Here is a 69,929-nt window from a genome sequence, read left to right as displayed (position 1 = left end):
TGTTGCATATGCATGTTTCAGTGACAAATGGCATGATGACATAGATGAAGCACATGTTTATGAAATGAAATGCAATTATGTGGAAGCCAAACACCTAGGGTGTTACACACAGGGTCCCTCGGGGACCGGCTTCCACGCCAGGGCTCGGCCCAGGAGAACGACCGATCAGCCCGAGAGTCTAAACTCAACAGACTAGAGCACTCACTTCAGGCCCTGGCCGCCTTCGGCCCATCTTTCTGACCGGAGCACTAGCTCAGGCTCAGGCCAACTCCGAACGGCCTCTTCGATCGGAGCGCTAGCGTCAGGCCCCGGCTGCCTTCGCATGGCCTCCACTCGGAAAGCCTGACCTGAGGACCACCTCCAACTCTGACCCCATGTCTCCGACCGAGGTTCATAGAAAAACCCTGCCGATCGCTATTCTCTGACTGGTACGCCAGAACCAACTGGGGCCATCCGACCGGGGACGCCCGCTCAGAAGGAACTAGAAGGCGTACGAAGGAAGGCAAGACAGGGCTCGCAAGTCAAACCATGGCACCAGGGACCATACCCTACGGAACAGTACTTTACAGCCGCCCTACCACAAATAGTATTGTAGGCGCCGGTCAAAACACCCATACGGTAAGACCCCCCATGTGCCTCTGGGCATCAACAGTATTATGGGCACCGGAATTCACCGTACCAGGTGAATGTGGTACAGCCACGCCTCCAGTCGGCAAGACAACATTTTTTGCAGGTACTGACGTCCTCCAGTCTTGAAGAAAGCAGCTCAACCTCCCACATGTACCTGACATTCCGCAGTGCCATCAACAGTGTTGTGGGCGCCCACCATTGTCCCATCCCCGTCGGCGTGGGCAACAAGGCTTAGAAACGTCCGTACTCTCCCTCTCACTTGTAAAGCCATCCCCTTCTCCTATAAAAGGGGATGTGCTCCCTCCAAACATAGACAGAGAACCCAAATCTGAACTTCACGAAGCTCAGACTCACTAGATCGACATCAACACCTTACAACCGTAGGACCACCAAGTTCCGACCACAACCCTTTCGGTCAGAGCCAACCGAACCTCTTGTGTACCCCCTCCTTTCTCCTTCTCGTTTGTAACCCCACTACAGACTTCGAGCACCTGGGCTCAAGAATAAAGTCACCGACCGACCCTGACTGGATGTAGGGCACATTGCCTGAACCAGTATAAATCATGTGTCATTGAGTGCTAGACCACCTTCGATCATAACGTACAATAAAACTACGAATATTTACTAGTTGGTCACTTTCTGCACCGACAGTTGGCGCCGTCCGTGGGGAAGACATTGTACGTTCAACACTTTTTTGGTAATTGGATGGTCTATTTCTCCGCCCCTGTCGGGTTCATAAACCCGGGTCCCTCGGGGACTGGCTTCCACGCTAGGGCTCGGCCTAGGAGAACGACCGATCGGCCTGAGAGTCTAAACTCAACAGACCGGAGCACTCGCTTCAGGCCCTGGCCGCCTTCGGCCCATCTTTCCGACTGGAGCACTAGCTCAGGCTCAGGCCAACTCCGAACGGCCTCTCCGATTAGAGCGCTAGCGTCAGGCCTTGGCTGCCTTCGCACGGCCTCCACTCGAAAAGCCTGACCCAAGGATCGCCTTTGACTCCGACCCTGTGTCTTTGACCAGGGTTCATAGAAAAACCCTGCCCATCGCTATTCTCTGACTGGCGCGCTAGAACCAACTAGGGCCATCCGACCAGGGATGCTCGCTCGAAAGGAACCAGAAGACGTACGAAGGAAGGCAAGATGGGGCTCGCAAGTCAAACGATGGCACCAGGGACCATACCCTGTGGAACAGTACTTTACAGCCGCCCTACCACAAACAGTATTGTAGGCGCCAGTCAAAACACCCGTACGGTAAGCCCCCCCATGTGCCTCTGGGCATCAACAGTATTATGGGCGCCGGAATTCACCGTACCAGGTGAATATGGTACAGCCATGCCTCCAGCCGGCAAGACAACATTTTTTGTAGGTACCGATGTCCTTCAGTCTTGAAGAAAGCAGCTCAACCTCCCACATGTACCTAACATTCCGCAGTGCCATCAACAGTGTTGCGGGCGCCCACCATTGTCCCATCCCCATTGGCGTGGGCAACAAGGCTTAGAAACGTCTGTACTCTCCCTCTCATTTGTAAAGCCATCCCCTTCTCCTATAAAAGGGGATGTGCTCCCTCCAAACACAGACAGAGAACCCAAATCTAAACTTCACGAAGCTCAGACTCACTAGATCGACATCAACACCTTACAACCGTAGGACCACCAAGTTCTGACCGCAACCCTTTCGGTCGGAGCCAACCGAACCTCTTGTGTACACCCTCCTTTCTCCTTCTCATTTGTAACCCCACTACAGACTTCAAGCACCTGGGCTCAGGAATAAAGTCACCAACCGACCCTGACTGGACGTAGGGCACATTGTCTGAACTAGTATAAATCATGTGTCATTGAGTGCTAGGCCACCTCTGATCACAATGTACAACAAAACTACACATATTTACTAGTTGGTCACTTTCTGCACTGTCGACGAAATATGGTCGGCAGTCTACCTAGAGGTATGCCCAAGGTAGTAGATTGTTAGCAGATAGATGCGCAAGCCACAAACAAGACGGTGACGCAAGACAGACACGAGGTTTTATCCAGGTTCGGCCGCCAAGAAGGCGTAATACCTACGTCCTACATCTGATTATATTGTTGTATGTCAATGAGAGATGTTTTTTAGAGGGGTCCCCTGCCCGCCTTATATAGTCCGGGGGGTAGGGTTATAGATCTGAAAACTAATCCTAGTCAGTTACAATAGCCATAGATGGCTGGATAAGGATTCCTATTCTAACCGACCAGGGTCTTGCTTGATCGCCAAATCTGCCTTGACTCCTTGCGTGGGACTCCAAATAGGTTGGCCGAGCCACGCGTCGTCTTTTGATGGATCGGACCCTCTGATCTGGGTCGGCCCAAGCCTAGCCGTAAGGGTATAGGGGTTAATACCCCCACAGCTAGTCCCCGAGCACCATGTATTATGCTGCGACATGCCATTTTAACCTTCTCCGACAAGTAAGGCTTGAATCCTTGACATCTCTGACCACCGTTATTGTCGGAGAAGTAGGTTGTCCGAAGAATGTATGGTGCTCTTAAGAAAAAAGAAAAAGATTTCCATCCTGTGAAGTGTGCCCACTTGTATTTCTAAAAAGAAATATAAGTGAATCTTGAAGCGTAGCATCCTTGATCATGAGAGGCGTAGGAGTTAAAAAACAAACACATTCACCGCAAGGTGAAGTGTGCCTACTTAGTCCCCGAGCCTAGTAGTAGGCGACGTAGGCACATGGTGCCAGGTCTAAAAAGAATTCCCAGTTAAATTGAGAAACCAATCATCGTACAGGCGATACAAGATGCACCGGCAGGTGCATCGTACCGATGTAGTCCCCGAGCTTGCTAGAATGCAAAGTATGAGCCTTGTAGCAAGGTCTAAATAAATGTCTCTCAACTGTATGTGAGTACAAATCACATGTAGCCGAGGAGAACGATCTCCGAGTAGTGGTCGGGACAGTGCCCGAGCATGATAGTAATCCTTATAATCAGTCAAAGCATAGGGGTCGATTAAATAAACACATTCGCCGCAAGATGAAGTGTGCTCACTTAGTCCCCAAGCCTGGTAGTAGGTAATGCAGGCACGTGGTGCCAGGGTCTAAAAAAGAATTTCCACTGAAGTTAAGAATCCAATCGTTGTACAGGCGATACGAGATGCACCGGCAGGTGCATCGTATCGATGTAGTCCCCGGACTTGCTAGAAGGCAAAGTATGAGCCTTGTAGCAAGGTCTAAATAAATGTCTCTCAACTGTATGTGAGTACAAATCACATGTAGCCGAGGAGAGCGGTCTTCGAGTAGTGGTCGGGGCAGTCCCCGAGCACAGTAGTGGTCGGAGCAGTCCCTAAGCACGGCAGTGGTCTGGGCAGTCCCCGAGCACGGCAGTGGTCTGGGCAGTCCCCGAGCATTGTAGTGGTCGGAGCAGTCCCCGAGCACGGCAGTGGTCTGGGTAGTCCCTGAGCACGGTAGTGGTCGGAGCAGTCCCCGGGCACGGCAGTGGTCTAGACCATCCTTGAGCACAAGACATGCATCAAAAAAATGAACGCCGCTTATCCTATTATTTGGTGTATTTATTTATCTTCATATTCTGTCAAGTCCAATCGTACATGTCTGGTCAAAAAAGCAGACAGGTATAGCATGTCATACTGTCTTCTTGCCCTTTGTAGCAAACAGTCGCTTGGAACCTATAAAGAGGTGCGTCAGTGTGGGCCCTCTCACACTAGCAACGAAGAGGCGTGTACATTGGTAACAAAGGAGCACATTTATTGGCATAGATCTCGAGGTTGTGAAAACAACCGTCTGCGACGTGTGCGCACGTCTCCCAAGAATCTCGGGCGGACGAAACGACGGAGCTCTTGGTTATTTATAATATACAATTGGTAAGTTACTTTTTACCGATCCCCATTATCATTCGCCACCACAGCCTTCTTCTTCCTCTTGCCAAACCCTATACCTCCGAAATCATCACCAATCCCCCCTCCACCGCATCCACCCCTTTAGCAAGGACGGATTAATGGCAAAGAGAGACGCCTAGAAGAAAGCCAGAGTCATGGCGAAGGAGTGGTGGAAGTCAAGGAGCAACGAGTAGACCATCGAAAACCTCATCACCATGGGAGTGCTCCACAACAAGGCACTCACGGGATGGCACGCGTCAGAAGGAGAAAGCTTTCCCGATCCATAACCAGGTGAGATTGTGGTTTTTGAGGATTTCTTCAAGCGAGGTTTTGGGATTCTAGTGCACCCGTTCCTTCAGGGGCTCTGTTTGTATTATGAGATTAGGATTTGCAATCTGCATCCCAACTCGATTCTTCTTGTCTCCACCTTCATCCATCTTTGTGAAGCATATGGTGGCTTCCAGCCCCATTTCGACATCTTTCGCCATTTGTTCTGTCTGCGAAAGAAAGGAAGTGGCGGCTCGAAGATAGCCGGAGGTGTATACCTCAACCTGTATGACGGGATGAAGGCCCAGTACTTGCACTGCCCTTGGAATACATCGCTGGATGAATGGTACAAGAAGTGGTTCTACATCCGTGAAGAGCCGAACACGATCACCCTGTGCGACGTGGGGTTGATTCTGGAGAAGAAGAACAGCTGGTCGGAGAAGCCCGAGCACTTGGAACAGATCATTGAACTGCTCGGGATGATCTTGTGGGGGAAGCTAGATGGTCCAAGCATGGTCAGGAACTTCATTAGCCAAAGGATCCAGCCCTGCCAAAGGAGGGTACATCCTGACTACGAATACCAGGGGAGCGCAGATCCAACGAGGACCAGAAGAGAGGCACTTGACAAGATCGAAGTCAAGGCCAGGATTGGGGAGCTATTCAACCTAGCCGATCCCAATTATGTCAGGTTAAGCGACATCGAGCATGCCTTCAAGCTGGCCCGGCCTCCCCCAAAGGTAAATTATGCTTCCTTGTACCTGTAGAGTTATGTTGTAACAAAAATTGACTGTGTTGTCGCCTTTATATTTCCCAGAGTAATGGTCGTGACAGGGCAGCAGTGTTCGTGTCTCCACCCCCTGGTGTGGATTGGCCGCAAGTTGCCGGCCCAACCACCCAGACCAGTGCTAGGGCCAAAGACATCGACTGGGAGGTACTCAGGGTTGGGGAGGAGGCAATGACCAGGGCTGCCGGCAAGCGGTCGGTGGCCAACAAACGTCATCAGGCCATCTTCCCACTGTCAGATGATGAAACAGAGGATGCAGACATCTTTCGACTCGTCCCTCGAAAGAGGAGGAGACAACTGGAGTCGACGGAGCAGGGTGGCTCCTCTGTGCCAGCAAGGATCGCATCACCGACCACTACAACACAGAGGACATGGAAGAACCAGTGCTAGGAAGTGGCAACTAGCATTTTGCCCATCCTCGACCTTATCGACCCGGTGCTCACAGAGGAAGTGCCAAGGACGCCACAGCTCGGACTGGTCGAGAGATGCCGAAAGGCATGGGGATGGTTCCAAGAGTTCGTGAAGGAGGCGGGTGAGTACATGGGTGCACATGTGCTAAGCATGGTGTGTGCCCACTACCCCCTGATCGATCTCAAGCGCCTGGAGGCTGGGTACCCGAAGGAGGTAGACCCAGACAAGGCTAAGGAGCTTTGGATGGCCCAGCTGGACCTGTCATCAAAGATAATTGGTGACATTAACCTATGTGGAGGTGGGACAGCACCTGTACAGGGTACGCCATCAACAAGTCAGCTGGAAATGCCATCAGTTGCAAGCCAACCGACGAAGCCTGCGGTCTTGACCAGCCAGGCATCGGCGGGGCCATCCTCTTCTGCTCGACCAGCACAAGAGTCCCCTAGACTTGAGTAGGATATCAGAAGCAGCGAGCAGTAGGTGCCGCGTGCCCCGACCAGCCAATGGAATAGGCTTAGAGCTGTAGAAGAAGGACATAGTTGTGTTATTGTAAACTTGGGCCTCTTCAGGCAAGCTTGTAATAACGTAACTGTATATCAGTATAAGCTTATTTGCTTTGTATAAAACGTATTTAAGCTTGAAACTCATGTTGGTGTAACTAAGTGAGAACATGTTAACGTTCTGTTTAGTTGTACCATTTTGCTTGACACGTCATCCCGAAAAGTTTGTGCGGCCCTAGTTTGCCATGTGGTCGGAGTGTGAGGTGCGTGACCTGTGCACACGTAGACGCGGATAAGTCAAACCAGGGGGGACCTACCGATCACGCATAACGTAGAGAGCAGATCCCATGCACGCGTTGGGAGGAATCGGAGACAGGGCTTGCTCTGAAAACCGTAGAAGGAATGGTGGTCGGCTTTTACTGGCTAAGTTAGAATAACCATAAAATTCGAAGTGACACATTAGAGTGGTCGGAGAAATCATAATAGCTTCATTGAAGTAAATCAAAAGTACAAAAGGACTACATATCTCAGTGGTTAAGCATAGAAATGTCTAAGCTTATCGATGTGCCATGAGTTTGGTATGTCCATACCGCCCAGGTGAGCTAACCTATAAGACGTTGGTCGTGTGACTTCCTTGATCATGAAGGGCCCTTCCCATGGGGTTGCAAGTTTATGGACACCAGCCTGGTTCGTCTTCCACTTTAGGACTAGGTCCCCGACCACGAAGAACCGCTCTTTAACGTTCTTGTTGTAGTACCTGCGCAAAACAGCAAGGTATTTGGCCATACGTACACAGGAATCGAGCCGCTTCTCTTCTGCGCTATTCACTTCTAGCTCCCGTACTTCATTAACCTTGCCTTCATCGAAGTTCTCTACCCATGTTGATCTGAAAGCTATATCTGCTGGGAGGACTGCCTCAGCGTCGTAAACCATAAAGTACGGTGAGATGCCGGTGTTACGATTGGGCTGAGTTCTGAGGCCCCAGGCCACGGCTGGTAACTCATTGAGCCATCTTCCAGGAGCTTTGTCATTTTCCCTATACATCCTCTTCTTCAATGCGTCCAAGATCATGCCATTGGTCCGCTCGACTTGTCCATTAGCTCTAGGGTGCGCCACCGAGACGTATTTTACTACTATGCTCCTTTCATCGCAGAAGTCCCAAAAAGCGTTCCCGGTGAACTGAGTACCCAGATTAGTGATGATGCTATTGGGTATGACAAAACGGTGGATGACCTGGTTGAGGAACATGACAGCCTTTTCTGAGGATGCCTGTACCAGAGGCATGTATTCTATCCACTTAGAAAATTTGTTGATCAGCACAAAAACGCATGTAAATTTCCTAGGAGCCGGTTTGAAGGGCCTGATCATATCCAGTCCCCAGCATGCGAAGGGCCAGGAGGCTGGTAATGTCTGGATCTCATGTGCTAGTACATGGATTCTCTTGGCGAAGAACTAACAACCCTCACAGTGGTGGACTAGCTTATCTGCGTCGGCTACTGCTGACGGCCAATAGAACCCTGCTCGGAAAGCCTTACCGACCAATGTTCTTGAGGCCATATGGTTGCCGCAGGAGCCAGAGTGGATTTGGTCCAGGAGATGTTCGCCATCCTCCTGGGTTATACACTTCATCAAGATTTTCTCCTTTGCGTTCTTGCGCCATAACTTGCCATCGACGAGTAGGTACTGCTTACTGTGACGCATTAGGCGCTCGTTTTCTGTCCGATCAGTGTAACCGCTATCATCTGTTAGGTACTTGATGAAAGGTATTCTCTAGTCAGGCTCATGAGTGGTCGGAGGCGGCTCGGTGGTGCTCGATGCCAGAACCATAGCCACCAATTACTGGTCTAGAGGCTTGTCTGCCGTGGAGTCTTCCTCTTTGATGGAAGGCGTGAGCAGGTCTTGGACAAATACGCCATGTGGGATTTTGGCTCGTGATGATCCTAACTTTGACAACGCATCCGCTGCTTGATTCTTGTCCCGGACCACGTGTATGTACTCGATGCCATAGAACCTGCCTTCCAGCTTTCTGATCGATTTGCAGTATGCATCTATCTTTTCGCTGGTCGTGTCCCAGTCCTTGTTGAGTTGGTTGATGACTAGAGCCGAGTCTCCGTAGACATAGAGACGTTTAATGCCAAGCTCAACCGCAATGCGCAAACCATGTAGGCATGTTTCGTACTCGACAGTGTTATTAGATGCTGGGAAATAAATCCTAAGAATGTACCAGAGCTGCTCCTTGGATGGTGACACGAAAAGGACTCCTGCTCCCGCACCGTCAATGTTGAGAGAGCCGTCAAAGTACATAGTCCAATACTCGTCGGATCCCGGAGAGGCAGGCGTGCTTAAGTCTGTCCACTCGATGATGAAATCGACGAGTGCCTGAGACTTGATTGTAGTACGGCTTGCAAATTCCAAGGAGAAGGGGCATAGCTCCATTGCCCATTTGATGATGCGCCCATTCACATCCTTGTTGCTAATGATGTCCCACAGAGGGTACTCAGTCATGACCACCACATGATATCCATCGAAGTAGTGTTTCAACTTTCGGGATGTTATTAGTATGGCGTAGATCAACTTCTGAATCTATGGGTACCTGGTCTTAGATTCATTGAGTACCTCACTGATGAAATAGATTGGTCGCTGTACCTTATAGACATGGCCGAGCTCGTCGCGCTCGACCACCATGGCCGTAGAGACCACTCGGTTAGTAGCCGCAATGTAAAGCAGGAGTGTTTCATCTTCTCTGGGAGCAGTGAGGACCGGAGGTGATGTAAGGTATTGTTTCAGCTGTGTGAAGGCAGCGTCTGCTTCCTCCGACCACTCAAACTTTTTGGATGCTTTGAGCAGTTTAAAGAACGGTAATCCTTTTTCGCCTAATCTTGATATGAAACGGCTGAGGGCAGCTATGCATCCGGTAAGCTTCTGAACATCCTTCACCTTTTTGGGCGGATTCATATCCAAGACAGCTTTGACTTTCTCCAGGTTAGGGCGTATGCCGTCGTGACTAACGACGTTGCCAAGTAGTATGCCAGAAGGAACACCAAAGATGCACTTTTTTGGGTTTAATTTCCACTGGAATGTGTTAAGGGCTACAAAGGTGCGTTCTAGGTTATCAACAAGGGTATGTGCTTCCTTGGTTTTGACAACTATATCATCAACATAAGCCTCGACGAGGCCATCTTTTATCTCGTCGTTGAGGTAGGCCTGTATAGCACGTTGGTAGGTAGCCCCGGCGTTCTTGAGCCTGAACGACATGGTCATGTAGCAGTAGGCGCCAAAGGGCGTGATAAAAGATGTCTTGATCTGGTCATCCTTTTTGAGAGCGATCTGGTGATAACCAGAGTAGCAATCGAGAAAGGAAAGGAGCTTGCAACTAGCGGTTGAATCTACGACCTCGTCTATGCGAGGTAAGCCAAAGGGGTCCTTAGGGCAGTGTTTGTTGAGATCAGTGTAATCAACGCACATTCTCCATTCATTATTCTTTTTGCATACAAGAACCAGGTTGGCTAACCACTCCGGATGATACACTTCTTTGATAAATCTGGCTACCAAAAGCCATGTAACTTCTACCCTAACCGCCTCCTTTTTGTCGTGAGCAAACCGTCGTAGCTTCTGCTTGATAGGTTTGGCCTTGTCGTTGACATTCAAGGAGTGCTCGATCAAGTTCTGAGGTACACCGGGCATGTTAGCAGGTTTCCATGCGAACACATCCATATTGCTCCTCAAGAACCTGACGAGCGTGTCTTCCTATTTGGGATCCAGGTTGGCCCCAATAAGGGCCGTTTTGCTAGGATCACCATCGACCAGCTGGATCACCTTGTGCTCCTTGGACTTGATGTTCTTGCATGGAGCCTCGAGCTCTGGGATCTCCAGGTGGTTGGCTGAGGTCTTCTTAGCGTCGAGCATGGTCTCGGCCATGCGAATAGAGAGGTCATGGGCCTCTGCTATTTTGAAACTATCGTCCTCGTAGGTATAAGTTGCGTACACGTTGCCTCGGAGGGTTAGAACTCCTTTCTCGGTGGGCATCTTGAGCACCAGATACCTATAATGAGGTATGGCCATGAACTTAGTGAGCGATGGTCGACCAAGAATAGCATGGTAGGTGTCGTCGAAGTCAGCGACCACGAAGTTGACGTAGTCGGTGCGGAAGTGGTTCGGGGTCCCAAATTGCACAGGTAGCGTGATCTGCCCGAGAGGTGTAGAGCTCTGTCCGGGGAGAACACCCCAGAACTGTGCCTCGTACGGCTTGAGGTCCGCCTGGGCTATCTTCAAGGTGGGCAGACTGTTCTTGAATAGTATATCGATGGAGCTGCCGCCGTCGATCAGTACTCTGTCGAACTGAACCTTGTTGATACAAGGATCGAGGACCAGGGGAAAATGTCCTAGCTCAGGTATTGCAGCCCATTGGTCCTTTCTGCTAAAGGAGATTTCGCAGTGAGACCACGGAGGGAGCCGCAGATCGGTGAGGAGGTTGTCGGAGTTGGCCACATTCAAGCAAGCGCAGGCGAGCAGCTTGCGTTCTCGCTTGGTCTCGATGGACACTTTGCCTCCGATGATGGTGTGCACGCGATCGGTTGGCTTGACATACTTGTGATGAGGATCTGTGTCTTCGTCGTCGTTGCCCTCGTTGCGCTGTTCCCTTGTGTCGTTAGGCTTGTCGGACGTATCCGGAGCCTATTGATGCGTGTAGATAGACTTGAGGACGTGGCAATTCTCCATGGTATGGTTTGACTTAGGATGGAGCTGGCAAGGCCCTTTCAATGCTTTGGCGTAGTCGTCTTCGTAGTTACGGTGTCCGGCACCTTTTTTAACGGTGGACCTCGCCGTCGTCTTCCCGAGCACGCTTGCCCCTGTAATCGTCGTGGTGGTTATGCCGCTGATTACGTTGGTCGCGGTGGTCGCGGGAGTCATTGCGCTGGTTGTGGCAGTCAAAATTGTCATTCTAACCACGGTTGTCGCGGTAGTCGTCGTGGTGTGGGGGGTGGTCGGAGCGTGGAACCCTTGTTGCTTCTTCGATAATTATCTTTTTAGCGTTGTCAGCGTCCGCATATTTCTTAGCGGTGGCCAGGAGCGCTGTGACCGATTCAGGTCTCTTACGGAGGAGCTTGTCCCTCAGGGCATCGTGGAAGCGAAGGCCAGTGATGAAAGCCTCGATTGCCTCGTTGTCGAAGATTGATGGGACCTTGATGCGCATCTCCGAGAAACATCAGACGTACTCACGTAGTGGCTCATCTTTTTTATCTCGAATCCATTGCAGATCATACTTGTTGCCGGGTTGTTTGCAAGTAGCAATGAAGTTGTCGATGAAGGCTTGCTTGAGCTCTTGCCAAGAATCAAAGTAGTTCACCGGCAAACTGACCAGCCATTGGTGACCTGCATGGCCAACAGCGACTGGGAAGTAGTTAGACATGACATGCTCGTCAGCCATGGCTGATCTGCACGTGGTTTCGTAGAGCATGACCCATAATTTAGGGTTTTCCTTGCTGTTGTACTTCTAAAGTTTCTCGAGCTTGAAGTTCTTGGGCTATATGACTTGGCGAAGGTGCGGAGTGAACTGCTTCAAACCCGGCGGACCATGGGTAGTGTCATATTCCATACGGCGATAACTTTCGTGGGATGCTCGGTCGTTGGCTCTCTGGTTGATGCGGTCACACAGATCGTGTTCCCCAAGGTAGCGGTGAAGATCGTTATTGCCATCATGGCGATCCCAGTTGCCATCTTGATTAACCCTACAACCGTGGTGACCGCGGCGATTATCACGGTTATCACGGCGGTTGTCATCCCGAACATCACGGCGGTTGTCCTCCCGACGGCGGTTGTCGTCCCAACCACCATCATGACCACCGTTTCTGCCTTAACGGTTGTCTGATGGGTCGTTGTTACGCGAGCCACGTTGGTTGAGTGGCTGTGAGCGACTTGAGTATTGGCGGCTGTGGCTTGATTCAACTGAAATGGATGGAGCCCGGGCTTGATTCACCATCACAGCCGTCAGATAAGCTTGTATATCATCACGAACTGCCTAGGTTTCCGGGGTGTTGGGTAGCCGTTGCATTGTCGCCATGGCGACGACTACATTGATGCTTGGAGTCCTGAAGACCTGTTTGTCCCCCACCCTGTCGAAAGCATTGTTGAGGTCGCGTGGCTAGACCCTTATGCGTCGTGCCTCCTCTTCTGCTTCAGCTTCAATTTGTCGGTGATTAAACCGGTCAATATTGCATGCCTCGCGTGTAATCCTTTCTTGTTCTGTTTCACCAACTACTAGCGGTTCATCATTGCTGACAACATTGATCAAACCCCCTCGCCTTGGCGGGAAAGACGGGAATTGCGGGAACCCCGGGGCATGGTTTGGGATATCCAGATCATATTCGATGCCTTCATCATCGTGATGCTGGAGCTCGGTATGGACGGAGGCGTTAGATGCGATGCCAGGCGAGGAGCTGGAGTCACCCTCTTGGACCGTGTGGACGGATCCTTCTTGATAATCCTTAGTCCGGATCATGTTGACGAAGTTGCTTGGCCTCGGTCGAGGCTGATGTACAAAACACAGATCCGAGCAGCGTTGTATGTTATACGCGTAGTTGGAGGCAGCATTTCGCAGGCCGTAGGGTCTCCATCGAGGCTTCGTACTCGGAGAGCCAGAGACCTGTCGTGGAGGCTGGCCGGCGATGAGCGGAGCGTCCTTCAGGAGTAGATATGACCACGAGATCTGTACCAAGTCGTGCAGGACGACTCGCCTGAGCTGGTCGGGTAGATCTGTTGTGGAGAGCGGTTACCTACTTATTAGGTTGACTTTGAATTATACTTACCAGAGCTAGGGTTTCAGCGAGTTTGGTGCCGACCTGATCGATGGAGTCGAGCAGGTCGGTGTTGTCGATCTACTTCCCTTTGTAGCGGGGAAGCAGACGACGGGTTGTCGGCGTGGCCGAAGATGATGCAGGCATGGTTGGAGCCAGATGTACCGTGGTCAGAGTCAGATCCATTGTGGTCAGAACTGTATCCACCATGGTCGGAGCCATGTCCACCGTGGTCGGAGCCGTAGCCGATGCAGGTGAAGTAGTGGTCGACTCAGATTGAATCTACGCTTCCTCCATGGTCATGGCGATGAAGTCGTTGGAGCCGATGGTCCAGGTGATCTGGCCGACGGTAAACGTGAGGCCGTTCGATGTAGCCATGGAGCCGGAAATGATGACCATCTTGTTTGCTTGGAGAGCAATATGCATACCCCCTACCTGGCGTGTCACTATCGATGAAATATGGTCAGCAATCTACCTAGGGGTATGCCCAAGGTAGTAGATTGTCGGTAGACAGATGCGCAAGCCACAAACAAGACGGTGACGCAAGACAGACACGAGGTTTTATCCAGATTCGGCCGCCAAGAAGGCGTAATACCTATGTCCTACGTCTGATTGTATTGCTGTATATCAATGAGAGATGTTTTTTAGAGGGGTCCCCTGTCCGCCTTATATAGTCCGAGGGGCAAGGTTACAGATCTGAAAACTAATCCTAACTAGTTATAATTGCCATAGATGGTCGGATAAGGATTCCTATTCTAACCGACCAGGGTCTTGCTTGATCGCCAAATCTGCCTTGACTCCTTGCGCGGGACTCCAAATAGGTTGGCCGAGCCACGCGTCATCTTTTGATGGACCGGACCCTCTGATCTAGGCCGGCCCAAGCCTAGCCATAAGGGTATAGGGGTTAATACCCCCACATGCACCGACAGGCGTCCTCCCCCACCACGACTGTTCCTTCCCCTACACCGACGTCTTCTTTCCTGACCTCGACGTCCTCCTCCCCCACCTCGGATCCCTCCTTCCCACCCCGGCAGTGCCCCTCCCTAACACCAGCGTCCTCCCCCATAGGGAGCTCCTGGCGCCCTCAGATCTGGCGGCCATGGCATTCCCCTTGCAGGCCCTCTCACCCCTATATGTTGCAATTGTATCTTTCAATTATTTCAGACGCTTCAGAGGTTGTTGCAGTTGAATCATAAGGATGTTGCACAAGTAGATCTGGGGATGTTTTGCCCATGTTGCATTTGTTTTAAAGGTTTGTTGAAAGCACTGTTTCAAAATGTTTCACTTGTTTCTAGACGATGTTGCAATCATTCTGATTTGGATGTTTTCATATGCTTCGTACAAATGTTGTAATAATACTTTCAAAATGTTTCAGTTGCTTCAATCTCATGTTGCAGTAGTTGTTCTATGTTGTTGCAAGTGTTTTTTTATTCGAGCGTTATTTCATATGCTTGACATCAGTGTTGCAATAATATGTTCCAAATGTTTCAGCTCCTTTAACCTATTGTTGCGGCAGTTTGTTCCGTGTTGTTGCAATAATATGTTCATGGCGTTTCAGTTGCTTTCAGCATAATGTTGCAGCAGTTGTTCCGTGTTGTTGCAATAATATGTTCATAGTGTTTCAGCTGCTTCAACCTAATGTTGCAGTAGTTGTTTTGCGTGTTGTTACAATAATATGTTCATGGTGTTTCAGCTGCTTCAGACTAATGTTGCAGTAGTTGTTTCATGTTGTTGTGCGTGTTCTATTCTAGCTTTCTATGTTGTTCGGCCGGGGAGGGGCGAGCCGGGGCGGGCGGGGGCGCATGGTTCGCCGGGGGCCTAGCGGGTGGAGGTGTTGGGGTCGGCGGACGCGGGGTGCTGTGGCCATGGGGCGCGCTGGGCATGCAACATGTTCGTCGCGGGCGTGGGGCAGACGCGACGGACTACGGGGTGATCTAGGGGCGTGCGGATAGGGGTCGGGGGCATGCTGAAAACGTGTGGGCTGGGAAGGAGAGCGTGCTTGGGGAGTGCGTCAATAGAGAAAATTGGAAATTTGCCCTCATGCCAGGTGGGCTTCGTCTAAATGCCATCAAGTTTGTGGGCTTCGCTGAAATGCACTTATGAAATGAGTACAATACGTTATAGTGCCATTTTAAGATTTAAATCCACTTTTAATATTTTACCCAAAATTTTAACCTGATCTAACCATTTTGCCCCTGAGCTCATTGACCCCTGCCCCCCTCTCGGTCACACAGTCATGGCAAAGAACGGTCCCCTTGGAAACCTGACCGACGCTATGAACAGAAAGGAGAAGGGAGCTCGAACGCAAGAACAGGAAACCGGCGGCCACAAAATCGACGAAAAACTGAACCAAATCAAAACAAATCGCGACCAAACTTTTCACAGGCCATCACAAGGGAGTTGGTGAGCATACTCTAAGAGATCATCGCCCAATTTCAACCCAAACTCTAGAAAAATTAGATCACGATCAAGAACACGAAAACTCCCCAAAAACGAAATTTGTTCAATTTCTTCACTCGATTCCATCAAATTCACTTAAGGGGCAGCATCAACTCATGTCATAGCACGAATCAGAGGTGTTAATTTGATCTCATCAATGGAGAATTTTTCATCTTTGAGATAAGTAGTGTCATTGCCAATTGGTGTCGTCCTACACAGAGAAGGCAAACATTGGAACAACAGGCATTCTAGGCCAAACCCTAGAACATGAATCGAAGTCATCGAAGGGACGAATCAGAGAGGCAAAAGCAAAATCTCAAAATACAAGAGGAAACAGGAGCACCTGAGACTGCTCTATGCCAACAACGGCACCGCCGAGACCCATCGGCACCGGGCAGAGCACCATGAGCGGCCACAGTAGGAGAGAGGGAGAGGGGGAAAGATGAGGACGACTGGCCTGCAAGGCCATGCCTCTGCCATGCCCTGCGCCGGCCGCGCGCACGGCCCAGTGGTAGATCGAGACGGAGGGAGAGGGAGAGGGGGGGGGGGGGGGCGCCCGCGTTGCGCCACCGCCGCCGCGGCGCACCACCTCGCCGGAGGACGGCTAGCGCTGCGGGCCCGTATGGTGCGCCTGCACACCGGGAGAGGGGGAAGAGAGAGAGAGGCGGCGCGACAGCGGCGCGCCACGCCGAGCCGGGCTCACCCGCCGCCGGGGCCCACGGCCACGCGCAGCGCAGGGAGGCCGCCGCGTTCGGGGCCCGCCGCCACCTCGGGAGAGAGAGGGAGAGGGAGAGGGAGAGAGGAAGGGGAGGCGACAGGAGCGAGAGAACGAGGGGGGGAGAGATGAGAGGGCAGGGGTCAATGAGCTTAGGGACAAAATGGTCCATTCAGACTAAAATTTTAGATGAAAAATATTAAAAGTAGACTTAAATCTTAAAACGACATTACAAGGAGGAGCATTTCAGCCAAGCTATCGGACCGTCGGACGTCCGGGCGCCGGCGCTCCCCGTGGGAGATTGCCTTGAGGTCACGTGAGACGAGAGGGCAACTTGGTTTCGGCGGTCGCCCTCGCCCCGAACACAGAAGAAGGTCTACTCTCCACCGGATGGCCGCCCACGGCAAGCCCAAGCCCGCCGGACCGCCCCAGCCCCCGCCCCCACCTCCGCCGCCGCCCGAGGCGAGGAAGGGCTTCATGCGCCGCATGCTCCCTTTCCTCCTAGCCGCCAACCTCTTTGTCGGAGGTCAGCTTGCCTCCACTCCCCCTCCCCCTCCCTCCCTCGCTCATCAGTTCGCTTCGCTTTGGGGTCACTAGATTTGGGCTGCATCCCGCGATTTCTCGCTGTTTGGTACCCATAAGATGCCGTGTTAGGAGCAATCCCACCCGTTTGGTGTTTGCCCGTGCCAGTCTGACTAGGTTTGAGTGCCGCTGCGTAATTGTCCTCGGAGTCTGCTCTATCTAAGATCCGCTTGTGAGATCTTATTTTGGATCCAATTCTAGTGAGAAAAGCAGCAACGTGCTTAGGCGTTATGGATTACGAGCTGCTCTCCTGGTTTTTTTTTTATTGACTGGTGCTCTACTTGCTGGCTGTAGTGGCTGATTCTACATTTTGAGTTTTGACCCAGCAAGTTCCTGCTAGCGACTTCGATTTTCGCATGTGGTTGCTACTCCACCCACTTAATTATGTACCAGAATCACTTTTCTAGTTACTTGGCTTCATAATCAATCAGCAGTTAGCGTTGGTTACCCCCTACAGTGTAGGCTGAGCTTTCTTTCTGCTTAGAATATGGTACTGTAGAAAGCAATGAAGAACCTGTAAAAATGAGATGCAACCATAATTGAAGGTGATGTGTTTAGTATAGCAACGTATATAGTGGGCCGATCATACTCCATTTTTTTCCACAAACAGAAACCTGATCATAGTGGTGTTATCTGGTGTTCCAAATGTGGCTCAAATGCTTTCAATTGATCTGACAAAAGCATGACTCAGGTCTTGGGTTACACTCGCCAATTATGAACGCGCAGATGTTTTGTTCATGATTACGCTAGCATGTTTCTTTCATCAAAGAGATAAATATGCACTAGACTTAAGTGCTGGGATGCTGTTGTTTCCAGTTCTGAAGGTTGTGCTTGGCTGCTTGCTCAAATCAAATCTTTAGATGGGTTGGTTTACTGAATTCTTTCTATAACATGTAGCTTATGTACTCGTGCGGAGCTACAAAAAGGACTCAGGAAAGGACTCAACCACTGATCCTGCTACTGCATCTGCTGCAACTTCTGGGAAGCCTGCCGAACCAGTCTCTGTGCCCAGAAAGGAGCTCCCACCAATCCCTGAAGATGACCAGCGCAAGCTCTACAAATGGATGCTGGAAGAGAAGCGGAAGATCAAGCCACACAATGCTGCCGAGAAGAAGAAACTTGATGAGGAGAAGGCCCTTCTCAAGGAGTTCATCCGAGCAGGATCCCTCCCGAGCTTATGAGCTCACCAGTTGTCTTTTGGATCTTTTGTGTCTAGTGTTCCACCAGGAAGGTGGTTGGGCCTGATTGGATTGTGTACAAGCACAGTACTGTGCTATCTTGTAAACTGATGTCTCCATGATTTAGCCTCCTCGATCCAAAGGTTGTGTGGATGCAAACTAGTATTGTGTGCATTAGCTCTAGAGATTCTTCAAGACTTAAAAAGAAAAAAAAAACTTCTGTGTGAAATTATTTTGTTCCATCCGCGATTTGTTCTGTTGACATTTATGTTCTGTGGTTCTCAGGTGATGAGTAAGCCCATCGAATGCCATGTAACATATTGCTGAGACTGCAACTGGGCCCCAATCCTATTCAGAATATTCTTAACCACTTAATGCAAACCATGTGGTGTTCTCTTCACAATTTGTGGGTGTATGTCTTTTGATAGCAACAGAAGGAGCCAAACTTTAACTCTTCCTGTGGTCCCAAGAGACCCAGTGGCTATGGATAGCCAGCCACAAGTCCAGCTTGCCCAAACAACATCCACTAGCTGGTGTATCTTCTTCTCTATGCTCTAGAAGATTAGCATTGTAGGGCTTCTGTGCAGCACCAAGCAGGAATTCAGAAAAGAATGCCTGGAAGCATCCACATATCAGGCAATTTCTTGTCCTATCATTCATAACTATGTTTTACTTGAAAATCTAAAAAAAATTCTCGTATTGTTCTGTTGGAAGCAAGAACTGATTGTGCTCCTTTTCTTTTTTCATTTTCCTTTTTACTATGCAGCCACTCAACCACCAGTCATCACCCCTCTGTTCTTGCAAGGTTTGAATCTCCGAATTCTACTTTCTTTCCTCGTTTTGCTTTCCATTTGCTAATTTTCTGTATTATATGTAAATTACATTTTCGATGCAGTCGCTGTGGGCAAAAGAGAATACAGTGGGAACATAGAACAAGATGATTTATCTTTGTAAGCTCATTTTCATATATTCCATTAATTGATATTTGACTAGTGCATCATTCATTTATTTTCATCACAACCAAATATATGTGTGGTGTGCAGCCCTGTTACATCACTTCGGGAGAGTATGGTAATAATGCTGTACAATGCAGACAAGGAATTGATATCGAAATCAGGTTTTTTTAGCTGGTTATATACCGTTCTTTTTGTACTTACCAACATCTATTAATTTATATGTTTTCAAAATCACCACAGAGCTGAAGACAAAAGCAATTGTGGAGTCAGGAACTATGGATGCAGTATTTACTCTTGATAGTGGAGGGAAAATAATTCTTCAGGTTCAGTTCTTACTCAATGATGATGACCGCAAGCGAATCCAAGAAATGGTAAGATGGCTCCTTCTGGGATGCCTTGTTAAAACTCCAGGGGCAAATTTCTTGATAATTTCAATAATATAAAGTAATGTATATAACTTGTCTTGTACTATTTATTTAGAGAAATTCTGCAATGAAAAGGAAACAACAAGAGCTGCTTGGGGATGGCAATGAACTCAATTTTCCAGGTAAACTAGTAATCACAACCAAAATGGTGGACTTCTCCTAGTGTTTTTAAGTAGTAATAAAACACTACCACTACTCATAGCACATGAGAATCTCACTAGGAGGCATTTAGTAGGGAAAATTTATACTAAATTTTGAATGCTAAAACACTAGGAGAAGCCTACCTCACTAGGAGAAGTCTAAAATTGTGGTTGTGAATGTTTGCTTATTCAATTGTGTCTTATGTTAGACGCAAGCAACAGAAAGTGAACCTAGCTCAACTGGTTGGGTGCAGGTTCAAGTCCTCTTCTACTCGAACTTGGGTATCTTATTTCTTTGTTAATAATGAAAAATCGCCTAGTTCCTCCTAGGTTGGTCACATTTTCATTTTTGTTAGTTGCAAGCAACCAGTTGGAGATCTGTTGCACAAACGATATGCTTTCATGTTATAGACTAATCAGACTAGATGTGGTGTCATGGTGTTCATTTGTCTCCAAATAGGCTAATAACATAAGGTCCATCTGTTAGTATTTCTTTTAATTCCCTTGATGTTGTACACAGGCTTCAAGTAGAACAGTGGCCCACACATGTGGTGTCAGTGTGGATTTCATTAGAAACTTAGTGGTTTAGCCATTTAACTGTTTGCATATGATCCATCAATATGTCAGTGCATGCCTCACTCTTCAAATAAATGGAATGTAAAATGTAGTAACTAATCGAGTGCATAGTTGATATGGAGAATATTGGTAATTCTGTTTTCTAGTTCTTATCGACAACTTCCAAACTTGTTAGACAGCCCATTGTCTAAACGGCTCATAGAGAAGATTTCCAACATTCAAAGCAAAGGAGCTGAACGATCTAAGCTTCGGAAGAGTTTGTCACTGGATGATTTGCAAGAGAGGGCTGTGTTATCTGGAATAAATGTGGATCCACGGTTTAAGAAGGCCTCAGGAGACTCGTTGCTGCAAAGGGGTGTTAGAGACACCTTAAGCTTGGAAGATCCCAGTGGCTCCAAGAAAGGGAACACTATACCAGAGAGCAAATCAAGTAGTTCGGTGAGGAAGATGATAAGTACCTTTGGAGGCACCACCCCACAGGTTTGTTTTTCATCCAAACATTTTAAAACAAATCACCTTCATTTATCAGGAACATGCCATCTGTTGTCTCTAGTAGTGTTAGCCAAATATGATTGGTTGATGTGAAATACGTATATGGTAACTCTGTCCTCCCTGGACCTGCAGGGTATCATTTCAGAAACTGATGTATCACCCACAACCACCGACTCAGGCAGCACACAGGCAGGCAAAACAGTAATCCCTTTTGATGATCATAAAGCTTCAAATTACAGGTCAGGGAAAACCGTTTCGTCTCAGCATATAAAAACGAGTGAACCTGTACAAACTGGGATGCCAAAAACAACTGAAAGCAGCAGAAGCCGTAGTTCTGAAACTGGTGTATCACCCACACCCACCGACTCAGGCAGCACACCGGCAGACAAAACAGTCATCCCTTTTGATGATCATAAAGCTTCAAATTACAGGTCAGGAAAAACCGTTTCGTCTCAGCATATAAAAACGAGTGAACCTGTACAAACTGGGATGCCGAAAACAACTGAAAGCAGAAGAAGCCGTAGTTCTGAAACTGGTGTATCACCCACACCCACCGACTCAGGCAGCACGCAGGCAGGCAAAACAGTCACCCCTTTTGATGATCATAAAGCTTCAAATTACAGGTCAGGGAAAACCGTTTCGTCTCAGCATATAAAAACGAGTGCACCTGTACAAACTGGGATGCCAAAAACTACCGAAAGCAAAAGAAGCCATAGTTCTGAAACTGGTGTATCACCCACACCCACCGACTCAGGCAGCGCGCAGGCAGGCAAAACAGTCATCCCTTTTGATGATGATCATAAAGCTTCAAATTACAGGTCAGGAAAAACCGTTTCGTCTCAGCATATAAAAACGAGGGCACCTGTACAGACTGGGATGCCAAAAACAACTGAAAGCAGAACAGGCCGTAGATCTGGTAGTCGAGACGGAGCAAGCAAGCAAAATCTGAGAGAAAACGAGCTGATCAGAACTAAGAGGAGACCCCAAGCAAAGCATCAGCGCTCCATTGGTCCCTCCTATTCGGCGGAGCAGATGCACTCAAGAGACTACGTTGAGCGTCCCTTGAACTATCTGGTTGCAACATCAAGCACCTGGATACACCCACACATTTGTGTCACAAGCGCGAGCAAACAACTAAAAGACCTCCTTGAACTTGAGCTTCTGAACTCGCTTGCTCATATCCAACACACTGGCAAAAGCCAGCATGTACAGGAAGATATCCAAGAGGTATGGAAGCAACTGTCATGTTAGTGTTATTACTGAGAAGTTTGCTCCTAACTTTTGTGACCTGGTGTCTAATTTGTGAAGCAGAACAAAAGCGACGAATCCATTGCCGCTGCTCAAACTCGAAGCGGTGGTTTCCCGATGATAAACGGGTGGCTGATAAATCAGGCGAGTCATGGGAAGTTTGTTTCTGATAGAGTTTGCTGTTAGTTTTAGCCAGGAAAAGATGATGAACTTGTACTCATTATGAATGTTATCTGATGTGCGCAGGGAGTACGTGCTGCAATTGTGGTGATAGCTTGCGGGGCTATGTTCTTCAACAACAGATGAAAATCTTTGTGTCAAGCAGTGCCGCTGCCATTAATTTATCTTTTTTTTACTGCAAATTTCTATACCTATAGGAGGACGATGGCCAGATTTTGCATACAGAGCTCACATTAGTACATTAGCTATATAATTGCAAAGTTTTGAGTGCAACACTTGATTCAAATTTTGGAAATGGTACCGCTAATTTGGTAAAAAAAAACATACTTATGTGTGGCGATTTTTAAAATGTCAAATTATGTTTGTCATGACTTTTGAGTTAGGCTGCACAAAGCGTTGAGGTCTTTAGTTATTCAACGTGCACGAAGTTAAGAGAAAATCGTCCTGTTTGTTTGGGCTTGTTTGGTTTATAAGCCGTACTTTTTCAGCCAACGAACGGTATACCAAATCAGCCAACAGTACTTTCAACCATGGCTTATCAGCCAAATAAGCCCAAACGAACAGGGCGAATGATTTATGGTTTTCACCTAAACGCTAACTCCTATTATTATTCTCGGTTTATTAACAATGAATTTCCAGTTCATTAACGAAAACTATATTATTGGACGCATGCTTGGCTAAACATTGGCCAAGAAATGAAGCACCACTGATTTACTGCTTTGGTCTAAATTTTGACGATCTAGGCATTGACAAGTGTGGCTTGATGGGCTGATGGCAGAGATGTTGACGCTGGCGTTGCATATGTAATGTAAAATGTTTTTTACCAGATGACGTGAATTTAAGACGGGTGACCTAGAAAGTGCGCTAATTAAGAATTTTGAGAACATGCCGGGATTCGTCACCTTTCTTGACGCTATGATCGGTATTTCTTGTTAAGGGCTCGTTGGTTTCCTCCGTAACGATCGCTAGGAAGAATTACGGCTGGCTGTGTTCAGTTGGAAAAGAAGTCGACTTGTTTGATTTATTTTTTTAGTTGGAGCAGTGTTTTTTTTTCATAATATTCCAGCATGAACAGTATTTTTCTAGCATGAACAATCAATTTACATAGGCTTTTATTGACCGGAACAATTCCTGTGTCAAATTGCCTCAAACGAACGAGCCCTGACGATGAAATATTTCGGGAGAGATTTTCTCACGGATTTTTTTAACGATCTTGGCTAGCAGTACTTACTACTGTAGCACTACTCGCAAAAGAAATAAAAAAACTTACTTCAGCGACCGACATATGGGCCCCACATGACAGAAGCCGACCTGTCCTGCTCCTCTGAATCCTGATCCGTGCGGGTGCAGCAGAGCCATCTCCATCGCGAAGCCGCGGCTCGGAACCGAGCTCCTGCGTCAACCAGATCACACGAACCAAACCACCGCCTCCTCCCCCGATCCTCCGGCGCCCATGGCGACACGCTACTGGATCGTGTCGCTGCCCGTGCAGTCGCCCGGCGCCACCGCCAGCTCCCTGTGGTCGCGCCTCCAGGACTCCATCTCCCGCCACTCCTTCGACACTCCGCTCTACCGCGTAAGCGATCCTCTCCGACCCCTCCCCCCTCTTCGCGCCGGAATTTAATCTTGCGTCGCCTCACCGTCTCCGCTGTCCGCGCAGTTCAACGTCCCGGATCTCCGCGTTGGCACCTTCGACTCGCTCCTCGCCCTCAGCGACGACCTCGTCAAGGTTCCCCGCCTTCGCTTCCCGCACGATCTCGATCTCCTTTCTTTTTCCCTCTCCCTTATGCTGCCCCGAGCACTAGCCTCTGATTCAATGCCATCTATACCCTGCCTGCAGTCCAATGTCTTCGTGGAGGGCGTGTCGCACAAGATCCGGAGGCAGATCGAGGACCTCGAGCGCGCCGGAGGGGTCGAGAGTGGGACCCTCACCGTCGATGGCGTCCCCGTCGACACCTACCTCACTAGGTCTGCTGCAAACTAATATACTGCCCAGCCGATCGGATGAATGTTCTGTTTAGCTTAAAAGCTTCTGTGTTGGCTGCGCGTGCAGGTTCGTGTGGGATGAGGGCAAGTACCCCACAATGTCTCCGCTCAAGGAGATTGTTGGCAGCATTCAGTCACAGGTTGCCAAGATTGAGGATGATATGAAGGTCGGTTTGCACGTCTTAGTCTCCTCTTTGATTATCCTTTTTTGTGTCCTGTCCTGGCCTACCCCAATTTGTCGCTGGTATAGCAACATCAATTCATTAGCTAGACTCGCGGATAGTTTATTTACTACTGTTGGTTGGGATTTAGGAGCTAAGGTTGCTCTTCAGACTTCATCACAGCTGAAATATATACAACCATACTCATATATGTGTAATAAGATGTCATGTTTATACTTGTTTCCCAAACGTGTAAATTTCAAAGGAGCTCAGTACAGTTGACAGTGCATTCTAGGGGATTTTGCTTGCTTTCATGTCAATTTACCGTTATCACTACATTGTTCTAACCACTGTTTGTTTTACTATTAGATCTACTGCCACTTGTCCTAGCATAGAGTTGTCACATGCTTCTGATACAGAATTACGGAACCACTAGGATGCAAAGTGACGAGAAACCATTGATCCCAGATTTTGTCAGGACTCAGGACAAAGAAAAATCGTGTTTCTCAGCTAAAATACCATTTGGTTCTCTGGCTGTGGTTTTATCTTTGCCCTCAATTCTATGACTCTCGTTTTTATTGTACTGATACATCTCGTCAATAACTTATATGCTTTATTTTTAATTCACAACTTCTAAAAAAATACTCTCTTCCCCAGGTTCGAGCAGCGGAATATAATAATGTAAGGAGCCAGCTTAGTGCAATCAACAGAAAGCAAAGTGGGAGGTAAATTGCATTGTCATACTTGTGTGTGCGGACCCTAGAGGAAGTGCTTGATGCCAAGACCCTTACGCATTTTCTTTCTTGTTTATTGTAAAAGGAACAGGAGAGCGGAACTGAATGATATATTCATTTCATCTGTTGCTTTTCCTATACTAATTAGTTTGTCTTTTTATCGTGTGAAAGCTTAGCGGTTCGTGATCTTTCCAATCTGGTAAAACCGGAGGATATGATCACCTCGGAACATCTTGTGACCCTTCTTGCGATTGTTCCCAAGTACTCCCAAAAAGACTGGTTGTCAAGCTATGAGACACTTGACACATTTGTGGTAAGGTTAAATTTTTATTGTGCTCTTCATTTATCATGCTTTCTGCTTGTTAGAACCTCCCAAATTGACATATTTTTCTTGTAACTTTCCTTTTGAAGAGAATTGAATAATGTTTTTAACTATCCTTAGGAGAATTTTACTTTAATTAAAATCTGTCAAGGTTGTCTAAATTATGTCCTTGATTTCCTTATATGGTTATATTCATACTTGATTTGACTGCCCCATTCATATGAGCTAACTGATAATTTTATAGGTACCTAGGTCATCTAAAAAGCTCTATGAAGATAACGAATATGCTCTCTACACTGTGACACTATTTGCTAAGGTTGTTGACAACTTTAAGGTCCGTGCCCGCGAGAAGGGTTTTCAGGTAAGGTTTCCTTGAGAGTCTTTTGTTTACACTTTACATTAAATCTGGTTATCCTGCTGTGACAGAACCGCCCAATTTATACAAGATCAAGTACGGTTGTCCCCGCTAACACGTTGACACACCCATACTTTCACTCATATAAACCCGGTAGTCCGCCGAGTGTCCCGAAAGACCTCGGTAAATCAACATCACAACCAAGATCGCGTGATTAAGCAAATACACATCACATACATCGAGTTGCAGCGGAAATAATATTACAAAGGGGTTAACAAATAATAGTACAAGTTTGGGTTTCAAAACCGCTTAGTGAAAACAACATAGCTTTCAATGATTACATTAATATAAGTTCCAAATATAGTGCTAGCATAAGTGACATCATCCGACAAAAGCATATAGATGAGAAGTAAGTATAGAATCACCGAGCCCACCGGTGGTTAGCCACCATCATCAACAGGTCGAGAACATCACCTGCAACAAGGTGGGATAAACCCTGAGTACTTGAATGTACTCAGCCAGACTTACCCGTCGAAAACCAAAACAAATGACACCAAGGATCATGCAAGGCTTTCTTTAGTGGGCTAGCTGACTTATTTGCGAAAAGCATAAGCTATCATGAAGAAACCAATTTAAGTACTTTGCATCATCTTTATTATGACCTATCCATCTAGGTAAGCACCTGTACTATAGCAATCACTTGATTAACCAATAGCATCCAGTTACCAATTTAAATTTAGCATATCCCATACCATCCAGATAACCATCATTGTTCCATAATAATTACTACGATGAAGTAACTCGAGTCAAGTGCTCACTATCCAGGAGCGATGGCGATTCGAATCGATTCCTAACCAGCTGGTGATTTATTCCTTACACAAACCTCACTCACCCGCTAAAGTGAGATATTGATCACCGAGTCAACTTTCCAGGAATCTCGAGTTTGCCAGGAACCACATGTACCCGGGGGCCGACCGACTGCACTTTGGTCTTATCATCTCGCCCCCGTGTCCTACCACACCTGCTCCGGCACAGTGCGTTGCGGGCAATCTACTTGGCCCGAAAAATCTCCCAGCTTCGCGGTCGGAAGGTACTTTATCCGGCCAGCTAAATGTAAGGCATGCGTTCAACATGACTCGAGGCCCAACAACGGTCGGTCCTTAATCGACACAGACGGGGATAGATCCACACCCAAGACCTCCATGTCTTGTTGCTTCGCTATCGACATCCCGTCCGGTCTCCATTTACATTACCCCATGGTTACTTCCAGGATATCATTCTTTCCATAGCTAAATTCTTCCAGTAACCACCTATAATGTAGGTGACCGGATATCACCGATTGCTACCGGTCTAAGCAAGGCTAAGCAGTTATTCGATCCTGACCTAACAGGGTAAAAAGGTAATAAGGTAGGCAAGGATAGTAATAAATGCATCAACGGTTTCAACCAACTCCTACAACTTAATGCAACAATATATAACTCATATATAGAAAGAATTGCTTTTATAAATTAGGAGGCTTATAATGCTCCGGGGCTTGCCTGGGATCCGACACAAGTCAGTTCAGTTAGCTTGCACCATCCTGGTGACATCTCAGATCCTAGCACTCGCTTAGTCCTTCCATCTTCGGGACAGATACTCCATACATCGTCTTCGGATTTGGCTCCAACATCACGTCCTTCACGTGGTTCATCTAGCGTACCTAGATGAGATGCAAGAAGCAAGTGCATGAATATGAAGAATAGTACCATGAGACGCATCACAAATAGCAAGCAAGACAAGCATCGTTTACACTAAACACACTTAAGTACTTTGCGATGCTTAACTTAACATCACACAATCTATCATGCTAAGATAACAAAGAATATTATACATGGCACATAAGTCTCACAAGATCTCAGGTGTATTTAACTTAATTATCAAGGACGTGAACCACACTTAGCAACATGCAAAGCAAGTCAAGGTGAAGCAACAACTATAACCGGAATATGCCAATTTCTGGACTTGCAAACAGCAGCTTCATAAATCAATCATATCTGGAGTTTTATAAATCCAAATGATATGAAACAAGACATTCTGGAAAGCTTAGGAAATTATCTACATTTCATCTTTAATCATCTCAGCATGATTCTCAAGTTAACTAAGTCAAATATATTCATTTACAGAAACTGGTCTACAATTGACAGAAAACAGCCATTTCTGAAACCCAACTTTAAACAGCTATAACTCTTAAACTACTTGGCCAAATGACACCAATTTTTAATAGAAGCTAGATACATGAATTATCTACAACTTTTGTATAAACAAGTTTCACAACAAAGCACATTATCATGAAGAACTTTGCTAAGTTCCCAGATCTATCCATAAACCACATCGGCAAGAAAATAATTATTAACTTATGTTGCCAATACATAATTAGGCAAAACCAACTTTACCAACATGTCACACATGACTAAAGAACACCAGAAAACCTAGTGTCCATGACCAAATAAATTCTTTTAATGCATTTCTTAATTTATTTTAGATAATAAGGTGACTTAATGAACATATACCAAAAGTGCACAATAACTTCTACAAAAATTACAGTGGCTCACATATCCTCTTAATAGTCTACTGTATAAATTTCACTCCATTTGGATATGTATAGCAACCTCTACGAAAAAGACAAGTTGCTAAAGCAAGAATTCATGTGAGAGCAAGATAAACCAATAACTCACTCATACTTCATCCAATACTCATGAAATTTTTATCACACATCAACTATCATATGAGTAGCATGCCACAAAAATTTCACTCCATTTGGAGCCCTAGATCTACAGTTATGAAAAAGACAAATACCACTAGTATTACAAACCTAGCTGCATAAATATATTTTTACAGCTAAAACTTTAAAGTAAAACATGTAATATTATAGATCTAGTGCATAGAGAATTTCACAAGGATTCCAAAAAGTCCTCATTTACTATTTTACGAATTTTCTATGATTTACTATGAATTTCCAAAGTTCCTGCAAAATAATTACAAACCAGTCCTACGGCACTATTCACATGAGTCAATGACAATGCAGTTAGGCCCCTTCACTTTGTCGAATTGTCGCGCGAAGTCCCTGACGCGAATTTTGAACAGAGAGGTCGTCGGAGCTCGCGGAATCCGGCCGGAGAAGGCACGTCGTCGGCGGCTGAGGGGCGGGGGAGCACTAGGGGGCCCTTACGCACACGCTAGGCTGCTCAGCTTGGCCCGACGCGGCCTGTGGTGGCGCGGCCACAGTAGCCGCGGCGGCGACGGCAGCTGCTCCGACGGCGGGGAGCATCAGCGGCCAAAGGCGTCGGTAAAGGAGGTCCAGAGGTGCGGCGTGGTGAGAGGAAGGTGATGGAACTGACGGCTTGGAAAGAGGAAGGGCTGAGCAGCGGGGACGCGACGAGGCCGAGCTCGGCCATGGCGGCCATGGCTGCCCGCGTTCGCGAGCAACAGCGAGGCGAGGGTGCAAGGGAGAGAGTGAGCCCGGTCGTCCATAACGGCCTGGCGCGCGCGGAGAAGCAGCGAAGCGACCGCAGGGAGGCGAGGGCACGCGGCAAGGGAGAGGGCGCGCGGCGTCCATGCAAGAAGACCACGCGGCATATCGTCGAACACGTGGTGCGCGTAGAAGTGGGCAGAGCGGGCGTCAGTTCTGGCTAGCTACAGGCCGAATTAGTTACTGGGCCTAAAACAAAGTTTGAAGCCCGCGAGCTGCTCTACATTTTTCATTTAGAGACCAAGGTCATTAGAGTTCTTTAACAGCGGGTAATTAGGCCACAAACTGTCAGTGTCAGCGCCTTGATAACGGTCACGAAAATTCACTTTCGGAAGTCAAAACTCGGTCAAACTCAGTGCAACTTTTTGCATGCTCTTCTCCATAGTATAACCTTCAACTTCTCTTTTTGGACCAACTCAAGTTGTTTAATGAATTTCGGAGAACGCGGAATGCCAACAGTGATGACAATGGATTCCAGACTTAGAAATTTTTCTAAGTGCTGAAATCAGCAGCAAATTTGATCTTGTGACCTTGATTTGACTTACTTCCAAGCTGATCTAGCTCTTAGTCCAAAAACAAAGTTTGTTCTACTCTACCCAATCTTTATCTTTTATTTAAGGTGCAACTCCATACAAGCACTGTAAGTGGTTGGTCAACATAGGTCAAAGTATCGTCACTATAAAGCTTAAATTAGAGTTATTGACCGATTGAGGCATTTTCTTGACTTCTCCTCAACATGAACCTTTCATGACTTTTGTTGTAGAGTTCATCTAGAGTCATTTGGGCAAGGTTGCAAGATTTGGTTGACGATCAAGAATTCCATTCACTTTATAGTGCAATTCAGGCACTTAGTAAAATCATTCCAATAAGGATATAACTTATCATTTCATGTGACTTTTTGATTCCAAACTTCATGAAACTTTTCCAATGATCCATATAGATGGGTATTGATGTGAGACACATGAAGATATTCCAATAACACCACCCAAGCATATATCTTGAAAAGGGGTCTATAGGCGAGCAAAGGTGCAATATCCAAGTTTAGGTTGGGGCTCGTTTCTATAGGTTTGACCTTGACATCTTCATCATCACTTAATATTCCATGTTTTAGCTCAAACCCATTGCTTAACTGGTGGCAAACACCTGGGGTGTTACAGCCCTCCCCCCTTAAAGGAATCGCGTCCCGAGATTCGATGCGAAAGACTTTTAAGGGAAGAGAAACATGTCATCCAGCTTCCAACATCAGTGATAGCATTAGGCTACTTAACTTTGGAGTATCAGAGAGACTAATTTGGTCATGATACTTTCTGATACTTGCTCTTTGTCGTAAGATGTTGTCTACAGAATTTCCTTCTTCGGCCTTCATGAAATATTGTTACTTTGGGAGGAATCCAAGATAGCAATGTCCTACGTACTTCGTCCTTGATGTACGAAGAGCGATACAAGCGTAGATTAAATACTTGTAACATCTACTTCCCTAGTGGATACAGCACATACCATATGGACTTTGCACTAGATGATAATCTTCTAAAGGATACTCGTTGCAATGGTTCTATGTGTGTAGTTCTCTTTCTTTGATAACAATATTGTATGGTCTGAGTCTGCCGAGTGAGTGGTAAACATAGTAGTTGACTCTATTGGCTCAACGTTGTCGATGATCATTCCTTAGGAAGCCTTCGTATCCAAGTTGCAACAGTGATCTAGGTTGGATCTGATGCAACCTCTTGGGTAAAAACACATATAAGGTACCAAAGGCATGTCAGCATTGGAGAACCATTGACGTAGAAGGATGTTAGTGAGGCTTGGAGGACAACATAAGTTGCAAGTAATCACAAAACTAGGGACTAGTTCACTACCAAGCAGGTTGAGCACAATTTGCCTTCGTGGTGCAGTTGCACAGCAAGTTAGGTTGACTTGCATCGTAGCAAAACCAGCTTTCTTACTACATTTGTCGTCGAAGCTTCCATTCTAAGACCAATCAATATCTCAAAAACCATAATCTGAAAATCTGCGGTCTGACACCTTTCCAATTGCTTTCGAATTGCAAGGGCACAATTTTGACTTCTAGAACACTTTGACTGTTCACGCATTGCTGATCTAAGAGGGCAAAGGCAAGGCACATAGGGGTGCAATTAGTCTTCTCAAGGGTATGGAGGGTTGTCTAATCAGCAATACACCTACAAGTTGTAATTTCTTGGCATGAATTACAAACACAACCGTTTAATGCAAATGATGATCGCAGTCACAGCGAAATTGCAGATTCTGCACCCTTTTGTTTTCTATTCATATCTCACAAACTACTGCTCCAATATGCACAAATTTTTGTGGACATGTAGATCCATGGGTCTTCTAACTACTCACCAAAATTCAACTCAAATGGGCACCGTTTGACCATCCAAACAATTCATCTACCAAAACTGCTGTGTTTGAAAATGGCAGCAAACCAAGCCGACAAGATATCTCTCTAATCCGATGTTTTACTCAACCAATACTCAAACTAACTTAAGACATTGAAGGGTCCTAAGCAATGAATGAGATCACCAAGTTTGGGGTCAATCCAACTTCGTTTGAGTCACTAATTGTTGGCTTGAAGATGTTCGGTTCTGTACCTTAAAATGTAGACAGATTTCTCGTTCTTCTCTTTCTTTGCTTCATACGTTGTGGTGTGTGTTCTATACTCTCGATCCCTTTGGATAGCAGCAACAGCCTTTCCCTAGCTGAGGATGGAGGCTAGAGTTTTCCCCACATGCTTTTCTGGTAACACTTCAACCATCGTTCTAGACACCAACTTGACTATGCGCAAGCATTTAACTGGTGGGATGTTTTCGCAGGGCACAAAACATTATTCCACATGTAGGGCATTTCTATATTGACAAGAAACCATTCCTATATATCCTTCGGCACTTCATCCAATAGAGTCCGGACACATGTGTTAGTGGCACCTTGGGGCACAAAGATGCTGACTAAAAACTAGGGACGTGCTTTTGCTAGCTCCTACCTAGCCGATACAACGTCTTGTACTATATACATGATTGTCCAAGATGGAATTGACTTGATAGCACATTTGGAGAAGAAGTAGCACTTGCATTGCGGGGCCAGGTTTGCTGTTTCCTTGATCAATATTGTTCTGTGAGATCTGGCCTTCATAGTTACCAAATAGTCGTTACCTAACTAAAGACTAACTTTCCTACTGGTAACAAATCAGTTGTCCCTTAACACTTAAAAAGGTTCCAAATCTTCACTCTTGATAATAAAATTTTTAGTCGAAGCCTACAGATGGTCGCCATTGAAGTCAGCAGAAAAGGGGTCACACCAAAGGAGGTCGGTTCGTCTACGTCATCCTTATGCACCTAAAGATTGAGAACTTGGACATGAATCTCATATATACCAGGTGACCTATTACAGCACATAATCTCCTGGTCCATTTATCATCTGACTGATAACTTGTTCAACCTTAAGTGTGGTGCACCTTTCTGATCCAATGAAAATGACATAAGTTGCTCACTAGATGACCGACGTCATTATAGGGATCGTCAAGTAGAGTCACTTGTCTACCACCTCTTGTAGTCTGTTTATGTTCCTGTTAGTGACCTGTTCTTCAAAGGTTAACCATTGGACGACTTCACAAGGGAGTCCTATTGCATCTAGTTCGACATATAGATCTCTTGACATGATAAGGAGAGATAACCAAGGAAGAGCTCAAGTGAGAATAACATATCGGTGCAGTTCTGTAATGGATCATGACTAGAAACCTCGATACCAGCGCGTGCCAAGCAGCACAGCCTTGTGTGTGCACCCACAGGAGGCTCTCGGTTTCGTCGCGGCACCATAGATCGCTAATCGTGGCACCATTACTGAACATATAACCTACAAGAAATCTCACATGGCACAAATTGGGTTGCATAGGAGCAAGCACTATGCGAAGGAGGGATAGCAAACAAAGGTAGTCACAAGGTTAGGAGTCAACAAGCAGGGGATCCAAAAATCAAAACACAACGCAAGAGAGCATAGCTTAATTGCCAAAGACAACTGAGCAGGGGACTTCTTGCCAAATTTCCATATACGTCTTGTGTCCACCAAGTGATTACCAAAACTTGGACGTGGTTCTAGGATAGCGCTCTTCAACACTCGTACGCTTACCGAGGACAAAAGGGTGACAACTACGGCACTACCTAAATAACAAGCATACATACCCACCACTTGGCTAAACTAGAGGACATTATAGGTTTAAGCATGTAACCACAATTATTTCTAGCAAGGCTAAACACACACTTTTCTCAAGCACTTCCTATTCAAACAACATGGAACAAGTCATTCTTGTTTAACTCCACACAAGGAAGATAGTGCAATACATCAACCACAAGTTACTTAGTACTTAGAATAAAGGAAGGGAAGCATATTGATGCACAAGCACAATCATGATGCATGCTCGTCCTATTCGTCCTCACGAAATTGCCAGCCTAAGGTGGCAATCATGTTCTATGTCGGTGGCATAACACGTACTCTCTCGATATATAGCTAGTCGTCAGCTACATTCAATCTACGCATTCGTGGTTAGCGTACCTGCAGGCAAATTCATTGCAGCCCATCCCCACAAAAAGATAAATAAGCACACAATGAAAGTAGTAAACTAAGATACTCTCCATATATACATCCCCAGATGTATATACTTCGATATCCATAGCTACCCGACAGATATACCCACAATTAAGTACCTTCATATATACATGTGTGTAACATGTAAATATTCCAGTATCCACAGCTAACTCTCCCCTAGACCGATAGTTGGACGGTCATGCTCTCACAACTCACACTTACCTGGACGTAGAGGCAATTGATCCATACATTACCATTCAAGTGAATGACATCCATACAATAGCACGCCGTATGGACGACGAAAGTAAAAATTTCAAGAAGTGAACTCCCCATGTTAGTACTTAGATAGCCACCTAATAGTCCTCAATTGGGCATAAAGGAGGATGTCGCTAGCATAGTTTTGCAAATAAGTTTTGACAAATTTGCTTGTAGCAAAAGTTTTAGTCAAAATAGGAGTTTTAAAACCAAAACTTTGTTTTTAAAACTATGTACATGATAGTATTATGCTTAATCTCGCTCTGATACCAGCTGTGACAGAACCGCCCAATTTATACAAGATCAAGTACGGTTGTCCCCGCTAACACGTTGACACACCCATACTTTCACTCATATAAACCCGGTAGTCCGCCGAGTGTCCCGAAAGACCTCGGTAAATCAACATCACAACCAAGATCGTGTGATTAAGCAAATACACATCACATACATCGAGTTGCAGCGGAAATAATATTACAAAGGGGTTAACAAATAATAGTACAAGTTTGGGTTTCAAAACCGCTTAGTGAAAACAACATAGCTTTCAATGATTACATTAATATAAGTTCCAAATATAGTGCTAGCATAAGTGACATCATCCGACAAAAGCATATAGATGAGAAGTAAGTATAGAATCACCGAGCCCACCGGTGGTTAGCCACCATCATCAACAGGTCGAGAACATCACCTGCAACAAGGTGGGATAAACCCTGAGTACTTGAATGTACTCAGCCAGACTTACCCGTCGAAAACCAAAACAAATGACACCAAGGATCATGCAAGGCTTTCTTTAGTGGGCTAGCTGACTTATTTGCGAAAAGCATAAGCTATCATGAAGAAACCAATTTAAGTACTTTGCATCATCTTTATTATGACCTATCCATCTAGGTAAGCACCTGTACTATAGCAATCACTTGATTAACCAATAGCATCCAGTTACCAATTTAAATTTAGCATATCCCATACCATCCAGATAACCATCATTGTTCCATAATAATTACTACGATGAAGTAACTCGAGTCAAGTGCTCACTATCCAGGAGCGATGGCGATTCGAATCGATTCCTAACCAGCTGGTGATTTATTCCTTACACAAACCTCACTCACCCGCTAAAGTGAGATATTGATCACCGAGTCAACTTTCCAGGAATCTCGAGTTTGCCAGGAACCACATGTACCCGGGGGCCGACCGACTGCACTTTGGTCTTATCATCTCGCCCCCGTGTCCTACCACACCTGCTCCGGCACAGTGCGTTGCGGGCAATCTACTCGGCCCGAAAAATCTCCCAGCTTCGCGGTCGGAAGGTACTTTATCCGGCCAGCTAAATGTAAGGCATGCGTTCAACATGACTCGAGGCCCAACAACGGTCGGTCCTTAATCGACACAGACGGGGATAGATCCACACCCAAGACCTCCATGTCTTGTTGCTTCTCTATCGACATCCCGTCCGGTCTCCATTTACATTACCCCATGGTTACTTTCAGGATATCATTCTTTCCATAGCTAAATTCTTCCAGTAACCACCTATAATGTAGGTGACCGGATATCACCGATCGCTACCGGTCTAAGCAAGGCTAAGCAGTTATTCGATCCTGACCTAACAGGGTAAAAAGGTAATAAGGTAGGCAAGGATAGTAATAAATGCATCAACGGTTTCAACCAACTCCTACAACTTAATGCAACAATATATAACTCATATATAGAAAGAATTGCTTTTATAAATTAGGAGGCTTATAATGCTCCGGGGCTTGCCTGGGATCCGACACAAGTCAGTTCAGTTAGCTTGCACCATCCTGGTGACATCTCAGATCCTAGCACTCGCTTAGTCCTTCCATCTTCGGGACAGATACTCCATACATCGTCTTCGGATTCGGCTCCAACATCACGTCCTTCACGTGGTTCATCTAGCGTACCTAGATGAGATGCAAGAAGCAAGTGCATGAATATGAAGAATAGTACCATGAGACGCATCACAAATAGCAAGCAAGACAAGCATCGTTTACACTAAACACACTTAAGTACTTTGCGATGCTTAACTTAACATCACACAATCTATCATGCTAAGATAACAAAGAATATTATACATGGCACATAAGTCTCACAAGATCTCAGGTGTATTTAACTTAATTATCAAGGACGTGAACCACACTTAGCAACATGCAAAGCAAGTCAAGGTGAAGCAACAACTATAACCGGAATATGCCAATTTCTGGACTTGCAAACAGCAGCTTCATAAATCAATCATATCTGGAGTTTTATAAATCCAAATGATATGAAACAAGACATTCTGGAAAGCTTAGGAAATTATCTACATTTCATCTTTAATCATCTCAGCATGATTCTCAAGTTAACTAAGTCAAATATATTCATTTACAGAAACTGGTCTACAATTGACAGAAAACAGCCATTTCTGAAACCCAACTTTAAACAGCTATAACTCTTAAACTACTTGGCCAAATGACACCAATTTTTAATAGAAGCTAGATACATGAATTATCTACAACTTTTGTATAAACAAGTTTCACAACAAAGCACATTATCATGAAGAACTTTGCTAAGTTCCCAGATCTATCCATAAACCACATCGGCAAGAAAATAATTATTAACTTATGTTGCCAATACATAATTAGGCAAAACCAACTTTACCAACATGTCACACATGACTAAAGAACACCAGAAAACCTAGTGTCCATGACCAAATAAATTCTTTTAATGCATTTCTTAATTTATTTTAGATAATAAGGTGACTTAATGAACATATACCAAAAGTGCACAATAACTTCTACAAAAATTACAGTGGCTCACATATCCTCTTAATAGTCTACTGTATAAATTTCACTCCATTTGGATATGTATAGCAACCTCTACGAAAAAGACAAGTTGCTAAAGCAAGAATTCATGTGAGAGCAAGATAAACCAATAACTCACTCATACTTCATCCAATACTCATGAAATTTTTATCACACATCAACTATCATATGAGTAGCATGCCACAAAAATTTCACTCCATTTGGAGCCCTAGATCTACAGTTATGAAAAAGACAAATACCACTAGTATTACAAACCTAGCTGCATAAATATATTTTTACAGCTAAAACTTTAAAGTAAAACATGTAATATTATAGATCTAGTGCATAGAGAATTTCACAAGGATTCCAAAAAGTCCTCATTTACTATTTTACGAATTTTCTATGATTTACTATGAATTTCCAAAGTTCCTGCAAAATAATTACAAACCAGTCCTACGGCACTATTCACATGAGTCAATGACAATGCAGTTAGGCCCCTTCACTTTGTCGAATTGTCGCGCGAAGTCCCTGACGCGAATTTTGAACAGAGAGGTCGTCGGAGCTCGCGGAATCCGGCCGGAGAAGGCACGTCGTCGGCGGCTGAGGGGCGGGGGAGCACTAGGGGGCCCTTACGCACACGCTAGGCTGCTCAGCTTGGCCCGACGCGGCCTGTGGTGGCGCGGCCACAGTAGCCGCGGCGGCGACGGCAGCTGCTCCGACGGCGGGGAGCATCAGCGGCCAAAGGCGTCGGTAAAGGAGGTCCAGAGGTGCGGCGTGGTGAGAGGAAGGTGATGGAACTGACGGCTTGGAAAGAGGAAGGGCTGAGCAGCGGGGACGCGACGAGGCCGAGCTCGGCCATGGCGGCCATGGCTGCCCGCGTTCGCGAGCAACAGCGAGGCGAGGGTGCAAGGGAGAGAGTGAGCCCGGTCGTCCATAACGGCCTGGCGCGCGCGGAGAAGCAGCGAAGCGACCGCAGGGAGGCGAGGGCACGCGGCAAGGGAGAGGGCGCGCGGCGTCCATGCAAGAAGACCACGCGGCATATCGTCGAACACGTGGTGCGCGTAGAAGTGGGCAGAGCGGGCGTCAGTTCTGGCTAGCTACAGGCCGAATTAGTTACTGGGCCTAAAACAAAGTTTGAAGCCCGCGAGCTGCTCTACATTTTTCATTTAGAGACCAAGGTCATTAGAGTTCTTTAACAGCGGGTAATTAGGCCACAAACTGTCAGTGTCAGCGCCTTGATAACGGTCACGAAAATTCACTTTCGGAAGTCAAAACTCGGTCAAACTCAGTGCAACTTTTTGCATGCTCTTCTCCATAGTATAACCTTCAACTTCTCTTTTTGGACCAACTCAAGTTGTTTAATGAATTTCGGAGAACGCGGAATGCCAACAGTGATGACAATGGATTCCAGACTTAGAAATTTTTCTAAGTGCTGAAATCAGCAGCAAATTTGATCTTGTGACCTTGATTTGACTTACTTCCAAGCTGATCTAGCTCTTAGTCCAAAAACAAAGTTTGTTCTACTCTACCCAATCTTTATCTTTTATTTAAGGTGCAACTCCATACAAGCACTGTAAGTGGTTGGTCAACATAGGTCAAAGTATCGTCACTATAAAGCTTAAATTAGAGTTATTGACCGATTGAGGCATTTTCTTGACTTCTCCTCAACATGAACCTTTCATGACTTTTGTTGTAGAGTTCATCTAGAGTCATTTGGGCAAGGTTGCAAGATTTGGTTGACGATCAAGAATTCCATTCACTTTATAGTGCAATTCAGGCACTTAGTAAAATCATTCCAATAAGGATATAACTTATCATTTCATGTGACTTTTTGATTCCAAACTTCATGAAACTTTTCCAATGATCCATATAGATGGGTATTGATGTGAGACACATGAAGATATTCCAATAACACCACCCAAGCATATATCTTGAAAAGGGGTCTATAGGCGAGCAAAGGTGCAATATCCAAGTTTAGGTTGGGGCTCGTTTCTATAGGTTTGACCTTGACATCTTCATCATCACTTAATATTCCATGTTTTAGCTCAAACCCATTGCTTAACTGGTGGCAAACACCTGGGGTGTTACATCCTGCTTTAGTCTTTTGTCATCCACTAAGCTTTATGTCATTTGATTCCAGGTCCGTGATTTTGAGTACAGTTCTGAAGCACAGGAAAGTTGGAAGCAGGAGATGGAGAAGCTACTGCAAGACCAAGAAGCTATGAGGGCCACTCTTCTTCAATGGTGCTATGCCAGCTACAGCGAGGTACTTGTCTTTTCCTACAAAATCTAGTGGTCCTAACAACGACTGTATTTTCTTTCCTTAAAGATTCTATTGGTTACGTTTCTGCTGTAAGTGTCACTAATGTTGAATGGAAATTTTAGGCCATGTTTCTATGGAAAGCCATTATGCCGTTAATGTTTCCTGTCATTATTGTCTTCATTTGCATTAGAATTGATAGGTTTCTCTTATTTGAAATTTTAAATAAGGACATTTGTTGTGAGTCCTGACTCTGTGGCATGCTGGAACTGGTTTTTGCTTTATGTTAATATTTCACTGGTACAACCTTGTTATTTATGGAAAAATTCGTATGGTGGTAACGCATTGATCACAATGTTTTAAGTCAGATTAGGATGCATCGCCATTTGTTAGTTAAAGCTATGAATTGGCCTTATTATGTTATTATAAGCTGTGCAGGATATGGAACTCTAATTCTTGGAAAGTCAGTGAAGCAGAAAAACTGCTATCCTGCTTTTTGTTGTTTTTAGGGTCGTGAAACTCTTAATTTTACTGAGCCTTGGCTAGGTTTTTAATATTGGTCAGGCACATGTCGTTGATGGTTGCTTCAGTAGACATGACTGTAGTATTTTTGAATCAAATGCTTTCTTGGTGTGGTTAGGTTTGCTGAATTTGTTTTGCCTTCTTTCTCTCTCGTACTCGTATCTCATTTCTTGCTTGTGAATTGCAATTGTTATGGTACAGGTATTCAGTTCCTGGATGCACTTCTGTGCTGTTCGTGTCTTTGTAGAGAGCATCCTTAGATATGGTCTCCCTCCATCATTCCTGGTAATTCGCTCAGATGGTTGTTTATTATGGTGAATATTATACTTCCATTTCTTGTCTGATCATATGTTTTGCATCAGTCTGCTGTTCTTGCACCATCTACAAAGAGTGAGAAGAAAATAAGGAGCATCTTAGAGGAGCTCTGTGGCAATGCCCATAGGTAAATTCAGTGTTTTGGGTTGCGGTCCATTGGATTTTGAGTCACATGTTTTCCACTAACACAACATTTGAAACGCAGTCTTTATTGGAAATCCGAAGACGATGTAGGCGTCGCCGGTCTGGGAGGTGAAACAGAGGCGCACCCTTACGTCTCTTTCACCATAAATTTTGTCTGAGACCAGTATGTGCCTAGCCGTCTGTGGCCCAGGCAATATTCCGAAGCAGCTGTTGAAACCAAGCGAAATGATCATGTATATTACTTGCGATACGCCAATTCTTTGTTGATTTATCGGTTCATGTGATCCTGTAATTCACATCAGAGAGATCAGCCGATCAATAATGTAGTTTTTGAGTAACCTATGGAATGGCTGAAGAAGGGCGGCTCCGCTCTCTGGACCACCTATTTCCTTGCAGTATTGCACCTTGGAAGTGCCTTGTAAAAAGCCTTTGTGGATAACTTGTGTCTGTAGCAGTTGGCTACTGGATTTGTATTTATTTACAATAAAAGCCATGTGAAATAAGTTAACTCAAATTTGGATTGCGAAGTACTGGTATGTTTCTCAGATGAAAAAAATGGAATATGGAGCTAGCTATGCTCTGGGTTTGTAGCGCAGACGCTTTTTCCCTTGGAATGTGTTTTAAAACATTCTGGTTCTGGAGAGTGACTTGCTGCTGCCTACCGGCCAACAGCTGCGAATGAGAGCCTGCTTGTCCTGTTTCCAAAGGATGCGCATGAAAGCCACACGAAACTGGGTGGCCAGATTGGGTTGCCCGTAGCCCGTGTTTGGAGCGCATGACTGAAACTGAGCTAAGGCGTTGTTTAGTTCCTTTCTCTAAAGCATCTTACTCCCTATCACATTAGAGGTTTGACACATGCTGAATTATTAAATATAGATTAAAAAAATAATTAATTGCAAAGATTATGATTAATATTTTAAGTCTAATTAATCTATAATGTGACAATGTGGTGCTACAATATACATGTGCTAATGATGGATTAATTATGTTTAATAAATTCGTCTCGTGGATTACTGATGACTTCTATAATTTATTATTTTATTTTATTATTACTATCTGAATACTCGATGTGACACCCGATATGACATCCCAAACTTTACTCCTGTATTTAAACACCAGCTAACTCCTATGGATTTCTATCGGGTTCATGTGAAATTTCTATGTTCCAGATCGGTTCTCATCGGCAAAACAAACCTTATACATATTTCTGTGTGCTTTGTTTTGTTTTGTTTTTCTGGTCATAAATTGCGAAGATATCTTCAGGAGCTGGCATTTGCAAGGACAGAAGGACTGCTGGGGGTGCAGTTGTTGAAACCGGCAACGCCATCCACTTGTCTCCTCTGAAATTGGGAAAGAACTTGATGGATAAGATACTCTTCCAGCTCAGCCGCCCGCAACCCGAATTTCAATTCATTGCCAGAGAAGAGAAGAGGAGCAAGCAGGATGCCACTGCCAGCCTTCGTCGCCGCGCCGCCGCGGCGTCCGGGCGTTTACACCCATGCACGCACGGGCACGGGGCACCCCTCGTCGTCGCCGTCCCCGTCGCACGCTCCAACTCCAAGGAAGTCTCAGCTTCCCCAGTTCCCCCCTTCCACACTAGTCTCGCTCGGGGCGACAGCGATGTCCCCGTGCGCCTGCTGCTCCTCTTCCTCCTCGCGCGCGCTCACACCCACCTAACCCAACCCACTCCGCTCCGACCCCAGCCAGGCCAGGCGCGATCGGTCCTCTCCTCTCCAACTCCTGCTCCTTCAATTCCTACCCGTTACCTGCTGCGGTCCGGAGCGGAGACGCCGACCACTTCCACCTCCTCCTCCCTTCCGAACCCAATCCCATCCCCCCTTCCGAATTCCAATTTCCAGCAGGCCGCGATGCCCAAGACGACGACGACGACGAGCCGGCGCCGGAAGCGCGGCGGCGACGAGGGGAACGCCGCCGACGGACAGGCCAGCAACAAGAGGAGGCCCGCCACCAGCGTGCTCACCTCCCTGGACGTCAACGACGCCCCGCGCCCGGAGCTCCCCCTCTTCCAGCTCAGCCGGCCTCGCCAGCAGGCGGGACAGGACGACGACGACGAAGAGGAAGAGGAGGAGGAGATGACCGGCGGGGGCGGCGGCGGCGGAGGAGGAGGACCAGGGTCTTCGTCGTCGCCCGCGCCCGCCGCCGCCGCCGCGGACAACGGCCACGGCCCGCACCAGCAGCGGCGGCTCTGGGTGAAGGACCGGTCGCGCGCGTGGTGGGACCAGTGCAGCAGCGCCGACTACCCGGAGGCGGACTTCCGCGCCGCCTTCCGGATGGGTCGCGCCACCTTCGCGATGCTGTGCGACGCGCTGGGCTCCGCCGTGGCCAAGGAGGACACGGCGCTCCGCGCCGCCATCCCGGTCCGGCAGCGCGTGGCGGTGTGCGTGTGGCGGCTCGCCACGGGGGAGCCGCTCCGCCTCGTGTCCAAGCGCTTCGGCCTCGGCATCTCCACCTGCCACAAGCTGGTCCTGGAGGTGTGCGCCGCCATCCGTGGCCTCCTGATGCCGCGCTTCCTCCGCTGGCCCGCCGCCGCCGCCGCCGAGGCGTTCAAGGCCCGGTTCCAGGCGGAGTCCGGGATCCCGGGGGTGGTGGGCGCCATCTACACCACCCACATCCCCATCATCGCGCCCAAGACGTCGGTGGCGGCCTACTTCAACCGCCGGCACACGGAGCGCAACCACAAGACGTCCTACTCCATCACGCTCCAAGGGGTGGTGGGCCCCGACGGCGCCTTCACCGACGTCTGCATCGGGTGGCCCGGGTCCATGCCCGACGACCAGGTGCTGGAGCGGTCGGCGCTGCAGCAGCGCGTGGCGGCCGGGATGATGGCGGGGTCCTGGGTGGTGGGCGGCGCCAGCTTCCCGCTCACGGACTGGGTGCTGACGCCCTACGCGCAGGCCAACCTGACGTGGGCGCAGCACGCCTTCAACGAGAAGGTGGCGGAGGTCCGCCGCGTCGCCGTCGACGCCTTCGCGCGCCTCAAGGGCCGGTGGGCGTGCCTGCAGAAGCGCACCGAGGTGAAGCTGCAGGACCTCCCCGTGGTGCTGGGCGCCTGCTGCGTGCTCCACAACATCTGCGAGTCGCGCGGGGAGGGCATGGACCCCGCGCTCCGCTGCGACATCGCCGACGACGAGACGGTTCCGGAGAACCCAGTGCGGTCGGACGGCGCCACCAAGGCCAGGGACGACATCGCGCACAACCTGCTCCACAGTGGACGAGCCGGCACCAAATTCTTCTGAAGTCATTCAATTCGCCCCTGCAACCAGCATCTTCTGCTATGCTACTGCTCGGTCTCCACGGGTCGTCTCCCTCGTTGGAACCATCCATCCATGGAATTGAGTATTCATTGGGTTATTTACTACTACTATCGTTTGAACTGTACTGGGGAGATCACCCTAAATTCATCATCCTCATCCTCGTAGAACACTGAACACACAGAGGGAAAGAGAGATTAAAGAGTGGGTCGGGTTCGTTTTTTATCATAGGATTTTTTTTAGTTCATTACTACTAGCACAGACTACAGTGTTCAAGAAACGTATCCAAGAGCAAAGTTAAAAAACAGCAAGAAGAAGAAGCACATCCCATCCGATCCCGTGCGTTTTCCTTGTGCTTACCTATGGCATTGGTATCATCGTGTGCAAAGACTGAGCTCCTCATCAAAGGAAAAGAAATCTCTTCTGAAGAGGGGGCAAAAAGGGGACCAGGATCGGGTGCAGTAGCTACTACTACTGTAACTTAAGCAGTAGCAGCATCTTAGCCGTTCAAGATACCAGCAATGGCTAAGATCAGAGCTACTTTCTTTCCCATTCTTTCTCCCTCATGTGCTCTCGGTCTCTGTTTTTTTTAGAAGAAAAGGTAACGATCAGGGAATAGTTGGCCCCATTTTTGGCTTTCACCGCGAGAGAGGCTGACACGGCAAGCTGCTCCAAGAGACGTGCGGATGGAATTTTCTTAATACACTTGTTTGTTAAGTACAAAACTAATACAAAGTTGTCTAATGATAGATCAACTTTTAAATTTCATTCCACCAGAAAACAACTTTAGATAGAAATCGTACGACGAAAAAGGCAATTATATTTTTCATAAACGAAAAATGATTTCCTGTAAAATACTCCCTCTGTCGCTGGTGTGAAGACCCTTGCTCATTTTACACCACACCCGGGCGTCGATGTGGCGCGCCACTGAGGATGTGACGACCCGATCCTTGCTTACTTGACACCGTGCCCAGATCACGATACGGCACGTCATGGGGGTGACGACCCGACCCTTGCTTATTTAACACCATACCTGGGTTCCGACATGACGCGTCGCTAAGAGGGTTACGCCCCATCGGGATTCTTTTGGGAGCGAAGAGTCTAACTGGAAAACTTATTTTCGCTTATGGAAAAACAATTTATTTTTTCATGTGGGAAAAACAATTTATTTTCACTTGAGCATATATGTTGAGAAATTATTACATAGAAAATATTACTTTTTGGACAATAAATTCAGTTCTTTTAAACATTTCGTGGCTAAACAGTTTAACCGAAAACTCAAATATAGCATTACAAGAAGAATTTTACTTTTAAACTGCAAAATCTGATGCTAGATAGAACCAAACGTGTCTAGAATTTTAATATCTTTTTGGGAAATTGCAAGTTTTTTTTTTGAGATTCCTAGATTTTTGTTTCGGATTGGTAAAAAAGAAATCAAGAAACAACGTAAGAGCAAGTCTAATAATACAGCCAGCTGCTGGTTGTATCGAAACTTATAGCCAATCTATCAGCTAACTTGTATCATAGTTAGCCGGCTTACAACCCACTTGTCTGTCTCACAGAACTTCTTGGTTCTTGTGCATAAGCTGGCTGTAAACTTGTAGTCCGCTTCTCTTCTCTCTTCTCTCTCCTCTCATCTCTCCACGTCAGCATACAACCTATTACAACCCCTTATTATACTTGCTCAATGGGTGGAGATATGGTTCTACTAGAACAAATACTCCATCCGTCCCTAAGTAACTGACGCTTTTGGTTTTCTGTGCCGTATGTTTGACTAGATTTATAGAAAATACTACATGCTAACATTTATATCTCCAAATAAATTTATTATAAAAATAGATTCAAGGATCGATCTAATGATATTAATTTTGTATCATAAATATTAATATTTATTTATATATATTTAGTCAAAGTTATTTCTCGGGAAACGAAAACGATAGTTATTTAGGGACAAAGGGAGTATTTTATAGGAAATCATTTTTCGTTTATGAAAAATATAATTGCCTTTTCGTCGTACGATTTCTATCTAAAGTTGTTTTCTGGTGGAATGAAATTTAAAAGTTGATCTATCATTAGACAACTTTGTATTAGTTTTGTACTTAACAAACAAGTGTATTAAGAAAATTCCATCCGCACGTCTCTTGGAGCAGCTTGCCGTGTCAGCCTCTCTCGCGGTGAAAGCCAAAAATGGGGCCAACTATTCCCTGCTCGTTACCTTTTCTTCTAAAAAAAACAGAGACCGAGAGCACATGAGGGAGAAAGAATGGGAAAGAAAGTAGCTCTGATCTTAGCCATTGCTGGAATCTTGAACGGCTGAGATGCTGCTACTGCTTAAGTTGCAGTAGTAGTAGCTACTGCACCCGATCCTGGTCCGCAAAAAGGAGGGGGAGGAGGGAAAATTTTGAAGGAAGAGAAAGAAACTGTTACTGCACTAGTAGCAAACTTGGCAAATTTTACTCGTTTGTGTCAGAAGTATTCAAAAGCAGGTAAGTACTCAAAAGGTCTGTTTGGATCATTAGACTATATCTAGACGGGTGAATGAAAAGGTGGGCTAATTTTTAGTTGTGTATAAACTAGTTGCTGTTATTTGCTCTTAGTATGTCAGTAGTCCATGTATCGAGTTGGTTTGCTGAGGTGGGGTTGTGTTGACTTGTGATGGTTTTGGTTTTGGTAGCCCATTTCCGTGCAAGACTGGGTGTGAACCGTTTGACATTCCCTGGTCTGTGCTGTACTGTCTTCCGATCCGAGGTGACGAACGAAACGATGTTGCAAAATTCCTGGCCCGCCCGCCCGGCCGGTTTGCGTCTGTTTATCCATCCAACTAGCAGCTATTGTCGAGCTGTATGGATTCTTGAGAAATTTGAAGAGGTAGATTCAGTAGAAACTCTTCGACGGCGCTGTCCGTAAAGTCAAATAAAAGCAAGGGGGAAAGAAAAGAAAAAAAAAAGGAAAAAGGCGACATGGATCGTTGTGAATGAATGATGAAATGATATGATAAAACGTGGCTTCGTCACGGAAGGGGAGAGAGACGGGGAGAAGACGACATTTTGGCGTCCCTTTTGCTCTAGGGCCCGGCCGGGTCGGTGTTATTTCTCGACCGGCTGGTGTGTTGGGAAAAAAAAAAGTGAAAAGATGCATGGAAATCACGCGAGGGAGAAGAGGAGGGCGGTGTACTAGTACTAGTCTACTAGATACGCGTATGTTGGGCGGACGACGACATGCCGTGCAGCTGCAGCGAAACCAGAATGGATGGATAGAGCAGGCCGCAGACGGGTAACGACTTGCAATCCTGCAGTACCTGTAGCGGGGCCCATCCAGCAGAAAGGCAAGGCAAGGCAAGGCAAAGCGGAGCAAAGGAAACGTGTTGCGCGGGACGAGGGAGGACCACGCGGCACGTCGCCGTCCCGCTTCCCGGGAGAGGGCCTGCCTGCCTCAACGGCCCAGACGTCACCACGTGACGCCATGACATCATTATTGCCTACAAACAAATCAATCATCACCCTCCCCGAAAAGGAAGCACGTTACGCTGCCTGCCCAGGTGGGCCTCATCCCGTCCCCGTCCCCGTCGCTGCCTGCCCAGCCGTTCCTCCCGGACTCCCTGCATCAGCCAGCCCCTCCCTCCGTCCGCCCACTCGACTCGCTCGCTCGCTCCACCGACCACCGGGCGGGGGCGGCGCGGCTTCGCTCCACTCCACTCGGGCCGGGGCGGCTTCCGTCGCCGCCAGGGCACCGCCCGTGACACCCTGATCTCCCCTCACCTACTCCTGGATTCCATCCCATCCAGCCCGTCCCGTCCCTCTCCCACCCTTTTCAGATCTGCCTGCGAGCCCCCGCCACGCCACCCCCCAACCCCATGACCACCGCTACCCCACGACGCGCATCACGCGAGGGGAGCGCCACCACTACTGCCGCCGCCGCCAATGGCTCCCTGCCCTGACCGAGCCCATGGACGACCTCGACGCGGGGGGGCTCGCGCTCTTCGCCGCCGTCGCTGACTTCATAGACGACTCCGCTCCCGCGATGCCGCCGCCGCAGCCGGCGGGGGCCAGCACCGCGCCCGAGCCCGAGTCCGCGCCCGGGAGCCCCTGCTCCGTCGCCAGCGACTGCAGCAGCGTCGCCACCGCCGACTTCGAGGGATTCGCCGACCTCGGCTCCGCGCTCGTGCTCGACGACCTCGTCTCCTCCGCCTCCACCTCCGCCTCCGCCACCCCTCTCCCCGCCTCCGGGCCCAGGGCCGCCGCCAGGAGCGTCTTCGCGCTCGACTGCGTGCCGCGCTGGGGGCTCGAGTCCGTGTGCGGCCGACGACCCGAGATGGAGGACGCCGCCCACGTGCAGCCAAGCTTCTTCCACGTCCCGCTCTGGATGCTCGCCGGCGACGCCCCCGTCGACGGCCTCGACCGGGCCTCCTTCCGCCTCCCCACGCACTTCTTCGGCGTCTACGACGGCCACGGCGGCCTTCAGGTCTCCACATGGATGATTCATTCGATTCACCACCAGCACCTCAACCCAGACCAGACGCGCAGCACTCGATTATTACTGCAGCTGCAAGCTCCCTGATCAATGAATCCCGCTGCTGCAGGTCGCCAACTACTGCCGTGAGAGAATCCACAAGGTACTGGCAGAGGAGCTCACCAAGGCAGAGGAGGCCGCGTCCGACGCTGACTTGAGTAGTCTTGGCCCTAATACTCAGAAGCACTGGGAGAAGGCCTTTGTGGACTGCTTCAGCCGTGTTGATGCAGAGGTGGGAGGAAACGCGGCGACCGAAGGCAAGCCTGTGGCTCCAGACACCGTGGGGTCAACAGCAGTGGTTGCACTTGTCTGCTCATCACATGTCATCGTTGCCAATTGCGGCGACTCGCGAGCGGTGCTCTGCCGGGGCAAGCAGCCCCTGGCGCTGTCCGTGGACCATAAAGTAAGCCATCATCTCTTCTCGGGTCAACTCTTCTACTTGTTTCACTCAATCTGTTGATTCTGTCTGGGTGCTAGCCTGATTGTATGATGTATTGCTCGTTTGCTGTTCTTGTTGTTACAGCCAAACAGGGAAGATGAGTATGCAAGGATTGAGGCCCAGGGAGGCAAGGTCATCAATTGGAATGGCTATCGAGTTCTCGGTGTTCTCGCCATGTCCCGGTCAATTGGTACGTGTCCCTGTCCTCTTCATGTCATGAGAGCAACGTTGGCTTATGATGCCGTATACATCCTCACAGTTATTCCTGAAAAACTACAGACTGGTTAATCAGACTACTTACAACAAAGGGTACAATATGTAGCTATCACCACTTGGAATGTTGTTGACTGGTCCATTCTGTTCTTTGATAAATTATTGGCTATTTGATTTGTTGCAGTTTCTCTTTAGGGATATATATGCTTTGATTTCGGTAAAGTCAAGTTTGCTTGTCCGTTATGGAAACCTAACGAGTCCCGGTTTTAATTAGTGCTACTGGATGAAATGGTATGGACTTCTGTTGGATAACAAACAGTTGTGTGGTTTGGAATGTTTCACTGACTATGCAGTGCACACTGTAAGCCCCTGTGTTCATGTGTGGTTGGTTACTACAGAACAATTGGTTGTGCTTCCAGGCTTGTGAGGAAATTAGGCCATTGTGCGCATCTGTTGAGCTTCAACATTTCCTTTCACTTCACCCACAGGAGTCCACAAATTCAGTTAATCTTATTCATTACATGGACCGAGGACTGACTGCTTGACCCTATGTTCTATAATCATGGACTCCTTGCAGTCACAGGAGAGGGTCAGGCCCAATGATCTTTCAGCCTGTTCGCTTGTTGGTTTCAACCAGGGCTTATCAGCCATGGTACAGTATTTTTCTCTCACAACAAACCAGCACCAGCCGGGCTTATCAGCCCAGAAACCAACCAGCGAACAGGTGTACTGTTATTGAACTTTTAGAACCTCGTGTACTGTTTTGTTGCCTTTGTTTCAGTGTTCCAGTCTACCTCACTTAAACTTGACTACAACCAGATAGACATGCGGATGAAAAAGTGACCATCAACCAACTGCTCTTTTGACTGTTTATTTCTCCCAACATCAGATAGAGTGATAGACAAATGATAACGGTGATGGTGAATGATGATGTAATTTTGATTGATTGCCAGATGACATATTGTTGATCTATATGCAGGGGACAGGTACCTGAAGCCATATATAATCCCAGTCCCTGAGGTCACAATTGTTGCCCGTGCAAAAGATGATGAATGTCTAATTCTTGCCAGTGATGGCCTCTGGGATGTAATGTCAAACGAGGAGGTATGTGATGCTGCTCGCAAACGCATACTGCTGTGGCACAAGAAGAATGTAGACGCCTCACCGTCAGCCCAAAGAAGCGGTGATTCGGCAGATGAAGCAGCTCAAGCAGCTGCTGAATATTTGTCGAAGCTAGCTCTCCAGAAGGGGAGCAAGGACAACATAACCGTCATTGTAGTCGACCTCAAGTCACATAGAAAGTTCAAGAGCAGAACATAGCCACGGATTCAGGGAGACGTGGACAATAACAATAGTTATTACTAGGACGCTAGAAAGGTGGAGAAAAGGCTCCTGTTTAGTCTGCTGCACATGTACATTGGTTAGCCCAACACTAGTCTTTTTCCACAACCATGTAGGCTGCCACGTTTGTTCAGGGTACAGAACTACAGATTCATACACAGATCTAATCTGGCTGGAGATTGGGCTGACGAGGTAAGGTGGTTGATTCTAGGGTCCAAATCTGAAATATAGCATACATATGTAGATTCCAAGTAGCTGTCACTGATTGGGTTTGGGGCATTGTTTCTGTTATTAACAGGTAAAGGTACAATAGAAACTGCTAGCACTAAACTGCCTGTGCTACTTGTGCTTTGAGATATATTGATGTGTAGTAGCAGATTGGCAGTGCAAGAATACTCTACCGTAGTAGTTTCTGCAACAAATGGGATGTGCCTGTATCATATACGACATCGTCTGTAACAGGACTTTATTCTTGGCGACCGAGGTTATTAATTCGGTTGCTAACAGAATTATTGTTTTGCTGATGAGGATGACACCCCACTCAGTCATGCTGAGGCATCTTATTCTGCCACTCAGCCATGCTGATAACTAGTGAACTTGACAGTCTGAGGAGCATGTTATGCAACTTTCGGAATCCAAGCTGCATCGACAGCAGCGTGTTAACAGCCGATAACATCAGTGCAGTCTTTTCGATGTGCTTGGACTAGTGTTGTCCTGAAACTGGTGACCGCCAAACTTTCGTACGTTCAGGATACGGCGAAGTTGGATGGGTCAGGGGCGATCTATGGATATCTACGATGCTTATTTCGATGCTTATTTGGTTGGATGGATAGGACGAACTATTGTTTTTTTGGTTTGATGGATGAAAGTGGATGGGATTAGAATAGTTGTCTAATTATATCTATTATTTAAAAAAAATAACAACTAATTGGACACTAATAAATATGCACTAATACTAATTTTGCCATGAAAATCACTAATTTAAAATAAATATGTTAATTAGCACAACTAATAACCTGATTAGCACACGAAACATGCACTAATCAATGTATTATCACTTATCAAAACTAATCCTACCATCATAATACTAAGTAATAATATAACATACTAATCATCCTTAATTCATTTATTAATGACAAAGATTAGAAGACATGGATAAGTTTTCGCGAGATTTTTACGAACCAGAAAATCCAGCATCTGGAGTTATATTCCTTATCTATGGTTTTACTAGTCCCAGTGATTCATCCAACCAAACATCAGTGATCCATGGATGGTCCAATCTCATCTATACAAATCCAACCAACAAACACATGTCTCCAGTCTGGGGTTACAATCATGTTTTCAACACAAATGAAGTGTTAAGCCCTCTTTTTTTTTCTATACAAAACTAGAAATAAAAAATCTTACGCAACGAACTACTCCTTGCCAAGTAAGAGGTTAAGATACTCAGAGTGAAATCTTGAGAATTTTAATAAAAAAAATGAAGAAGCCCAAAAAGACTACATTTTTATGGCTTCGACTTTTGTCCCTAAAACTGTTTCGGTTTTAACTTTTTTTTCTTTAGTTTTAATGTGCTCGTTTGCTCGGATTTTTTTATTAAGCCGGCAAAAAGCCTTAACAAAAACTCTACCAGAAAGGACCATAATCAAACAACTTTTGATCACATGATTGGTTGTGGGTTCGTCCCTTCCACCAAAAAATCTAGCTAGCATGTTTTAGTTTTCTATATAAAATAGACAAATCTTCTACTAGATTCTAAGCGGACCTCACCACTCACTATGGTATGGCTTCGGCTTTTCTCTCACTGTAAGCACTATGGCAAATAGTTCTGATTCTCTATCTTCACAAAATACACTAGAGAGATATATACCTCTGTGGGTTCGACCTAGATCTGTTGGACTCCAAATCAAACAGCAGAAAAAATGAGTCCAACCCACTCTAACCCTCTGTCCAAACACATGCTAGAGAAGTTGTCCGTACTAGCATAATACTAAGGCGAGTTTGGACGGTGTTGTGAGTGCGTCATGCCACACCGGTGTCCATGCCCTAGCTGTGGCGAACGAAACATCAGCCAAACCTTCGTAGAACACACTTTGCTACAAAAATAAACTAGGGGGTTGTGACAGTTGCGCGACATGCCTAAGCTTCGTCAGAGGAAGTGGTGAAATTAGAGCTAATTGAAGAAGGGTGTGCTTGTCTTGTAGGTACATAGTCTTCAATCATAGAGGATGCATATATAGTAAAATTTTAATTATAGCAATAGGTTGTTCGGCTGATTTTTTTTTGCTTTGTGGATAAACCGGCTGATGTTGTTTTATTATGAGAGAAAATTACTGTACCACGACAGCGAACAAGACAAGCTTTTTATAATTTAAAGGAGGTGCATCTGCACCGCCTAGTTACAAACACATCCTAACCAGAAGCAAAGAAAGTCTAAGTTACATTAGACTTTGAGTAATGTATCTTCTTTTTCTTTTTCTCGTCCCTTGAAAATACAAGGGTCCATGAGGATGTACCATTGTGTGGAGCCAACAAATCCACACGTTTCTATAAGTCGCTTGTAATTTGTCTTTTTATCAGAAAAAAAAACTCAGGGAAAGAAGAAGACATTACGGATACACTTCTCATTAATACGCATTATCGTGTTTGATTGCAGAAATAAAAAACAAAAACTTCAAATTTGCAAGTCCCAAATCCGTTTGGCAACCCAGTTCCAATTGCAGTTCCAATCGCTTCGCATGATCACCCACGCAAACGCAAGTAGGGTTTTCCTTGCTTTCCTTTCTCTTCCACACCTCGCCCCCGCCGCGTCGATCTCCGTCCGTCCGTCCGCCCGCCCGCCGCATTCTCTCCCGCCCCCAACCCAAACTCTAGCTCGCCGCCGATGGGGCGCAAGAAGAACGTCGCCATCGACGACGACGAGTACTCGTTTCCGCAGGACGACGCGGCCGACCCAGCCCCGCCCGCGCCCGCCGCCGCCGCCGCCGCCGCCGACAAGGAGAAGCCCAAGAAGGGCGGCAAGAAGGGCAAGAAGGGGGGTAAGGCCGCCGCGCCCGACGACGACGACTACGAGCCCCCTCCGCTGCCGCTGCCGCCCGCCGCCGACGAGGACGAGTACGACGAGCCCGTCAACCTCGTCTTCACCGGCAAGAAGAAGAAGAAGAAGGGCGCCGCCCCCGCCGCTTCCTTCAGCGCCCTCGGCGAGGAGGACGAAGACCAGGATGAGGAGGACCCCGCCCCGGCTGCTCCGGCCGAGCCGGAGCCCAGCAATGATCCAGCCGAGGACGACGACGACCTCGATTACGACTTCAGCAAGTCCAAGAAGAAGAAAAAGAAGAAGGACAAGGGGCCTCGCTCGGCGCCTGCTAAAGACGAGGATGACGAGCCCACCCCGCCACCCCCACCTGTGGCTGAGGAGGAGGATGAGGAGCCCTCAGTGACTGCCGCAGCAGCTGCAAAGAAGCAGCAGAAGAAGAAGAAAAAGAAGGGTGCGTTTATGATGGATGGTGAGAACGTCGACGAGATCCTTGCGGGGATGGAGGAGGATCCTCAGCTCGCGGATGAGCCTGAGCCAGAGGAGGTGAAAGCTCAGGATTCTGTGGCTGCCCCTGATGCGGATGATGCCGCAGGAAAGAAATCAAAGAAGAAGAAAAAGAAGGGAGGGTTTACGATTGATGTGGATGGTGAGGACATCGACCAGATCCTTGCAGGGATAGAGGGCCGCCCGCCTCCTGCAGAGGAGCCTGAGCCCAAGGACACCAATGATGAGGGAACTGTGGCTGCTGCTGCCCCTGTGGATGATGCTGAAGGGAAGAAATCGAAGAAGAAAAAGAAGAAAAGCGGAAGGACAGCAAAGGAAGAAGAGGAGTTGGAGAAGGTTCTTGCTGAGCTTGATGGAGTCCCTCCTGCGGAGGAGGAAAAGCTAGCGCAGGCACCACAATCTGCTGCATTTGCCAAGGAGGACGTTGGAGCTGCAGAGGATGGTAATGCGGAGGACAAAGCTGAGGAAGGAGAGGTGGAATCTGCTGCTGCCAAGAAGAAGAAGAAAAAGAAGGAAAAGGAGAAGGAGAAAAAGGCTGCAGCAAAGGGAGCGGAGGCTAAGAAAGAGGAGAAGGAGCAAGAGGCTCCTAAAGGGAAGGTTGACATGAAGAAGCTCCCTAAACATGTTCGTGAGATGCAGGAGGCACTTGCCAGGAGGAAGGAAGCTGAGGAGAGACAGAAGAGAGAGGAGGAAGAGCGGCTGCGGAAGGAGGAGGAAGAGCGGCTGCGACGCGAGGAGGAGGAGAGGAAAGCGGAGGAAGCAAAGAGGAGGAAGAAGGAGAGGGAAAAGGAGAAGCTGCTCAAGAAGAAGCAGGAGGGTAAGCTCTTGACTGGGAAGCAGAAGGAGGAAGCGAAGAGGTTAGAAGCCATGAGGAGACAGTTCCTTGAGCAGAGTGAACTCCAAAAGGCTGAGGGTGCTGCCCCTGAGACCAAGAAGAGGCCAATATACGATTCTAAGAAAAAGAAAGCTCAAACAAAGGCCACAGAGACTGCAAAGGTAGTTGAAGAACAACAGGAAGAACTCAATGAAGTTAACAATGATGAGGAAGAATATGTGCTCGTGGATCAGGAATCACAATCTCAGGTTGAGGAATCCGAGGAGAAAACTGAACCTGACCAGGAGACTGAAGAGCCAAAACCAGAAGAAGAAGAAGAGGAAGATGAGGATGAGTGGGATGCAAAGAGCTGGGATGATATTGATGTCAACTTGCCTAAGACAAGCGCTTTTGATGAGGAAGAGGCAAAGCCTGTTGTCAAGAAGGCTGAGCCTGTCCAGAAGCAGGAAAATACTAAAGCTCAACCTGCTGTCAAAAAGCTTGCCCCTCCTGTTGCAGACTCTAAAAAGAGTGAAACTGATGGTGGTGGTGCCAATAATGGAAATATTAAGAGGAACAAAAAGAAAGGACCTGTCAAAGAGGATAACTCTAAGAATGGTAGTGACCTCAGATCACCAATCTGCTGCATCCTTGGTCATGTCGATACTGGCAAGACAAAGCTGCTAGATTGTATTAGACGCACTAATGTGCAAGAAGGCGAAGCTGGTGGTATTACCCAACAGATTGGAGCGACATACTTCCCTACTGAAAACATTAGAGAGAGAACTAGGGAGTTGAAAGCTGATGCTACACTCAAGGTTCCAGGCCTGCTTGTTATTGATACCCCTGGGCACGAGTCCTTCAGTAATCTGCGTTCTAGAGGTTCAAGTTTGTGTGATATTGCCATTTTGGTTGTTGACATCATGCATGGGCTTGAACCTCAGACAATTGAATCCCTGAATCTTTTGAAGAGTCGAGATGCAGTGTTCATTGTTGCTTTGAATAAGGTATGTTTTCTAGAGTTGCCCTTTGACTTTTGGCTTTCCTTACTATTTTTGTTACTTATTCATTACTTAATCTGTTTATTTTCACTCTATAAAGGTTGATCGTCTTTATGGTTGGAAGAAATGTCCAAATGCTCCTATTGTGAAGGCTTTAAAACAGCAAAATGAAGATGTTAAGAGGGAGTTCAATATGAGACTTACAGATGTGAGTGAGCAGCGCATTCTTTGTTTCCCTTTCTTTTTTAGCAGAAAAAACCATCATGCAGTGCGATGATTAAAACATGTGCTTGTGTTGCCCAACAGATTGTTACACAATTCAAGATGCAAGGAGTGAATACAGCTTTGTACTACAAGAACAAGGAGATGGAAGATACCTTTAACATAGTGCCTACGAGTGCTGTAAGGTTTGGTCATTAACTTACTGCTTCGTCTATTTTTATGCACTATATGTTACATTGCATCTCATATTATTGCCATCTTTACGTTGACATGTTATGCACTGCTCTTACCAGTGGTGAAGGCATTCCTGATTTGCTTCTATTGTTGGTTCAATGGGCACAGAAGACAATGGAAGAAAAACTTACTTTTGTTGATGAAGTCCAGGTAATGTACTTTGATCTTTATTGTGCCATTACAGAAAAATGCATTCTTTTTAATTATCTTCTTTTTGTTTCAGTGTACTGTACTGGAAGTCAAGGTCGTTGAAGGTCATGGTACTACAATTGATGTTGTTTTGGTCAATGGTATGCTGCATGAAGGAGATCAAATGGTTGTTTGTGGCATGCAGGTAGAAGGTGTTTTAATTTATATTTTAAGTGCTAAAATTGGAGCAGAACTTTAAGATGCCTAATGTTCTTGTATTTTTATATAGGGACCCATTGTGACAACTGTCAGGGCTTTGTTAACACCACACCCAATGAGAGAGCTTCGAGTTAAGGTGAGTATCTGATAATGTTGCAGCTTTGATTATTTGGATATCAATTCACACCCAGCAAGATACTCTTGGATGGTCGGGTGAAAATCATTTTATTCTGGGAGGATTACTATTGGTTACACTTTGGTTGGTAGGTAATGTAGGTTCTGCCACACAGATGTTACTGCTCTTATCTTTGGTCAACAACCATTGTGGGGTTATGTTATGGTTTTGCTGGTATTGGGCCCAATGAAAAAAAATGTGGGTGCAGCTAATACTTAAACAGCCAACCATCATTACATAAAAATAGGATAGGTTTGATTTATGTTCATTGTGGAGTTCTGAATAATCAAAACAGTTGGTATAAGTGTAGTTCCTCTACCAAGAGAATTAAAGATTACATTCTTGAGCAGTGGATGTTGTCAAAGATTGTACTGGTGTCACTGGCCTTGCCATTCCTGTATTTCATCAGCTACCCCAATTCATTTAAGCAGTGGCGGATCTAGGATGAAAATCTAGGGGGGGGGGCTTAAGTTCACACGGGGACAAAGGCATCAAGCTCAGCTCAACGCTCCAGCATCGTCTTCAACCTCAGCTCAACGCTCAAGCTCCTCATTTCCACCCTCCAATGACAGAAAAAATTAGGGGGGCTGAGGGGGCTCCACAGGCTCAGCCACGGTAGGGGGGGCTCGAGCCCCCCCAGCCCCCTTGGCAGATCCGCCGCTGCATTTAAGAATACCTACTTTCACATTACCATGCTTACCTATGAAGCATACACAATTTCCAACTGCCATTTGATTTGTTGATAACTTTTAGATGGTTATATGGGGTTTGACCATTCAAGTTTACGTCACTTGAATGCCATTCATTTTTTATTTGACCAGTGTTAAATTGTTCTTAGTTTAATGCTTCAAATTGAAGTAATACACCTAAAAACTCGTATTTTCAGGGCACCTACCTACATCATAAGGAGATCAGAGCTGCACAAGGAGTCAAAATATCTGCTCAGGTGGATACAGTTTTTCAGTTTGGCATTTCTAAGTTTTATGGCAGTGTATTAACGATTGCTTTCTTCAGGGTCTCGAACATGCAATTGCAGGGACAGCTCTTTACGTGTTAGGACCTGATGATGATTTAGACAAACTGAAGGAAGCTGTTATGGAAGAGATGGCACGGGTTAGGAGCCGGATTGATAAGAGTGGTGAGGGTGTCTATGTACAGGCATCTACCCTTGGGTCTTTGGAAGCTCTCACTGAGTTCTTGAAGAGCCCTGCTGTGAATATTCCCTTCTGTGATTTCAGTATAGGGCCAGTGCACAAGAAGGATGTTATGAAGGCTAGTGTTATGCTTGAGAGAAAGAAAGAATATGCAACTATCTTGGCCTTTGATGTCAAAGTGATGCCTGATGCCCGCGAGCTTGCAGAAGAGTCTGGTGTGAGGATCTTTGTGGCTGATATAATATACCACCTGTTTGACCAATTTACAGCATACATTAAGAACCTCAAGGAAGAGAAGAAGAAAGAAAGCGCTGAAGAAGCTGTGTTCCCTTGTGTTCTTAAGATTATGCCAAACTGTGTCTTCAACAAGAAGGATCCAATCGTTTTGGGTGTTGATGTCCTTGAAGGAATAGCTAAGGTATTTTGTTATCATCAGTATTCTACTCTTACTCTGTTTTTCCATGTTGCTTTATTAATTAGTTAGACCTAATAAATAGTAAGGCACGAATGAATCCAATATACTCTAATCTAGGAACTAAAGTTTTGTATAAAGATTCAGAGGCTTGAGTGTTATGTTAACTGTTTTTGGGGGAATCAGCCATCTCATCAGTGGGGCCGCCAAGTACTAATCACGGCTTATGACTATGTTTTGGCTTTCCGATACTAAGTTATGACTACTGACCGGATTTTCAGATATGTATGTTGCCCTGATATCTTGTTTTACCCTGTCATTTAGGTGGGAACTCCTCTCTGCATACCCACTAAAGAATATATTGATATTGGGAAGATTGCCTCAATTGAAATCAATCACAAGCAAGTTGATATGGCGACAAAAGGACAAAAGGTCGCTATTAAGGTTGGTGCCATCATCTGCATCACTATTCCAAGATGTTATTCTGGATTCTGTATATTATTATTATTATTATTATTATTATATATAATCGTTTGCTGGGTTTGTGAACAGATTATCGCAAACAATTCTGACGAGCAGCAGAGGAGCTTCGGCAGACACTTTGATATGGAAGACGAGCTTGTCAGCCGGATATCAAGACGATCTATTGATATTTTGAAACAAAACTACAGGGCAAGTCCAATTCTTCTCCCTTGTTTTTCATGTGTGCCACGTAAATCAGTACTGGTTTCTGATTTTCCTCTTTTAATTATTATTAAAATGCAGGAGGATTTGTCTATTGAAGACTGGAAACTTGTTGTAAAGTTGAAAGCAATATTGAAGATACAATGAGAAGCCCCCCACCCCACCTGTCCATGAATCGGCAACCGCGTGGAAACAAGTCTACTGATAATTTGGGAAGGCTGACTGTCTTAATATCAGCAGTAAAATTTGGGAGTTGCGAGGCTGAGGTTCTTTGGCGCCACATCCATCTTTACACTGGAGTTCCCCAGGGAGGGTTACCAATTTTGATACGGTTTGGTTTTTGTAATTTGCTCGGAAGGCGCTTCATTTTACAACCACATTCTGTAATAACATGAAAAATGAGATTTTGTGCTGTCCCTTAACGTTTGCTTTTCATGGCTTCAACTATTTTTCATAAACTCTCAAGCCTCGCAGCAACGAATTGTGTAATATACTACATCTATGGAAAGTCTGTTCTTTTGTTTACGAGTTGGAGAGGCCTTGCTTTGCTCGTTTATTATTGTAGCGTTTCTGTTTGCCTTTCCATCACGAACAAAACCTAAATGTGTACTTAACCAAACGGGCCTTTCTGCGACGTTTTTTTTGCGCCGCCGACATTATTTGGGCCGCTGTTGTGATTTACATGACAAATTATGGGCCCTCAGGGGTTAGGTGCGAACTATTTTCTTAGGAAAAGACCTCTGAATTATCGCTGCTGCCTCAAATTTAGGAAAAAGTTTCTATTACCTCTAGAAATTACCACTTTTTCTTCCTTATTAAATCCTATTAAGCGCGAGGTGAATATGTGGACATCCAAATGAGGCTTAACGTCGTCTTAATTTTTCTTTTAAATTTAGAAAAAAGGGTTAATATGGTTCAATTTTCCTTTTAAATTTAGAAAAAAAAGGTTCCTTGAACTCTCACTGTGGTATAATTTCCACATCAAATCCTATCCTTGTGGTTTAATTTCCCCCTCAAACTTAGAAATATATTCCTTTTACCACTCATCTAGCCATATTCCATCCTACGTGCTTTAATAGCCTTTTACATTCCACGGGTCGTTGATACGTGTACCTCTGCTATTTTGGCTGTTTGGCAGCAGCGTGTTAAAACTCTAGGATCAACAAGTAGTAGATCTAGCGGGTTGTTTCTTTTCTATTCGGGATAAAACAGAGAGTTCTTCCTAGAACATGACTAGATAGAGAAAGAGAGAGGGAGATAGGGGATATACGTCGCTGACCATCGAGCTTGGTGGAGAAGGAAGCCATGGCGATGGTGTCCGGCGACGGCGGCGTCCCGGGGTGAAGTCCAATTACGGCGGCGAGTGTCGAGGATGGTGGCAGTGGAGCTTCCATCGCTGTCAGCGCCTCCCTCTAGATCAGTTAGGGTTTGTAGGTGGGGGTACTGTGGGCGGCGGCGAACCTCGTACCTTGAGCCCTCGGCCCCCACCTTCTCTTTATAGCGCTGCGCGATAAGGGCCCATGTAACACCCCCGGTGTTACAAGCTTGCTTAGCATCGAAATTGAGGTCCAAGAGGGATTAGCCAATCAAGTTTTCGGGTTTTAAAAATTTTAAACGCACATAAAATGATAAACGAATCCTATGTGACTCACTTTTGTGGACTCAACTAAATATCCCAAGTTAACTTACTTAGTGCATAAAAGTGCTAACGAAAACCCTAACAAGAAAAATGGGATAGGTCGTTGTTTGGCACGAAAAACAATTTTTATAAACAAAAATAAAATACAACTTGTATATAGTACTTAAATAAAATTTGAAGTGTAAGTTTAGTAGATCAAAATGCAACTTGGATTTTTTAGAATAAATATTGTTAACTAATATTTTTGGGAGTTCAAAAATCCCAATTTGAAATTAAGATAAACTCTTTTCGTTAAGTCGGCAAACATTTGAACTTATGTTTAAAGTGCGAATTTTGTCAAATTCTATTAAGCAAACTAATTAAATAGTGCCTAAATATTTTCTTTCCATAAGATTAGTATAAAGTATGGACTATTGCATGAGATGCTTGTTGGGTGAAATAAATAGGGTTTAGACCTTTTTAAAAGCTTAGGCAAAAGTGTTAAGGATTGTTAGTTCAAACTGAACCCTAGATTTCTCTCAAGTCTAAAATTATAATGACAATGCCATTTTGGCATTCAAATCCAGATTTGCATCTTGATGAGTGCTTTACAATGGTATAAGGGTTAGTCGTGTTAGTGATGGTTTTAGTCGCTAATTAAAAGTTTTAAATAGTCTAAATTGCGTTTAGGCGCTGCTGCTGGGCCTTCTGGATGCAGTCACCATGCCCTGGCTCGGCAACGCCGCGCTCGACCATGCGCTGGCCGGCTACGGTCACCTACGCCGTGGCGTTGTCGGCCTCGGCCTGGCTGACCGCCGCCGCCGCTGCCACACTGCAGCGCTCTGTGCCACTACCGCTGTCGTCATTGCAATGCTGCTGTGCTGCTCTCTCTCTCTCTGTCCCTTCCTTCGCCATAGCCTGCGTAGTTTGCTGCGTGCATCGCTGTGCTACCGTGCCACGGCCTTGGGACCGTGTCGCTATCGCTGCTGCTGCTGCCACGTCACTGTCGTCCTCAACATCTGAACCGTCGTACACCAAGTGGCAAGAGGCCATACGACCGTCTGACCGTGCCACCACTGGCCAAGTGCCATAGTGCAAGCATGCCACCGCTCGTTGTTTGGTCACATCGCTCGCTCCGCTTCTAGCCAAACTCATGTCTCGTGCCGATGTGCATGCTCACTGTTGCATGTGTGCTTGACGTCGCTAGTAGACAGCCATCCATCGCCGAGGCAAGGATGAGCCGTGTAAAAGCCTGACCCCTCCCTTGTCTCCTTCACCCGACGTGAGTCGCGTCCAGCCAGAGAGTCAAGGCAGCCACTGTGGCGTTTCCTCCTGCATGCCCATTTACAGAGACCTCCACTGAAAGCTCTAGTTTGGTTTTGGTGAATTGATAAAACCCTAAGTGCTAACCTAGTTTATCAAGTGATCATGAGATAGGTAGCACATTCCAAGTGGTGAAGCAAGTGAAGATCATGACATGATGATGGCGATGCCATGGTGATGATCAAGTGCTTGGACTTGAAAAGAAGAAAGAGAAAAATAAAAGGCTTAAGGCAAAGGTATAAGTGGTAGGAGCCATTTTTGTTTTGGTGATCGAGACACTTAGTGAGTGTGATCACATTTAGGATCGATATCTATACTATTAAGAGGGGTGAAATTCATATCAAAATACGGTTATCAAAGTACCACTAGATGCTCTAACTCATTGCATATGCATTTAGGATCTAGTGGAGTGCTAACACCCTTGAAAATGTTTGTGAAAATATGCTAACACACATGTGTACAAGGTGAAACACTTGGTGGTTGGCACATTTAAGCAAGGGTAAGAAACTTCACCAGTGGAGTGTCCGCCCGTAGAGCGCGAACAGTCCGCTGGTGCGACCGGCGCCCTATACAGAAAAGACAGGATTTCACAGAGTGACCGGACGCTAGGTCACTTTGTGACGGGATGTTGGATGAGTGCGTCCGGTTCTACTGATGTGGCAGTGCATAGAGGAGACAGTGTGTGACCGGATGCTAGGTGAGTCCGGTCGGGCTTGATCGGACGAGTTCGATCATGAGTGGAGGCTTACTGGAAATGACCGGACGCTGGGTCCTGTATCCGATCATGATCTAACTGACGCATCCGGTCATAGCTAGAACCTTACTAGAAGTGATCGGACGCTAGGGTCCTGCGTTTGGTCATCACTTGACCATTGGGATCGGGCGCTCAATATTTGAAGAGAGGGATGATGTGGCAGACATCCGTTGACCGAATGCTGGCAGGGTGCATCCGGTCGATCAGACCAGAGCATCCGATCACCCCGTGTTGTGCCTAGTGAAGGGGTACAATAGCTCTATTTCATGGAGGCTTCTATTTAAGCCTCATGACCGTCCCAAGCTCACACTCCGCACCGAGCGCCCTGACCGCGTTTCTGTTCGGTCTCTACAACACCACGACGACCGTTAGCCACCTTGTGGCACAACGCATGATCCTGTCCCCTTGAATAACGAGTTCATAGGGATGATCGAAAGCGCTACATAATCCCTCCATGGCCTCCTCGTGGAGGGGCCGAGGTCAGACTCTAACTCTGGCAGGAGAAGCCATCATCCCTCCTAGGAATGTTTTATGGCAAAAACCTCTGAGGGACACGTCGAAAGCGTCTCCATGGAGGAGACTACCCTGGGAGACAACCACGGTGGCGTAACCGAGAGAGGGATAGCCACCCCACCTCACATTGGGGTGGAGCAGCTAAGAGCCAGAAAGCAGGAGACAGACAAGGCCGGACAACAACTTGTTCAGGAGTACGAGAAGATCGACGAGGAGATCAGGCGCCACGGAGATGGAGGGCATGCACGCGCCATGGCCTGTGATGTAAACCGAAGGTTCATCGCCGATGATGAAACCCTTTCCCACTTTGCTTGGGCAAGCCAGAACATCACCGCCGCAACGGCCTTGCTCCGTGGCCTTTCAGAGGCTACGACACCTGAGGATCGCCAGGCCCACCATGAAATCCATATGCTACTTAAGCATGTGGCAGCACAGCAGGCGGAGAGCTCGTTGTCTCAGCGACATGAGCCTGACACCAGCCAGCGTACGCCCTCGGTACATCCCGCCAGGGACGCATCCGTCCACCAGGCGCCGCAAGGCGACGAGCAACGTGCTACAATCCTAGTGCATCAACGTCTTGGCCACAACCATGACGCATGCAGCACCCTCGACGCCCACAGACATGCCTACAGTGACCCAAGGGAAGGAGCCCACTGTGGCTATCATCCTCGACGCGGTGGATGCTACGACAGTGGCGAGGATCAGAGCCTAAGCCCCGGCCTCCTAGGGCCTCAGGCCTTTAGCCGGCACATCCTCAACGCTTCATTCCCGCCAAGGTATTGACCACCTACTAATATCCCTAAGTACTTCGGGGAGACAAACCCCAGGCTTTGGCTTGAAGACTATCAGCTTGCCTACCAAGCCGGTGGTGCTTATAATGACGACTTCATTATCCGCAACCTTCCACTGTTCTTGGCCGATTTGGCTCGGGCATGGTTGGAACACCGGTCATCCAACGTAATCTAGAGTTGGGCGGATCTAAAGGAGATCTTCGTGGGAAACTTCCAGGGCACATACAAACGCCCTGGGAATCCATGGGACCTCAAGAACTGTTGCTAGAAGGCTGGTGAGACCCTTCGTGGGTACATCCGACACTTCTCCCGGCAGTGCAACGAGCTTCCCAACATCGTCGACGTCGACATGACAGAAGCCTTCCTGTCTAGAACCACCTACGAGTCCTTGGTTCATAAGCTAGGACATAAGGGCCCATGGACCACCAAGGAGCTCCTAGACTTCACCACTAGCCACGTCTCAAGAGAAGAGGTGGTCAGAGCGATCTTTGATCGCCTCGAGGGCAAGGCAAGGTGGGACGAGGGTGCCAGTGAAGGCACCTCCAATCGTTCCGCCAAAAGGAAAAATAAGAAGCAATGGCACGAGGACCCACTCATGGCTGCTGCTGACCACAAGGGTGGTCGGAAGCCCATAGAGGGCGCTCTGAACCACTTCGAGAAAATGCTCGAGGGGCCGTGCCTGAACCACACCTTCCCCATAAAGCATCTGCTCAAGGACTATAGCCTCATGTGGAAGTTCCTGTCCAGAGGCTCCAACAAAGGGGAACAGGGGAAGGAACCCGCCCCCGCTATGAACGACGCCGAGGAGAAGGACGACGGCTTTCCAACGCTAGATGGCTGCCTCATGATCTTCGAAGGATCAATGGCCTACGACACCAAATGTCGTCAGAAGGTCGCACGCCGCCAAGTCTACACGGCCCAGCCGGCCACACCCCTTTTTCTCCGATGGTTGGAGTCTACCATAACCTTCGATCGGACCGACCATCTGGACGCCATCCCGCACCTAGGAAGGTATTCGCTTGTCGTCGACCCAATCGTCGGCCCAAAGTGCCTCACCAAAGTTCTGATAGACGGAGGCAGCAGCCTCAACATCATGTATGCAAAGACGCTCGATGTAATGGGCATCGACCGAACGCACCTCCGCCCAATCTGAGCACCTTTCCACGGCGTCGTCCCCAGGAAGCAGGCCATGCCACTCGGACAGATCGATCTGCCTATTACCTTTGGGGATCAGTTCAATTATAGGACTAAGACCCTCACCTTTGAGGTAGTAGGGTTCCTCGAAACCTTCCACGCCATCCTGGGACATCCATGCTACGCGAAGTTCATGGCCATCCCCAACTACACATACCTCAAGCTAAAGATGCCAGGCCCCCGCAGGGTCATCACCGTTGGCACCTCCTTCCATCACGCCTACGAGTGCAAGGTCGAGTGCTATGTCCACGCCACAGCGATCGTCGCCTCCGGGAGCTCGTCGCCCTTAGGGAGGAGGTAGCCGAAGGAGCGCTCGATGCAAAGAGGTCAACCGAGTTGTTCGAATCGGCCAAGGGCTCCAGGGAGGTCCTCATAGATCCCAGCAGCTTGGAGGATAAAATGGTACACATTGGTACCACGCTCTCCTCCGAATAGGAAAGCGCACTCATCGACTTCCTTTGCGACAACAAAGACATCTTTGCGTGGAAACCCTCGGATATGCCAGCCATTTTGAGGGAGGTCATCGAGCATACCCTGAAAATCCATCTAGGCTCTAAACCGGTGAGGCAACACCTGCGCTGCTTCGACAAGGAAAAGTGCAGGGCCATCGGTGAGGAGATAGCAAAACTATTGGCCACCGGGTTCATCAGGGAAGTGCACCACCCAGAGTGGTTAGCCAATCCCGTCCTTGTACGAAAGAAGAACAAGAAATGGAGGATGTGTGTTGACTATATGGGCCTCAACAAGGCATGCCTAAAGGACCCATTTCCTTTGCCACGCATAGACCAAATAGTCGACTCTACCTCAGGGTGCGAAACCCTCTTCTTCCTTGATGCGTACTTCGGCTACCACCAAATCATGATGAGAGAGTCCGACCAGCTCACGACGTCTTTTATCACCCCTTCAGATAGTTCTGCTACATCTCAATGCCGTTCGGTCTGAAAACGTTGGGGCCACTTACCAGCGCTGTATGCTCAACTGCTTCGGGGACCTCATCGGGTGGACCGTTGAGGCCTACGTCGACAACATCATAGTTAAGTCCAAACAGGCTGACCACCTTGTTGCCGATCTTGAGCAAACCTTTGCAAAACTCTAGGCAAATTGCATCAAACTCAATCCCAAGAAATATGTTTTTAGGGTCCCGAGGGGCATGCTGCTCGGCTTCATCATCTCCAAGCGTGGCATCGAAGCCAACCCAGAGAAAATCTCAGCCATCACAAGGATGGGCCCGATCCAGAACATAAAGGGGGTTCAACGGGTCACATGGTGCCTTGCCGCCCTCAGCCGATTCATCTCACGCCTCGGCAAATGAGGACCCCCCCCCTTTATCGACTCCTAAAGAAAGCCGATCGCTTTGAGTGGACAACCGAGGCCTAGGAGGCGCTGACATGGTCAAACTACTCCTGACAAAACCCTCGATCCTAGTTCCTCCAAGAGATAGAGAATTCCTCCTGCTATACATAGCGGCCACCACACAAGTGGTCAGCACCGCCCTGGTAGTAGAGCAGGAAGAAGAGGGGCATGCCCTCAAGGTGCAGCGCCCTGTGTACTTCATCAGTGAGGTACTGTCCGACTCCAAAACCCGATACTCCCAAATCTAGAAGCTCCTATATGTCGTCCTCATCACCAAAAGGAAGCTACGCCATTACTTTGAGTCACACCCTATGACAGTAGTGACATCGTTCCCCCTCGGTGAGGTCATCCATAGCTAGGACACCACAGGAAGAACTGCAAAGTGGGCGCTCGAGCTGATGGATCAAGGCATCACGTACGCTTCCCGAACGGTGATCAAGTCCTAGGTATTGGCTGACTTCATCACGGAGTGGACCGAGGTCCAGACATCGCTGGCGGTCATCGATCAAGAGTACTAGACGATGTACTTTGATGGATCGCTGATGAAGAAGGGCACTGATATGGGGCTGGTCTTCGTATCGCCCCTCAGGGTCCACATGAGGTACATGGTTTGGCTCCATTTCTCTACATCAAATAATGTGGCCGAATACGAAGCACTTGTTAATGGCCTATGCATCGCCATCAAGTTGGGCATATGACGCCTCAACATTTAGGGTGACTCTCAGCTGGTCGTTAACCAAGTGATAAAGGAGTCAAGCTACCATGACACCAAGATGGCTGCGTACTGCTAAGAAGTCCGACGGCTGGAGGATAAGTTCGATGGCCTCGAACTCAATCAGATCCTGAGGCGCCTCAATGAGGTGGCCGACGCACTCGCGAAGGCGGCATCCAGTCGAGAGCTAGTGCCAACAGGTGTCTTCGCCAGCGACCAGCATAAACCCTCGGTGCGCTATGAGGGGTCGGAATGGACCAATGATGGCCCATTTGATCGCCCCGGGGGCTGACCAACCGACTGCTCCGCTCGGCCTCGGTGTCATGGAGCTCGAAGAGGATCCAGCGACAGAGCCCGACCCTCTAGATGACTGGAGAACACTCTACCTCGACTACCTCCACCATGACATGCTACCAACGGACAAGATAGAGGCTCGACGGCTCGCACGTCATGCCAAATTCTTCGTTCTTGTAGAGGGAGAACTCTACAAATGGAGCCACACCAGGATCCTGCAACTCTGTATCCCCATCGAACAGGGAAAACTTCTGCTAAGCAACATCCACGGTGGGGTCTATGGTCACCATGCCATGCCTAGAACCTTAGTTGGAAATGCATTCTGATAGGGCTTCTACTGGCCCACTATGGTAGCTAATGCCGAGCAAATCGTATGCACCTGCGAAGGGTGCTAGTACTACGCTCGGCAAACTCACCTCCCGGCTCAGGCACTCTAGATGATCCCTGTCACGTGCCCCTTCGTGGTCTAGGGGCTTGATCTAGTTGGGCCTCTCAAAAAGGCATCCAGGGGCTACACCCACTTGCTTGTCACTATAGACAAGTTCACAAAATGGATCGAAGCTCGGCCCATCTCCACGATCAAGTCTGAGCAAGCGGTGCTATTCTTCCTCGACATCATCCATCGCTTCGGAGTACCGAACTCCATCATCATAGATAATGACACGTAGTTCACCAGAAAGAAATTCATTTGATTCTATGATGAACAACACATCCAAGTCAATTGGGCTGCCGTCGCACACGCCCGAACGAATGGGTAGGTCGAGCGCGCAAACGGCATGCTCTTATAGGGCCTCGAGCCTAGGATCTTTAACCGGTTGAACAAGTTCTGTGCACGCTGGGTCTCCGAGCTCCCTATGGTACTCTAGAGCCTAAGGACAGCTCCTAGCCAGGCCATCGGCTACACACCTTTCTTCATGGTGTATGGGTCTGAGGCCGTCCTCCCGATGGACCTCAACTACGGAGCGCCAAGGATCAGAGCATATGATGAGTAGGGAGCCAAGGCATCCCACAAAGACGCCATGTACCAACTAGACGAAGCTCGCGACATTGCCCTTCTCCATTTAGCCAAGTACCAACAGCCATTGCGACGGTACCACGGTCGACGGGTGCGGAACCAAGCCTTCAACGTTGGGGACCTTGTCCTCTGCCTCGCATAGAGCAACAAAGATCGCCACAAGCTCTCCCCACCCTGAGAGGGGCCGTACATCATCGTGGAAGAACTCCGGCCAGGCACCTACAAGTTGAAAACCATTGATGGCAAGGTCTTCACAACCACCTGGAACATTGAACAACTACGTCGTTTTTACCCTTAATAAACACATACTTCCCTTATCAAGTTTTCATCTTCAGAGTCCCCGACCTTTAGTGACATCCGACCCCTGCAAATTGCGAGGGGTGGGACCTCACTCGGGGGCTGATATAAGTAATACAAGTACGTTTATCCTACAATCACTGCCTATGTTACCTTCACAAACATTCTCTAAAAAAGTTTTCCGTTCTTCTCGTAACAAGTCCTAAGGGCTAGGATTTTAGGAATCAATTCTGAGTACAACTAGTAGGACTACGGGAAACCCATGCCTCAGTGGCTATGACCTCCTTGCTCACCAGCATGATCAAAATTGATTCAGCTGCACTCCTAGTTTTTGTGACCTAGACTATGGGATGAGCTGGAAGGCACCGAAACCTCTTATGCAAAAGAAAAGGGGAAGCTAAAAAACTATTTGCCATAGTGAAAGACAAAAGCTTATGCATTTTTTTGCACAAAATTAATTGGCCACAAAGTGATCCCATCACAAAAAAGACTAATGTATTCACAAATACAAAATGCTGTTCACTCAGGGACTCTCCCACAAACTTATTCGATTATAGTCTTTGACCAGCCCTACTATGAGTACAGCTATGGTCACTACACCACGCTCCCTAGCAGCGACGCCCCACCATTCCGTGGGATCCTCAAAGGCACCGACCTCTACAAACGTCGAACACCACATCGGTGACTGTGGTGCCTTCCACCGAGGCACCTAGGGACTACGCCATCATCATCAGCCGTGACCCTGACAACAACGCCCTTGCTAGTGCGCCCCCGCCCGGGCGTCTAGGGACTATGCCATCGTCATCAGCCACAACCCTAACAATGGTGCCCCCGCCAGGGTGCCCCTACCCAGGCGTCCAGGGACATGCCATCGTCATCAGCCATGACCCTAACAACGACGCCCCTGCCAGGGTGTCCAAGGACTATGCCATCGTCATCAGCCGCGACCCTAACAACAGCACCCCTGCCCGGGTGTTCAGGGACTATGCCATCGTCATCAGCCATGACCCTAACAATGGCGCCCCCGCCAAGGCATCCAGGGACTATGCCATCATCATCAGCCGCAACTCTAACAACGGCGCCCCCGCCCAGGCATCCAGGGACTACACCATTGTCATTAGCCTCAACCTTGACAACAGCGCCCCTACCCGGGCATCTAGGGACTATGCCATCATCATCAACCGCAACCCTAACAACGACATCTAGGCAGGGGTGTCTCCCACCAAGGAAAGGCCACAACGGATGATGGCAAGGCCAACGACGCTTGGTACCCTCTAGTGCTCCTCCTCCTTCGGCAACAGTGGCCCCTTCTCAACAAAGGCGACCTGCACCATCTCATCTACGTTGAATGACCCCTAGCTCAACATCACGCTCTGGATTCACCAGCGGATCTATGAGCTTTTCTCTCCCTAGCATTACCCTCTCTCACTTAGGACCCACCGTGACACACAAACTCATTCGGTGCAAAGGGAGGAGAAGAGATAGTGGCTCTAAAGCAGGCGAAGGAGCGGGGCAAGAACTCCCCTCCCCCTCCCTATTTAAGGGAGAGGCGTAGCAACTGGGGAAAGGCGAAAGGTTGGGA

At 47.3% G+C, this 69,929-nt stretch overlaps 6 protein-coding genes across 8 annotated transcripts; all 6 read left to right on the top strand.

The window, feature by feature from the left end:
- The first annotated feature begins 16,652 nt into the window (after positions 1-16,652).
- On the top strand, positions 16,653-18,392 carry LOC136518432 (uncharacterized). The gene is made up of 2 exons (XM_066512091.1): positions 16,653-16,929; positions 17,883-18,392. The coding sequence occupies exons 1-2, from the start codon at positions 16,794-16,796 to the stop codon at positions 18,164-18,166; spliced, it is 420 nt and encodes a 139-aa protein (XP_066368188.1). The 5' UTR covers positions 16,653-16,793; the 3' UTR covers positions 18,167-18,392.
- A 146-nt stretch (positions 18,393-18,538) lies between these two features.
- LOC136518429 (uncharacterized) lies at positions 18,539-22,453 on the top strand. Of its 3 annotated transcripts, none has more exons than XM_066512086.1 (10): positions 18,539-18,799; positions 18,930-18,968; positions 19,059-19,113; positions 19,207-19,257; positions 19,361-19,490; positions 19,600-19,666; positions 20,436-20,740; positions 20,885-21,979; positions 22,064-22,144; positions 22,247-22,453. In XM_066512086.1, exons 1-10 carry the CDS (start codon positions 18,775-18,777, stop codon positions 22,304-22,306), a joined length of 1,908 nt encoding a protein of 635 aa, XP_066368183.1. In that variant the 5' UTR covers positions 18,539-18,774; the 3' UTR covers positions 22,307-22,453. The 3 variants fall into 3 exon arrangements, with proteins under 3 accessions (XP_066368183.1, XP_066368182.1, XP_066368184.1); XM_066512085.1 differs by having other exon boundaries at positions 19,207-19,280; positions 19,360-19,490; XM_066512087.1 differs by lacking the exons at positions 18,539-18,799; positions 19,207-19,257 and having other exon boundaries at positions 19,360-19,490.
- Positions 22,454-23,416: 963 nt separating this feature from the next.
- On the top strand, positions 23,417-40,651 carry LOC136518431 (V-type proton ATPase subunit C-like). The gene is made up of 11 exons (XM_066512090.1): positions 23,417-23,756; positions 23,841-23,909; positions 24,021-24,148; positions 24,234-24,333; positions 24,985-25,052; positions 25,233-25,374; positions 25,628-25,744; positions 39,024-39,149; positions 39,867-39,950; positions 40,028-40,107; positions 40,186-40,651. Exons 1-11 carry the CDS (start codon positions 23,634-23,636, stop codon positions 40,280-40,282), a joined length of 1,134 nt encoding a protein of 377 aa, XP_066368187.1. The 5' UTR covers positions 23,417-23,633; the 3' UTR covers positions 40,283-40,651.
- A 35-nt stretch (positions 40,652-40,686) lies between these two features.
- Positions 40,687-44,012, top strand: LOC136516159 (uncharacterized). The gene is made up of 2 exons (XM_066509535.1): positions 40,687-40,707; positions 41,378-44,012. The coding sequence occupies exons 1-2, from the start codon at positions 40,687-40,689 to the stop codon at positions 43,379-43,381; spliced, it is 2,025 nt and encodes a 674-aa protein (XP_066365632.1). The 3' UTR covers positions 43,382-44,012.
- A 2,921-nt stretch (positions 44,013-46,933) lies between these two features.
- LOC136518430 (protein phosphatase 2C 53-like) lies at positions 46,934-50,086 on the top strand. Its single transcript, XM_066512089.1, has 4 exons — positions 46,934-47,857; positions 47,976-48,308; positions 48,429-48,534; positions 49,537-50,086. Exons 1-4 carry the CDS (start codon positions 47,342-47,344, stop codon positions 49,875-49,877), a joined length of 1,296 nt encoding a protein of 431 aa, XP_066368186.1. The 5' UTR covers positions 46,934-47,341; the 3' UTR covers positions 49,878-50,086.
- A 2,484-nt stretch (positions 50,087-52,570) lies between these two features.
- On the top strand, positions 52,571-59,008 carry LOC136514886 (eukaryotic translation initiation factor 5B-like). Its single transcript, XM_066508600.1, has 11 exons — positions 52,571-55,260; positions 55,355-55,462; positions 55,561-55,661; positions 55,770-55,860; positions 55,934-56,044; positions 56,129-56,194; positions 57,120-57,179; positions 57,248-57,805; positions 58,124-58,243; positions 58,352-58,471; positions 58,565-59,008. Exons 1-11 carry the CDS (start codon positions 52,783-52,785, stop codon positions 58,628-58,630), a joined length of 3,879 nt encoding a protein of 1,292 aa, XP_066364697.1. The 5' UTR covers positions 52,571-52,782; the 3' UTR covers positions 58,631-59,008.
- The last annotated feature ends 10,921 nt before the right edge of the window (positions 59,009-69,929 follow it).

Source organism: Miscanthus floridulus, chromosome 17, assembly GCF_019320115.1.
Source record: "Miscanthus floridulus cultivar M001 chromosome 17, ASM1932011v1, whole genome shotgun sequence".
In the NCBI taxonomy this organism is placed as follows: Eukaryota; Viridiplantae; Streptophyta; class Magnoliopsida; order Poales; family Poaceae; genus Miscanthus; species Miscanthus floridulus.
Note: the sequence above shows the minus strand (reverse complement) of the source record. Positions and strands in the feature narration are given on the sequence as shown.

Coding starts and splice junctions, on each gene's coding strand:
- LOC136518432 (XM_066512091.1), top strand. CDS start 16,794: ATGGCCGCCCACGGCAAGCCCAAGCCCGCCGGACCGCCCCAGCCCCCG. Junction 16,930..17,882: donor CGCCAACCTCTTTGTCGGAG/GTCAGCTTGCCT, acceptor TATAACATGTAG/CTTATGTACTCGTGCGGAGC.
- LOC136518429 (XM_066512085.1), top strand. CDS start 18,775: ATGCCTGGAAGCATCCACATATCAG. Junction 18,800..18,929: donor TGGAAGCATCCACATATCAG/GCAATTTCTTGT, acceptor TTTACTATGCAG/CCACTCAACCACCAGTCATC. Junction 19,114..19,206: donor GAACAAGATGATTTATCTTT/GTAAGCTCATTT, acceptor TGTGGTGTGCAG/CCCTGTTACATCACTTCGGG.
- LOC136518431 (XM_066512090.1), top strand. CDS start 23,634: ATGGCGACACGCTACTGGATCGTGTCGCTGCCCGTGCAGTCGCCCGGC. Junction 23,910..24,020: donor TCAGCGACGACCTCGTCAAG/GTTCCCCGCCTT, acceptor CCCTGCCTGCAG/TCCAATGTCTTCGTGGAGGG. Junction 39,150..39,866: donor GCTATGCCAGCTACAGCGAG/GTACTTGTCTTT, acceptor GTTATGGTACAG/GTATTCAGTTCCTGGATGCA.
- LOC136516159 (XM_066509535.1), top strand. CDS start 40,687: ATGGAGCTAGCTATGCTCTGG. Junction 40,708..41,377: donor TGGAGCTAGCTATGCTCTGG/GTTTGTAGCGCA, acceptor TAAATTGCGAAG/ATATCTTCAGGAGCTGGCAT.
- LOC136518430 (XM_066512089.1), top strand. CDS start 47,342: ATGGACGACCTCGACGCGGGGGGGCTCGCGCTCTTCGCCGCCGTCGCT. Junction 47,858..47,975: donor ACGGCCACGGCGGCCTTCAG/GTCTCCACATGG, acceptor CCGCTGCTGCAG/GTCGCCAACTACTGCCGTGA. Junction 48,535..49,536: donor CGCCATGTCCCGGTCAATTG/GTACGTGTCCCT, acceptor ATCTATATGCAG/GGGACAGGTACCTGAAGCCA.
- LOC136514886 (XM_066508600.1), top strand. CDS start 52,783: ATGGGGCGCAAGAAGAACGTCGCCATCGACGACGACGAGTACTCGTTT. Junction 57,180..57,247: donor GAGTCAAAATATCTGCTCAG/GTGGATACAGTT, acceptor TGCTTTCTTCAG/GGTCTCGAACATGCAATTGC. Junction 58,472..58,564: donor TTTTGAAACAAAACTACAGG/GCAAGTCCAATT, acceptor ATTAAAATGCAG/GAGGATTTGTCTATTGAAGA.